Source organism: Heloderma suspectum, chromosome 1 (genome assembly GCF_057233095.1).
Source record: "Heloderma suspectum isolate Gila_16-S chromosome 1, 16-S_ref, whole genome shotgun sequence".
Lineage (NCBI taxonomy): Eukaryota > Metazoa > Chordata > Lepidosauria > Squamata > Helodermatidae > Heloderma > Heloderma suspectum.
Genome location: NC_139458.1, coordinates 138,988,455 through 139,059,878, shown reverse-complemented (window position 1 = coordinate 139,059,878; position 71,424 = coordinate 138,988,455). Strand labels below are relative to the sequence as shown.

The 71,424-nt window shown below is 46.1% G+C and overlaps 5 protein-coding genes across 5 annotated transcripts; 1 reads left to right on the top strand and 4 right to left on the bottom strand.

Annotated features, from left to right (window-relative positions):
* Positions 1-21,475: 21,475 nt before the first annotated feature.
* LOC146358073 (olfactory receptor 9I1-like) lies at positions 21,476-22,426 on the bottom strand. The gene has a single exon (XM_084855073.1). It carries the CDS (start codon positions 22,424-22,426, stop codon positions 21,476-21,478), a length of 951 nt encoding a protein of 316 aa, XP_084711199.1.
* A 10,828-nt stretch (positions 22,427-33,254) lies between these two features.
* On the bottom strand, positions 33,255-34,205 carry LOC146358072 (olfactory receptor 9I1-like). The gene has a single exon (XM_084855057.1). The coding sequence runs from the start codon at positions 34,203-34,205 to the stop codon at positions 33,255-33,257; it is 951 nt and encodes a 316-aa protein (XP_084711183.1).
* Positions 34,206-41,370: 7,165 nt separating this feature from the next.
* Positions 41,371-42,171, bottom strand: LOC146358071 (olfactory receptor 5AP2-like). Its single transcript, XM_084855043.1, has one exon. The coding sequence runs from the start codon at positions 42,169-42,171 to the stop codon at positions 41,371-41,373; it is 801 nt and encodes a 266-aa protein (XP_084711169.1).
* Positions 42,172-48,269: 6,098 nt separating this feature from the next.
* Positions 48,270-49,220, bottom strand: LOC146358070 (olfactory receptor 9I1-like). Its single transcript, XM_084855034.1, has one exon. The coding sequence runs from the start codon at positions 49,218-49,220 to the stop codon at positions 48,270-48,272; it is 951 nt and encodes a 316-aa protein (XP_084711160.1).
* A 19,113-nt stretch (positions 49,221-68,333) lies between these two features.
* Positions 68,334-69,287, top strand: LOC146358069 (olfactory receptor 5AR1-like). Its single transcript, XM_084828994.1, has one exon. The coding sequence runs from the start codon at positions 68,349-68,351 to the stop codon at positions 69,285-69,287; it is 939 nt and encodes a 312-aa protein (XP_084685120.1). The 5' UTR covers positions 68,334-68,348.
* Positions 69,288-71,424: the final 2,137 nt, after the last annotated feature.

The window sequence follows — 71,424 nt, the reverse complement described above, 5'->3', positions numbered from 1 at the left end:
TTGTCCAATGCCACCATCTCACTGATGTAGTTGGTGATCTGGTCGGGTGCTGGAAACCTCCATCTGGTGGACCCATACTTCCCACACCCCATGTCCTCCAGGGTGGCCTGCCTAAGCCTCTTGGGGTGAGAGATGGAGAGCTTGCAGGAGTTCCTACCAGCCTTCTGCTTGCCCATGCTGCCGGCCTGCTAGGACATTGGGGCCTCTTCCCCAAGCAAGACCGATTGGTGCTGCTTCCTTAAGTGCAGGAGCAGGCTGCTGGTGCTGTAGTGCCCTGGATGTTTCCCCCTGCTCAGAGATGCCTTGCAGTGTCTTATTTTGACACACAGTGGAGTATTATTGGAATAAGAAGTTAATTCATATAAATAGTATGCATGCAGTGCTTTTTGGACGTATTGGTCATATTGCGTTGGAGGAACACCATACAAGCACACACACACACAGGGACACAGACACACAAGAGCAAAAGAAAAGCAGAACTGCCTAAGCAAATAAAGTTTTTTTTAAAGAAATATATTGTTTTATATTTAATTTTCATTTAGGGAAGGCAGGTAAAGTTCAAGAAATACAGGAGGGCAGTGGAGGCGATAACATAAGAGCCAAGAGCAAGCAAACAAGAAAACTCTTCTTTAATTTTTGTTTTCGGAGGAACAAGACAGAAAAGAAACAGAAAGATCACTTCAGAATGTAGGCTGCTCTAATATGCCTTTATTTAAGAATTTAGGAAGCAAGAAAAACTAAATGGTTGAGATTTTTAAAAAGCTAGAAAAACACAGAGTTAAAAGATGAAAAGGACACAGAATGAAATGGGACCAGAAGCAGTGAGGGTCTAATTAACAGGAAACTTTGCGGAGTCCCCAGGCGACCACCTCGTGCAATGATGGAAAGGGGGGGAGTGAAGAAAAGCTATGTTTCTATGAAAAAATATTGAAAAGAGAGATGAATGCACACAACAAAACAGTCGGACGATGAAAGAAATAGGACAAGGCAGCTACAATGGGTCCCCAGGCAGAACACAAATGCTCCCAAAGGGGCAACTCATGCACAGAGTGAAGGACCAATCTCACGACAAATGTAGCTGTTTTGCTTTTAGAAATCTAGGAAGGCCTGGCTGATAGCAAGTGAGAATGAAGGAATAGAAGGGGAGGAACTACAAGGACTACACCCCCCATCAGCTAACCATATGCCAGCCCTCTCCCAAAGACACAGCTCACGAGATAAACAAATGCTGCCATTCGCCAAATTATATATACCCCTCCCTCCTCCACCATTTTCTCTGACTGGAGACTGCTGGTGTAGGTTCCACCCAAGAGTTCCCATTTGCCAAAGCACACTCCTTTCTCCTCCTCCTCCGCTCACCTTTCCTCCCGCCTCCCCCCGCCTCCTGCATCTGTTGGCCTTCCCCCTCCCTCCTCCTCCTCCTCCTCCTCCTCCCTGTCCTGCCCCTCAACATGAGCATTCAGAAGTTGATACATTTTGGAGACAGCCTGTATGGACTGCTCAGGCATTCCGAAGAGCTCCAAATATATGAAGCAGAGGAGGTGCTTCGTTGGGGGAGGCACCTTGCTTCGTGGAACCTCAGTTCTGCTCTGATCTGCTTTGTATCACGAGGAGGGTCCTCTGAATCAGTCTGCCTTGACTCGTTATTTCAGCTTCGTAACGAGGTGGTGCACAGCCTTAGCAAAGAGTGTCTTCATGCAGCATGTAGTTGTAATAAGTATGAGATGGCTGATGGAATTATATGTGAAAGGGGATATACGGTGTGCCTAGTAGAGCAGTGTTGTTTTCTAAACAATCCTGTAGGTCATGGGTGTTGAACTTCTTTTACCCAGAGGGCCAAATTCCACTTTCGAAAAGCTCTGGAGGGCTGCATTCCAGTGGTGGGCAGACCAAAGGCAAAAATGATGGGACCCAAAATACACACACACACACACACACATATACTGGCATATTTTAGCTTAGCTTAAAGCTTGCACTGCCAGGAACTGAGCCTCAGGAGAGGCATTTCGACCTTTTAGAATGGGGAAAAAACTGTGCAAAAGCCAGGAAAGTACCAGATGATCAGTGGTCAGGGGAAGAGGGCAAGGCTGGGGGAAGGGGGCTTGGCCATCTGGGGTAGCCTGGAGGGCCATAACTGGCCCCTGGGCCTGAGGTTCTACACCCTTGCTGTAGATCTATGAACTTGCTGTAGATCTATGCATGGAATAAGTCTATTTAAACTCTAATGAAGGAGGAAATGTGTTAGGTACGATGTGAGGCTGGATAATAAAGAACTGTCAGAATGTGTTTCAATGTGAGAGAGCGCAAGTTCACATTAAAATGAGTAGATGGGTGTATCAACAGCTACTGGCCATATTGTAGCAGCCATATCGGGGGTCAGACTAAGTAGCCTCATGCAGTCTCATGCTTCATTTTCTTGCTGAGCTCTTTCTCCCTTGAATATATTGTTGTAAGCTGACGAGACACAGGAATTCCTTATCCTGTCAAAGGTCATACAATTGTATATCTTGTTCTCTGCTGTTCTCTTCTGTTCTCTCCTTATCATGGCTACCTTATAACCCAGTTCTTGTATTATAAACAATGGTGCTAGGAGAAGAAATGTTGAGGACTGCAACCCCACACGGGAGGGGGAGGAGGAGCCGTTTCATATGTGTCACAATGTCTATAAAAACAATGTGCTGATGTATTTCGGGGCTTCTGGCTCTTTAGAAATGATTCCAGCCTTAAGCCCGCACGTTAAAGAATCTCTTTTTCCTTCACTCCGTGGTCTCTCTGAGTTCTGCAACAATATTAGTTAAAGGGAGTGTCCAGGTGCACACATGCAGAATAGCACTAAATGGCAACTGCTGGGGACAAGCAGCACCAGAGGCTGTTGCCTTCATGCCCCACTTGTGAGTTCCCCAGAGACATCCAGCTGGCCACTTTGGGATACAGGATCCTGGGCAGGAGGGGCCCCAGGTCTAATCCAGCAGGACAATCTACATGTTTTTACATTTTACAATATATCTAACATTTCTCCTGCAATATGTTTTCTTTATCAGGAAATGGATACATTTTTTTTTTAATGTTAATGATAAGACTTTCATAGCTACATTTCCTCCAATTTTTGGAAATATCATAAGACTTTCTGCTTCAGGGTGAAATCTATGCACACTTCCCTGGGATGATCACCTGTTAAATTAACCAAAAGTGTACTGAAGAAAACTTACTGTAATTTCAATGCACAGGGCCAGCAGCCCTACCATTAGGCAGAGTAAAGCATCCGCCACAGGCAGCAGTTGTTGAAGGGTGGGGACTGGCAGCGAGGTGCTAGAAGAAAGAGCTGTGCATACTATTCAGCATGTTCTGTGTCTCCTCAACTCAAATGATATCTGATGTTGGTTCATGGCATTCATTTTTTCTGGATCCCCTCCAATCCTATATACGAATAGTGAATCCATTCTCCAAGTGCTGATCCTTCTGTAGCTAAAAAAAGTACCATCAATGCCCGAGAGGGAGATATCAGCCCGCTTGGGGGAACCCTAAGGTTTGCATAAGTACAAAACACTTTAGGGGAAAAAAACCTAATGGGGTGGAGGTGGTAACAATACAAACATAGATGGTGAGCCTGAGAGGCTCAAAGGGGACATTGTGAAAGTAGGCCTGACTAGGCCTTGCAAATTACAATTACCTTCTCATGGTCAGACACACACACCCTCTCTCAATCCCATCAGGCACCTCGCCTGAACCAAACTACTTACAAGGCCTAGTCCGGCCTACTTTCACAATTCCCCCTTTGAGCCTCTCAGGCTCACCATCTATGCTTGTATTGTTATCAGTTGCTCAATCTCCTTACCTCTCTCTTTCTGGTCTTTTCACATTCCTCTTTGCATTCTACTGACCATCTGGTGCAGTTCAGCTTTATGTATAGTTTTTGTAAGGAATTTGATACAACATTTAATCAAAGCAATGATCACATGGAACAAAACAATACAAACAACAATTATACTTATTACATTGCACATCTTGCTAGGTGGCTGTTTCTGGTAGATCTAGGTAATAGGGTTTAATCATTTTAGTCTGATTTAGTGGGATTTGGATCATTGGTGTGCCTTTATGGGCATGGGCTGGCACGGCTGCAGATCTAGCGGCTGGATACATTCAAGTCTACTTGAATCTGGTTCACTACTTTCAGGAACGTGTTCTTTGCTTTCATGCAACAAAAGGTGTCACACAGAGCAGGATGCAGGTGGGCCACATCATGAGAATGTGCCTCTCTGGTGGATGCTGAGACAACTCTTTCTTCACTAACAGGAGCTGGCTCACTGCTAGGCTTATGCTCACCTCACCAGCAAGTGCTCAGCTCGCACTACTGGTCCTTTAGAGGTGGCCATTTTGTAATCCAGAGGAGGCCAAAGTGCCAAAAGTTTAAGAAGATCTCACACAATAGCAGGAAAAAGGGCAACAAGCCAGTACCACAATGGCAACCAGAGATGTTCTTGTCTTTCTGGGTCCAAAATGACTCTGGTTCTGGGGCACATCGTCTCCAGGTGGCAACACTTTCTTGCAGTGGGATGCGGGGATCCAGGTAGGCTGTCTTTGCAGCTTCCGGCAGCGTGGGTGGTCAACAGCACCTGATGGAGTCTTTTCCAGTGAGGCACAAGGGAAGATTTCTTCTGATGGACTTTAATGTAGACTCAATCTCTAGGCTACAGGTTGTGACACTGTGTCGTAGGAACGACTGGAAGCACTTTTTAACCTATGAATGGAAAGCCTTCACACACTTAATTAATGCTTGGGAATAGTTCAACACAGTCTCATCACTTAAGTGCAAGTTAGTAAGATGTTCTGTAATAGGTGCTGAAGATGGGAGTCTCATGAGCTTCTTTATAAGGATCTCATGGGCACTGAGCACAGTTTGTTGGTATGAAGTGGCACGTATGTTTATCAGGGCCAAAGGTAGAGCATCTGGCCCTTTAAGTCCAGGTTTAGCACAGATTTTGGCTAATTTGTTCTTTAAGACTCCATTCCTTTTTTTCTACTAGCCCTTCTCACTGGGGATGGTAGGAACACTGGAAATGCTGTTGAATTTGCTGAGCTTTGTACACATGACTACTAATACATATTTCAAAGAACAACATTTCTTCATCTGAATGAAACCTATTTGTATGTTAAAAGAAAGCTTACACGTCTCTTAACTCTCCGTCCAGTCACTCTGGTTTCCAGGGGAGTGACGGGGCACATACTTCGGAGCTGGTTATCCGAGCAGGAGGTGCACCTTCTTTCTCTCAGACGAGAACAGATAACAGGCTAATTCACTCAGGATTTCATAGAGCAAGTCTCACTAAGTTAGAGAACTGTCAGAAAGTACACACACTGCTGGCCCCCCTTCACCAAGGCCTTTCTCTTTGGGCAGCAAAATAAGTTTTCTCACAGTACACAAAGAAGCATTCCTCATCAGTTAGAAGGTTCACAGTGTGAGGAGTGAGTGTGGTGCGTTGTTTTAGCTTTGGTTGGTAGGAAAAAACGTAGCTTTCACTCTGTGAATGCTCAGCATCTGTTGTGAGACGGGTGGGTTGGGTTGGGGGTGGGAACAAAAAATAGGAGGGGTGGAAATAGACATATAATGGACACATTCTCCTCAAGCAATTTTCCAAATATAATGCAATTTTAATGCTGTTTTCACTAGTATACATTTTTGTATACATTTTTAGTATACATTTTTCACTAGTATGCATTTTTGTATGCGTTTTTATTGGAGAGAAATGCACTTGGAGAAATGCAGATTTCAAATATGGGTCACGTATTTGTTCAAAGGTGTGGAATTAGTTAAGTTCACCTTGAAAAGGCAACTGAGCTAATTTCTCCCCCATCCCTCATCATAAACCCTCCAAGTGGAAAATTACAGCCATCATTCTCAACTCAATCAGCCCCTCAGCCCAGAGGAGCACTCTTGAAGCTGAGCTTCTCAGGACGCATTAGCAGGACACAGAGCTATACAGAGACAGTTTAGCCGGACTCAGAGAAAGTTAAACTGAATACCTGTGAGGAGGTCAAAGGGAATGCCCTATGACTGAAAGTTCGTAGAAGGAGTCTTTTCATTTAATGTGCGACATGTAAGATCCAAGCCATTGAATGCATGAGGTGAATTAGAATACATTGTATAACTTAATATTGTTATGTGTTTGGGGCCAGTCTATGTTGCCTCCAGAGGTCCCTCACCATTCAGTGCTGCAGAGTACAAAGAGACTGAGGAGTTCCCGAATGCTGTCTTTGGGGCAAGTCATCCAAAGGTTAGCTTGAATTGGTAGCCTTTGTTCTTCAAGGCCGGAGGGGGTAGGGGGAAATGGATCTGGGGGAAGGGTGAATCTAAGACGAAAGGGGAGTAGCTCTTGTCTTGCAGAAGAGATCCCTGGGCAGTGGAGAGGAAGCAGGGATGGCCTGGAGTTGTAATGCTGTAGGCCTTCATCCTGAGCATGGTAGAAATAAACCTCCATCAAAGGAACACCACAAGTCTCCAGTGCCCTCCTTCCAGGGAACTGAGTTCTGCGTGAGCACTGAAGCCCCTGCAAGTTCTCCCCTCGAGGACCGGGGTGCAGGAGTGTGGTGCTATATTGTCTATAGTCCTGTCATCTCCAGTGAAATCTTATGGTGAAATGCAAGCTGTCTGAGAGTTTGGAGAAGATCCTCTGTCTTCTCCACAACTCTAGGAACTCAGGAAGCTGCCTTATATTGGGTCAGGCCATAGGTCCATCTAGCTCAGCACTGCTTACTCCAGGGGTAGGCAACGTGTCACCTGTGGGCACCAGTGCACCCTCGGACCCGAAGCACACAGCACACAGCCAAGTAAGCCCCCTTCAGTACCCAACCTGCTTATATGCCAAGGGCCTGTCTTTGCCTGCTTGTGGAAGGCAAGAGAGAGTGGGCCAACACAGCTCCCTCGGTGGGGAGTTCCAGAGCCTGGGAACAGTTGCTGAGCAGGCCCTCTCTCACATCCCCACCAAGCGTGCCTCGGATGGAGGCGGTATCGAGGGAAGGGCCTCCCCCGAAGCTCCTGAAACCTGTGCAGGCTCCTATGGAAGAATGCGGACTTTCGGGGACTTTCGGACTTTTTTTGGTCCCAGGCTGTATAGGGCTTTGTAGCACACAACCAGCACCCTGTCAAGGGCTCCTTGGAGGCCTCTCTCAGTCTAATCCAGTAGCCAAGTCCAGACACAGACAAAGGGATTCCTTTCAAAGCTTTATTCTTCTTTTACAACTTAACAACTCTACCATTTGCAACTAGATCTGAGCAGCAGAGTTGTTGTTGTTGTTGTTGTTCAGTCGTTCAGTCGTGTCCGACTCTTCGTGACCCCATGGACCATAGCACGCCAGGCCTTCCTGTCCTGCGCTCTCTCCCGGAGCGTGCTCAAGTTCATATTCATTGCATCCGTGATGCTATCTAGCCATCTCATCCTCTGCCGTCCCCTTCTCCTTTTGCCTTCAGTCTTTCCCAGCATCAGGGTCTTTTCCAGGGAGTTTTCTCTTCGCATTAGGTGGCCAAAATATTGGAGCTTCAGCTTCATTATCTGTCCTTCCAATGAGCACTCAGGGTTGATTTCCTTTAGGATGGACTGATTTGACCTCCTTGCAGTCCAGGGGACTCGTAAGAGTCTTCTCCAGCACCACAGTTCGAAAGCATCAATTCTTCGGCGCTCAGCCTTCCTTATAGTCCAGCTCTCACAGCCATACATTACTACTGGGAAAACCATAGCTTTGATTAGACGGACCTTTGTCGGCAAGGTGATGTCTCTGCTTCTGACTATGCTGTCTAGGTTTGCCATAGCTTTCCTCCCCAGGAGCAAGCGTCTTTTAATTTCAGGGCTACAGTCACCATCTGCGGTGATCTTGGAGCCCAAGAAAGTAAAATCTGTCACTGCTTCCATTTCTTCCCCTTCTATATGCCAGGAAGTCATGGGGCCAGATGCCATGATCTTAGTTTTTTTAATGTTGAGTTTCAAACCAGCTTTTGCACTCTCCTCTTTCACCCTCAACAAGAGGCTCTTGAGATCCTCTTCGCTTTCTGCCATTAGGGTGGTATCGTCTGCATATCGGAGGTTGTTGATAATTCTCCCAGCAATCTTAATTCCGACCTCTGATTCATCCAACCCGGCATTTCTCATGATGTACTCTGCATATAAGTTAAATAAGCAGGGTGACAATATGCAGCCTTGTCGTACTCCTTTCCCAATTTTGAACCACTCGGTTGTTCCATGTGTGGTTCTTACTGTTGCTTCTTGACCCTCGTACAGGTTTCTCAGGAGACAGGTAAGGTGGTCTGGTACTCCCATCACTTTAAGAATTTGCCACAGTTTGTTGTGATCCACACAATCAAAGGCTTTAGCGTAGTCAATGAAGCAGAAATAGACGTTTTTCTGGAATTCTCTTGCTTTCTCCATGATGCAGCGAATGTTGGCGATTTGATCTCTAGTTCCTCTGCCTCTTCGAAACCCAGCTTGTACTTCTGGTAGTTCTCGGTTAGCATACTGCTGAAGCCTAGCTTGTAGGATTTTGAGCATCACCTTGCTGGCATGTGAAATGAGCGCAATGGTGCGGTAGTTTGAACACTCTTTGGCATTGCCCTTCTTTGGAATTGGAATGTAAACTGACCTTTTCCAATCTTGTGGCCACTGTTGAGTGTTCCAGATTTGTTGGCATATTGAATGCAGCACTTTAACAGCATCATCTTTTAGGATTTTAAATAGCTCGGCTGGAATACTGTCATCTCCGCTAGCTTTGTTGTTACTAATGCTTCCTAAGGCCCACTTGACTTCACTCTCTAGGATGTCCGGCTGAAGTTCAGTGACCGCACTATCATGGCTATCAGGGACATTCAGATCTTTCCTGTATAGTTCTTCTGTGTATTCTTGCCACCTCTTCTTAATCTCATCTGCTTCTGTTAGGTCCCTGCCTTCTTTGTCCTTTATCATGCCCGTCTTTGCACAAAACGTTCCCTTGAGATCTCCAATTTTCTTGAAGAGATCTCTAGTCTTTCCCATTCTGTTGTTTTCCTCCATTTCTTTGCATTGTTCATTTAAGAAGGCCTTCTTGTCTCTCCTTGCTATTCTCTGGAACTCTGCATTCAGTTGGATATATCTTCCCCTTTCTCCCTTGCTTTTCGCTTCCCTTCTTTCGTGAGCTACTTGTAAAGCCTCATCAGACAGCCACTTTGCTTTCTTGCATTTCTTTTTCTTTGGGATGGATTTCGTTGCTGCCTCCTGAACAATGTTACGGACCTCCGTCCATAGTTCCTCAGGCACTCTGTCTATCAGGTCTAATCCCTGAAATCTATTCCTCACCTCCACTGTATATTCATCAGGGATATGATTTAGGTCATACCTGAACGGTTTAGTGGTTTTCCCAATGTTCTTCAATTTAAGCCGAAATTTTGCAAGAAGCAGCTCATGATCTGAGCCACAGTCAGCTCCAGGTCTTGTTTTGACTGACTGTATGGAGCTTCTCCATCTTTGGCTGCAAAGGACATAATCAATCTGATTTCGATATTGACCATCTGGTGACATCCATGTGTAGAGTCGCCTCTTGTGCTGTTGGAAAAGAGTGTTTGCTATTATCAGCATGTTCTCTTGGCAAAACTCTATTAGCTTTTGTCCTGCTTCATTTTGTACACTAAGGCCATGTCTGCCTGTTATCCCGGTGATTTCTTGACTTCCTACTTTAGCATTCCAATCCCCTATGATGAAGAGGACATCTTTTTTGTGTGTTAGTTCTAGAAGGTGTTGTAGGTCTTCATAGAACCGATCAACCTCAGCTTCTTCGGCCTCAGTGGTTGGGGCATAGACTTGAATTACTGTGATGTTGAATGGTTTGCCTTGGATTCGTACTGAGATCATTCTATCATTTTTAAGATTGTACCCCAGTACTGCTTTTCCCACCCTTTTGTTGACTATGAGTGCTACTCCATTTCTTCTAAGGGATTCTTGCCCACAATAGTAGATATGATGGTCACCTGAATTAAATTTGCCCATGCCTGTCCATTTTAGTTCGCTGATTCCCAAGATGTCGATGTGCAATCTTGCCATCTCATGTTTGACCACCTCCAGCTTACCTTGATTCATTGATCTGACATTGCAGGTTCCTAAACAATATTGTTCTTTACAGCATCGGATTTTCTTTTCACCACCAGACACATCCACAGCTGAGTGTCCTTTCGGCTTTGGCCCAGCCGCTTCACTCTTTCTGGCGCTACTTGGAAATACCCTCTGCTCTTCCCCAGTAGCATATTGGACACCTTCCGACCTGAGGGGCTCATCTTCCGGCGTCATATCTTTTAGCCTTGTGATACGTTCCATGGGGTTTTCTTGGCAAGAATACTGGAGTGGGTTGCCATTTCCTTCTCCAGTGGACCACATTTTGTCAGAACTCTCTGCCATGACCTGTCCGTCTTGGGTGGCCCTGCACGGCATAGCTTATGGCTTCACTGAGTTACGCAAGCCCCTTCGCCACAACAAGGCAGTGATCCATGAAGGGGGAGCAGCAGAGTACCTATGCCCTAAGTTGGAACAGTTGGTCTCCGTTTGAAAGGGAATTACTGGCAGACCCCTGAACTTAAGGACTAGGGAGAGTCCCTCCCCTTTTCCCTTGGATCCTCTGGGCGCAGCCGTTGTTTGCGCGCCAACTGGGCACTGCGCCTCCTTTCTGCACCCTTCATTTGGTGCCGCTCTCTGCGTCGGCGTCGTACGTCCATCAAGTCTGCTTCCCGCGCTCTGTCACTCCCTGGACTGCTATCTAAACTAGGAATGCTGGTGGAAGGAATCTCCGTCAGCTGTTGGCCCTGGGAAAGAGGAGTGCGCTCCTCTCCCAGGAGCGACTGCTCTTCCTCAGAATCAGAACTACTCTGGGATTCTATGGGCTCAGTGTCCACCCTGACACACACTGAGTTGAGCCTGGAAACAGACCCATAGCCGGTGTCACTGTTGTAACAAGGGAGTCATCTGCTCCCTGTCACCAGCCCTCCCTGTCACCAGCCCTGTACAGTCACAGCATTCTGGACCAGCCAGACTTTATGAATAGCTTTCGTAGGCAGCTCCACAAAGAGCATGTGACAGTAGTCCATATGGGATGGTCATGGAACTAGGGCACCTGTGCCTACAAGCAGATCAGACATCTCTAGGAATGGGCACAGTTGATGCATTAGTCTCAGCTGTACAAATGCACTCCTGGCCACTGCCAAGATCTGAACATCAAGGTTAAGGGCCGAGTTGAGAAGTACACCCAAACTGTGTGCCTGAGTCTGCAGGGGGTTGAAACCCCATTCAGCACAGGTTGAGATCCTATTTCCTGATCTGCCTTTCAACCCACCAGGAGCACCTCGGGATTGTCTGGATTAAGCTTCAATTGGTTCACCTTCATCCAGTCCATTACTGACATCAGACTCTGATTTAGAACTAGAACAGCTTCCTTGGATCGAGATTGAAAGGAGAGGTAGAGTTGGGTGTCATCGGCGCACTGGTGGCAACATACCCCCAAACTCTGGGAAACCTCTCCCAGTACTTTCATGTATACAGTATGTGAAATAGCATGGGGGCAAAATGGAACCCTGAGGGAAAACACAGGCCAATCGCCATGGTATTGAACAGGAATCCCCCAGCGCCATCTTCTGAAATCACTCCTCTAAGAGCCCCCGACCCACTCTGGGCTGCTTCGTGCCTCCTCCGCTTCGCCTCAGAAGGGGCCCAAAGTGGCCCAAAGTGGACCACTTCAACTTGGGGTTTGGGCCTCAGGCTGAAGTGGTGCACAGCCCTAGTTTCTAACACTGCAATATTTGAGAAAAATGCAGGGGGGGGAGGGTTAGACATAAACTTTAGTAAAAGCAGACCAAATATTCGCTTATAAGTCCATTTGCAAGTTACGCCTATATACCACTCTTTCACATGTTGCTAGTGTTGTTAAGTCTTCAGTCCATTGCGTTATAGGCGGTGAGCTTTTATCTTTCCAGTATCGTAGTACCAGTCTTTTAGCAACCAAAAGGGCATGAGAAATCCATTTACCCTGACCACACGTTACGTTCCAAGAAGCAGGTAAGTAATTGAAGAGAACATTTACATCAGTAAATATTAAAGCACTTTCCAATACAAAATTTGTCCATACAATAGCTTCCTCCCAAATGGAGGCAGCCATTGGGCATTTCCAAAGCATATGAATAAAAGAAGCATTGACTGCATTACACCTCCAACAATTAGGCGAATTTGACAAGCCTTTACTAGAAAGAAGTTGTGGTGTCCAATAGACCCAAAACAAAAGCTTTTGCTGAATAAGACGTAACTGAAGATCCATTGAAATGTCCAATATAGACGCCAAAACGGTAGTCCATTGATTAAGCAAAATGGGACGTTCCAATTCCCTGTTCCATTCCAGCTGTAAACCACTTGTGTCATATTTATTCACTGATAATAAATGTTTAACATGAATTGTAGGTTGATACATCTGATCAGTTTCAATAAGTATTTCCAATAGCAAAGGAGACTCCGAGGCAGTGAAAGCAGCAGGTCTGATCATCATCATGGCGATCACTCGTGACCGAGTAAAATTGTCTTCCAAAGATAGAGTCTATATAGATAACTCTTTAAAAAGATTAGACAGATTCACAGAAGATAGGTCAATCAACACATTAATCTCTAGCAGTGCGTCTGCAGGTGGCTGTAAAGGCCGATTCTGGATCTACACAGCCTCCCACAGTGAGGACATAGGTTTCCAGGTGGAAGGCGATCACGAGGAGGGTTTGCTTGATGTGCTTCTGTTGAGCTTGTTTCTCCCTTTCTCCCTGTACGCGTGCTTTTTCAAAGTCCATAGCACCTTTAATATAGTCTGACCTCCAGTTGGAACGCTCATGAGTTAGAGCTTCCCAGTTCTCAATCCTTATGTTACATTTTTTTAGATTAACTTTAAGAACATCTTTAAATCTCTTTTGCTGTCCACCAATATTCAATTTTCCATTCATAAGTTGGGAATAGATAACTGCAATAATCAGGCATTCGAACAACATGGCCAATCCAGCAAAGTTCATGTTGGAGAATCATTGTTTCAACACTGGTGGTCTTTGCTTCTTCCAGTACGCTCACATTAGTCCGTCTGTCTTCCCAAGTAATTTGCAGAATTTTTCAGAGGCAGCGTTGATGGAATTTTTTGAGAAGTTGGGAGTGGCGTTTATAGATGGTCCATGTTTCACAGGCGTACAGCAAGGTCAGTAGTACAATGGCTTTGTAAACAAGCATTTTGGTCTCCCTGCGAATGTCCCGATCCTCGAACACACTACGCTTCATTCAGGAGAATGCTACAATTGCAGAGCTCAGGCGATGCTGAATTTCAGCATCGATGTTGGCTTTTGTGGAGAGATGGCTGCCAAGATAAGAAAAGTGATTGACATTTTCCAGCATCACACCGTTAAGCTGGATTGATGGTGCTACAGACCGATTGGTTTGTGCTTGCTGGTAAAGCACTTTGGTTTTTTTGATGTTAAGCGAGAGGCCGAGCTTTTCATATGCTTCTACAAAGATGTTTAGGATAGTTTGGAAACCTCCTCTGAATGTGCGCAGATTACGTTATCATCAGCATATTCAACTTCTATGATAGAGGATGTAATTACCTTACGTTTTGCTTTCAGCCTACTGAGATTAAAAAGTTTTCCATCTGTTCGAAATATGATTTCTACACCAGTGGGAAGTTTCCCTTCAACAAGGTGTAGAATCATAACGATAAAGATAGCGAATAAGGTTGGAGCAATGACGCATCCCTGTTTAACGCCTGATCCCACTTTGAATGGATCACTTTGAGAGCCATTGTTATCCAAGATTGTTGCCGTCATGGAGGAGTTGCAAGATGTTCACAAATTTATTAGGGCTGAATCTAGATACCAACAAATGTTTCAATTGCAAATACTGCCATTTTGAAGGATAACTGAGTTTCAGTTTGTGAATTGGCTCAAATGTCCAAATTTATTTATTTGTTTATTACATTTATTACATTTATATTAGGGGTGGACGAAAGTCCCTTACCTGTCCTCGAAGGTTGTTCGCGGTGGGGGGGAGGCACTTCGCTGCTCCCCCCATGAAGTTCAGGCCGGGGGGGGGGAGGCTTCCCGCCTCGCCCGGCCGAAATTCAGGCTGGGGAGGAGGCTTCCCGCCTCGCCCGGCCGCGAACTCGAAAGTTTAAAAAAAAAAACAACGCCCCCGTGATAGGCTATGTGACGATTAACATAGCCTATCACGGCTAGATCTGCAAAGTCAGCCATGATAGGCTACGTTAATCGTCACGTAGCCTATCATGGGTGATTTAAAAAAAAAAGCGCGTACGGATAATGGCAGCCCCCATAGGGAGCCGCCATTCCCGTTCCTTATTTGGTCGCTGTAGTCTACATAAATCTTTAAATCTCCCTATGGGGGCCGCCATTAGCGTACGCGCTTTTTTTTTTTTCTTTTATTGGAATGGCGGCGGCGGCGGCAGCCGGTCAAAAGACCGGCTGCCGCTCCCGTCCCGCACAAACACCCACCGAACCGCCAGCCGGAACCGCCACCGGGAGGGACATTCGGCGAAGGTAAGTCCCGTCCCGGGGGTGGTGTGGGGTGCGGAGGATTTCTCCCCAAAACTTGTTCGGGGGGCCGAACACGTTGGCGCTTGGCCCCCCGAAGTTTCGGGGAGAAATTCTCCGCCATCCCTAATTTATATCCTGCCTTTTTTCATCCTTAGGGAACCCAAGGCAGAGTACATAATCCTCCTCCTCCCTATTTTATCCTCACAAGAACAACCCTGTGAGGTAGGTTGGGCTATGAGTCTGTGACTGGTCGAAAGTCACCCAGTGGGCTTCCATGGCTGAGTGGGGACTAGAACCTGGACCTCCCGGCTCCCAGTCCAACACTCTCACCACTATCCACTCATTCCCAACTGGAGTTCAGCTATGCACAGTTCCTTGTTAGCTATTTTCCAACAGCATTTCTACCAAAGGGAAGTGTGACTATTGTTCCATGCCCTCCTGCACTATGCTTATTCTTAGAAACTCAAAGCCTGTAACCACACAGCTCAGAAAATACTGATCACTTGTTAAGCTCTCAGAAAAGCTAGGAGGGCTCAACAAAGGCCTGTGAGCAGTGCCTTGCCTTTAGTTACTTGCTAAACCAAGGGATAAACAGCGCAAACACTAGGCCAAAAGCCAAGCATAGACTTCTGGCTTTGGCAGCGATGTCCATGATGTAAAACAATACACAGGTAGATGGCCTCACAATTATTCTTCTCTCGTACCATTCATTCATTCATTCATTCTTTCATTGAATTTATATCCTAATTTTTCTCTTGCAAGGAACTCAAGACAGATTACATTATCCTCCTTCTCTCCATTTTATCCTCACAATAACAACTCTGTGAGGTAGGGGTTTGTTTGTTTTCAATTAATCTTTTATTGTGAATCTTTACAAAACAAAACCAATTGAAAACATTACAAAACCTAGAAAAAGAGAATGAAATAAAAATAACAACAACTCTGTGAGGTAGGTTGGGCTGAGAGTCTGTGACTGGTCCTAAGTCACCCAGTGAGCTTCCATGGCTGACCAGGGACTAGAACCCAAACCTCCCGGCTCCCAGTCCAACACTCTCACCACTACACCACCCTGGCTATTATGCCTTTGTGGGTTGTATTGTCTAAGTTTATTGTCCTAATACTTCACTTTTAGATGCTTGATGCTAAATATAAAAAGGAAATGGGAGTGACATGGGTGTTGTATTGGGCTTTGCAAGTCCTTCGGGACTTCATGACCTTATACATTCTCTCTGGAACTCATTAAAATCTGTCTTGCCATATCTAGAGACATAGAGGACTAGCAACAGAAGGCAATGTTGAGCACAACTTTCTAGCCTCCATCCAAGGGGCCACGGTTAGGCAGAGCAAGTGATTGATTTATAAAATCAGTGAGTGTAAGACAAAGGTTTGGAAAGGCAGAATCAGAAGCTGACTATGGGCTGATCCGTCATTTTCAACAAGAAGGAGTTGGGGAAGGAGTTGAATTTACTTGGGTTGAATTTACTCTGTCAAGGGAACAACACTCTGCAGGTGGGGGTGGGATACCTGTTTTCCACCTGAGCACAATGTGAGTGTCTGAGTGCTTCTGCAGGATTTCAGTACCATTTTCCTGGTCACTCCTAAACTTCAGAAGGTGGATTCATCGGGTCCATGAGAGGAGCTGAGTGTGTATTGTAGCAGTCAGAAGACTGGTTGACCATGGGGATGGCGTGGGGCAAGGGAGACATACCACATCTATTCAACCAAAATTTCACAACAGCAAAGTGGTTATTTTGAATAGGACTTAGAAGGGAGTGTAATGGCAACTCATAGCACCATCAATATCAGTATTTTAATTCATTGCATCAGAATTGGTGTTAACCATGGATGGGGCTGACCACTGTAACTGATGAAATGTAATGTGCAAATCTATACCACAGGTATACCATATTAATTAATAGTAATTTCTTTCCCTAGAGGACCCTGGGAAGTGTTGTTCTATGAGATTCATATAAAAAGTATGCATTTGTTTGTGCCTGTGGTCAGTGCATATGTCAGGGTAAAATGGAAACTCCATTCATTAACAGAATTCTCAGCACCATGATCACCGAGGTACCAGGATACGATACCAAGGGCCAGGATACGGTGGAATAATTGCATTTGCTCACATCTGTCTCTTTATTTTATTTATTTATTACATTTCTATACGGCTGTTAAGGAAATACCCAAGGCAGGTTAGGTTGAACAGTCAGAAATGTATTAAAGCACATCATGGCCATGGGAGAGACAGATGAAACTGTGTCTCTCCCCTCAAAAGAAAACAGGATGCATTTATACAGACTGAAAGTTGGAGAACAAACAAAAAAACACACTACACATGCTCAGAAACCAATTAGTACTCCACACAGCCTTATCAGCACAGCGGCCTTCTTATCTTTAGGGATGAGTTACTTTGGTGGATAGGAATGTCTTTCTTATGAGCAAGTTACAATCACCTTCTCATGGTCACACACACACACACACACACAGAGTCTCATCAGGCACCTCACCTGAACCAAACTACTTACAAGGCCTAGTCAGGCCTACTTCCACACCGCCCAACAGCTCAAGCTCTCTGGCATTTCACAACAATTAAAACCACAAAATACAGAATAAGATACATTATAAAAATTTAAAAGTTTAAAACTACAGTATAAAAGTAAAAACCAAAATAAAACCTAGCAGCAATGCAGAGATTTGAAATACAGTAACAGATTTAAAACAACAGAACAAAGGGGGCAGTCCTATGGCCACAAGGTCTAGAGGGCCATAGAAATTTTCAGTTTCTGAGAACCGAGGTCAGAGCCCTGGCTTCGAGCTCAGTTCACAGAAGCTGTGCTCCTTGCCTGCTCCCCCTTACCCTTGTAGCTGGCACAGTTCTTCCTTGTCTCCATGCTCGAAAACAGCGCTGAGGAGTAGGGATGGCAGAGAATTCCGCCACGTACTCCGGGGGGGTGCATTCTTAGAATCCGCAGCCCCTCTGGAGTCCGTGGTGGAACGGACCACCCCACCCCGCCACCCCGTGAAGTCCGACCCAGCCAGATCCTTCCTGGCACCGCCAGGTCCGGCCGGGTCCATCCATGGCGGTCTTCGGACACAAATGGCATCTGGCGTAGTGGATGCCATTGGCGTCCCTTCCCCTTACCGTGATAGGCTACATAAATCTTTATGTAGCCTATCAAGGTAAGGCAAAGGGACACAAATGGCGTAGCGGATGCCATTTGCGTCCCTGCTCTTTACTGTGATAGGCTATGTAAAGATTTACGTAGCCTATCACGGTAAGGCAAAGGGATGCAAATGGCATCCGCTACGCCATATGCCATTTGTGTCTGAAGACCAGCCATGGCCGGAAGTCCAGCAGCAGCCGGCCCCAGCAGAGCCAGGTAGGTGGGGTTCGTACACCCCTACTGAGGGGGTGAAAAGAAGGTGGTACATATGAGAGGAGACAATCATTCAGGTAATCTGGCCCCAAGCAATTTAGGGTTTTGTACATTAATACCAGCACTTTGAATCTGGCCCGGACATGGACTGGCAGCCAGTGCAGATGGAAATGTACTGGCGTGGCATGATATGATCACGTTGGCCAGTCTAGTTGTTCACTTTGCCTCCCCAGTTCCTACTCTCCCTGTATCTCAGGGAAGGGAATGGTATGTTATGCTTAGTACTGTGCCAAAAATTTCAATTCTTCCATTTTCAGCATTGGGGGGGGGGGATGAAAACTCTGGTGAAAGAGGCTGGGGGTTCTTACTGAATGCCTATTAGAGAGGGTGAGGTCACACAGTTGCCTGAGAGTTCAGACAGAACTGACAGGCTAGAGAAGAGTCCTGGGCTCCTGCAAGTGCAAGGGGTGTTTTTAAAAAAATGGAAAGAAGACCCCCTCAAGAATTGCCTACACTTAAAACAGTATGGACAAACCCTGTCCCCCTCCACAAGGACAAAATTCTCCCCCTCCCTGCAAAAGAAGTAGAGAAAACAATGCCTCTTTTGCAGAGAGAGAAAAAGTTCTGGAAAATAGGGGTCAGGATTCGGCACAGCACTAGTTATTTTTATGCCTATTTTCCTGCTGCCGCTGGAAAGTGCCATGTACATTGATAGCTTTATAGGTACTTAAGTAAAGAATCAAGTATGTCAATAAATGAATGAATGAATGAATGAATGACGACAACACCGACCAGGGCCAACATCAAGGGTAGGCAAGGCTGGGCACCTCCCAAGGGCCACATCACAGCAGGGGCCCACTGAAAAGGGCATCCTGGGGTTGCTTCTCCCCCTTCACCACTGCAGCCTGCTTTTCGCCTGCCTCGCCCTCTGACCCTGACAACGGTGGTGGTGAGAAGGAGCACCAGTAGATGCCATGGCTTCCTTGCGCTCTGCCTGAAAAGCAAGTGCAGCAGGGATGAGAAAGTGAGAGGATGAGGAGCAATAGCAGCTGGTGACACGGGTGGTGAGGAGGGAGACGCACCGAGGGATGGGGCCTCCTGAGGGGTCCTTGCTCAAGGGCCCTCAAAAACCTGCAGCTGGCCCTGACAGCAACAAAATGCTTTGGAGCTAGGTTTTAATTTTTCACCATTTATTTCTAGTGGTGTGTAAGTCACTAAGACGATATTCGCCAGGTTACCTGAGCGCCATGTAACACAGCCAAGAGATTACGCTTCGCAGACATTACCATTTGAGCTGAAATGAAGGGGAGGGGGCAATTCTCACACAATTTCTAACTTAAACCTTCTTTGAAAATATTACAATTCAAAATGTTACAATACAAAATGTTACAGAGAGGGACAGGGGGAGTGCAACCCTGTTAATTCTGCTCGATATCTCATCGGCTTTTGATACCATCAACCGTGGTATCCTCCTGGATTGACTCCGTGGGATGGATATTGGCGGCACTGTGCACAGTGGTTCCAGTCCTACCTACGGGGCCGATTTCAGAAAGTAACATTAGGTGACTATTCCTCTGCCCCCTGGCAATTGAGCTATGGGGTGCCGCAGGGTACCATCTTGTCCCCAATGTTGTTTAACATCTATATGAAGCCACTGGGAGCGGTCATTAGGGGATCTGGAGCTAAATGCCATCAGTATGCTGATGACATGCAGCTCTATCTCTCTGTGACATCTGAATCAGGAGAGGCTGTGCAAGCCCTGAATCAGTGCCTAGACTCAGTAATGGGCTGGATGTGGGCCAATAAACTGAAGCTGAATCCTGGCAAGATGGAAGCCCTGTGGGTGAGTGCTTCCCAGGTCCGGGAGATAGGCTCATTGCCTGTTCTGGATGGGGTTGCACTCCCTCTGAAAGATCAGGTCCATAGTCTGGGGGTATTCCTAGATCCATCTTTGTCACTGGAGGCCCAAGTGGTTGCAGCTGCTCGGAGTGCCTTTTACCAGCTTCGGCTGGTTCGCCAGCTACGGCCTCTCCTGGACAGGGATAGCTTGACCACAGTGGTACAGGCATTAGTAACCTCAAGACTGGATTACTGCAATGTGCTCTATGTGGGGCTGCCCTTAAGGCTGGTCCGGAAGCTGGAGCTAGTGCAGAATGCAGCAGCTTGGCTGTTGTCAGGAGCTGCCCCTTTTCAGTATGTAACTCCTTTGCTGAGGGAACTGCACTGGCTGCCTATTAGCTACTGGGCCAGGTTTCAGGTATTAATACTAGTGTACAAAGCCCTAAACAACTTGGGACCAGGATACCTGAGAGAGCGCTCCCTTCCTTACCAACCTGCCTGGTCATTGAGGTCATCAAGGGCATGTTCCTGGTGGTTCCACATGGACCCATGGCCTGGTTGGAGTCTACCAGGAAAAGAGCCTTCAGTGTGGTAGCCCCCTTTCTTTGGAATTTCCTACCTTTAGAGGTCAGGCAGGCATGAATATTGCGTTCCTTCCGGCGCCTCCTGAAGACGTTGTTCTTTCAAGAGGCCTTCCTTGCATGACCAGCTGTGGTTTGTTATACTCCACTTTGCTGGGGTTTGGCTTTTTAAAAAAAAATGTTTTAACTCTTTTAACCATTGTTTTATTCTTTTATCATGTTGTTCACCGCTCTGAAATCTTCTGATGAGGAGCTGTATATAAATATTGTAAATAAATAAATAAATTCATATATAATTAATCTTTTCCCCAATATTTCCATTCATACAGACTGTTTGTTTGTTTGTTTGTTTATTCATTTCATTTCTATACTGCCCAATAGCCAAAGCTCTCTGGGCGGTTCACAAAAATTAAAACAAAAGAGCACACAATAAAACAATACAAAATATATAAAACATTAAAACCACAGTAAACAATACAACCAGAATAAAACCAGAATAAAACCTAGCAGCAGTGCAGGGATTTAAAATAGAGATTTAAAATAGCAAAGGTAGAAGTCTAAAGAGCTAAAATGCTAAAGTGCCTGGGAAAATAAAAAGGTCTTCACCTGGTGCTGGAAAGAATACAATGTAGGTGCCAACCTCACCAGGGAGCTCATTCCACAGCTGGGGTGCCACAGCAGAAAAAAACCCTCCTCCTAGTAGCCACCCACCTCACTTCCTTTGGCAGGGGCCCACGGAGAAGGGCCTGTGAAGACTATTGAATTTGCAGAGTTTTAAAAGCCATAGAGTTATTTAATCTGGCAAGGTGATGCTTGATGTTAACATTCACATAAAGACTTAAGAAGATTTTCTTTCCAAATCTTCTTAAGCCCTCAAACTCCCTCAAACTCCAAACCGAATAAGCCCTCAAACTCCAAACCGAAAGGCAATGTTTGAAGATACCCACTTTTCAAAAAGGCACATTGAATTCTAAAATGTTGACAATTGTTGAAGTCTGAGATTGTTGTAGTTGGTAAAATATAGGAAATACATTTTTCTTGCTTAGGCTGGGTGAGGCCAAAGGTGCAGCACTTGACAATGTTGTTACAATTGGCACAACCAGGTGAAAACCTCACAACTCTGGTTGCTGACGGAAGACTCTCTTGATTAGTCTTTTCTTCAGGGCTTTTTTCACCTCCTCATTCCTCAGACTATAGATGATGGGGTTTAGCATGGGGATCACAATGGTGTAGAAGACAGATACTATTTTGTCCTGCTCCACTGCCTCCAGGCCTCCAGGTTGCACATACATGAAGGTCAAGGAACCATAGTATAGTACAATGGCAGTCATGTGTGAGGCACAGGTTGAGAAGGTCTTAAGCCTCCCTCTGGTTGAGCGCATCTTCAAGATGGTGGAAATGATATAAGTGTAAGAGACAAGCACAATCACTGCATTCCCTACCACAGCAAAAGTGGAGAGGACAAAGAGTACCACCATGGAAACATAGTTATCTGAGCAGGAGAGACGTAGCAAAGGGGGGATGTCACAGAAAAAGGAGCTGACTTCATTGGAGCCACAGAAAGACAGCCTAAAGGTCCCAATGGTATGGGCAAAGGCAGTCACAAGCCCCAACAAGTAGCATCCAGCCACAAGCTGTAGACAGACCTTTCTGGCCATAGCAACAGGATAAAACAGCGGGTTGCAAATGGCAACAAAACGATCATAAGCCATGGCGGCCAGAAGATAGCACTCTGTTGTGGCATAGAAGGTGAAGAGCCACAGCTGGGTTGCACAGGCGGTGTATGAAATTACCTTCCTGGTGGCAAGCAGGTCACACAGCATCTTGGGGGTGATAATGGAGGAATAGCAGATGTCAATGAAGGACAAGTTGCTGAGGAAAAAATACATTGGAGACTGCAGGAGGGAATCTGTCTGGATCAGCACAATCATACCCAGATTTCCTGTCAGGGTCAGGAGGTAAATCAGTAGGAAGAGGAAAAACAAGGGTATCTCCACTTCAGAATGATCTGAGAAACCTAAGAGAATGAACTCAGACACTTCGGTCCTGTTGGCCTCTGGCATTCTTCCAGTAGAATTAACCTTCAAGTCAGGAACAAGAGCTAAAATGAGGGAATGGGTAAAATCCTTTTCATTTCTATGGTTTCCAGACAGGTATTCTGAAACCATTGTTCATGTTACTTAATTACTTGCATCACTCCAAGGCTGATTTTATGTAGCGTACATTTAGTAAAAACCCACATGCATGGACACATGCATGTTTTTTTAAAAAAATGTTTTAAGGTTAAGGATTTAGATGGAGTGATCAGCCAGACCTGTTCATTGACCAATTGATCATATCGAGCCATTCAATATTCATTAAAATGGATCTTTAAAAAAGAAAATGAAAGCGCTAAATATGGGGGCATCTTTCCAGTAATGGCAGCTACCCTTCGTGCAAGCAGAAGACTCTTCCTTCCTCTAGGAAATGTAGACATAGAATTCAATATATATAGTACCTGCTTGCACAGTCTCAGTCATGCCTGTGATCAAGCAGAGTTTTCCTCATATAGTGCACTGATTCTAAGGCTGCAAGTGTTTGTGTATTTTAAAGACATGGGGGTGGTGCTTATTAGTCCACTGGAAACCTTCCCTTGGTGCACAAACCCAAGAGTCCTTGGGAGAGCCCTTCCTCCACTCCAGGATTTACAATCATCTTCAACATCCATAAACAATTAAGGCTGCAATCCCATTAAACTCCGTGGGCCTTACTGTGACTAGACGTGCATAGGATTGCACTGTTGCCATTCTAGGTCCCCCTACACAGCGTCTGGGGTGCCACAGGATGCTTTGGATCCCCAACTCCAAGGCCAGAGACAGAGTTCTGACCTCAGAAGAGGTCCAATCATGGATCTCCCCCCCACACACACACACAGTCACCTGGAAAGCTTTCCATGGTACCTCCTCACCTGAGGTCGGAGGCTGCCAGAAAAATCCACCCAGCACCTGGCCTCCTCAGAGGTGCTTTTCCTTAGTCATACACTTCCGATATATAGACAAGTTTTGCACTGCGCTCTGCATCACAGCCCACAAATCTGAGCTTTGCCCGCTAGCTCCACACTTCATCCACTCTGGAATCTGCCCCCTGACTCAGAGGACTCTTCCTCAGGCCCTATCCAGGGTTTTTTAAAACATCAAAACTTGATGTTGATGTCATGGGCTGTATGTGTGCAATGTGCTGCACCCACGGGTTCTCTGCCACCCTCTGCTCTTCTTTTTCATTTTGTCTTTCCTTCTTTCTTTCTGTCTAGATCCTTCATTACGTATGTCCCTTTCCCAAGAAGCAGCAATGAGATGTTTTCCATTTCATGCAATGATGCTATTGTAGCTAGGGATGTATGAAAGTCACTTATCTTGCCCGAAATTTGATTCACGGTGGGGGGGAGGCGCTCCGTCCCTCCCCCCGAAATTCTGGCCAGGGGGGAGGCGCCCCGTCCCTTCCGCCATGAATCCTGGCTGGCCGGGAACACAAATGGCAGCGGCCGTAGCCGCCGCCGTTTGCGTCCCTGCAATCAGCCGTGATAGGCTACGTAAATGTTTACGTAGCCTATCACAGCTGAGTAAAAACAAACAAAAAAACAAACATGGGCGCCGCCATTTGCGTTCCTTATTTTGGCACGTCTAGTCTACGTAAACATTTACGTAGACTACGGCGAAAATAAGGGGAACGCAAATAGCGTAGCGTCTACACTATTTGCGTTCCCCTTATTTTCGCCGTAGTCTACGTAAATGTTTACGGAGACTACAGACTAGACGTGCCAAAATAAGGAATGCAAATGGCGGCGCCCATGTGCGCCATTTGCGTACGCGCGGTTTTTTGGGTTTTTTTTAATTCAGCCGTGGTAGGCTACGTAAACATTTACATAGCCTATCACGGTATTTTTTAAAAATCTAGCCGTGATAGGCTACATAAATGTTTACGTAGCCTATCACTTTTTTTTTTTAATTTCAGGTCCTGATATCAAATCCACAGAATTTAATGGGTGTCGGCTTCCATTGCTTTTGGAGGGCATTCCCTGTGACCTCCTTACAAGTATTCAGTTTCTGAGTCTGGCTAAACTGTCTCTGTTTAGCTCTGTGTCCTGATAATGGGTCCTGAGAAACTCAGCTTCAAGAGTGCTCCTCTGGGCTGAGGGGCTGATTGAGTTGGGGGAGGAACCAAGGGAATGACGGCTGTAATTTTCCACTTGGAGGGCTTATGATGAGGGAGGGGGGAGAAATTAACTCAGTTCCCATTTCAATGTGAACTTAATTAATTCCACACTTTTGGACAAATACGCGACCCGTATTTGAAATTCACATTTTTCCAAGTGCATTTCTCTTAAAAAAAAAAAAAGCATACAAAAATGTATATACTAGTGAAAATAACGTTAAAATGCATGATATTAGGAAAATCTGTTGGAAACAATGTGTCCATTATGTGTCTATTGTCCCCTCCTATTTTTTGTTCCCATCCCCACCCATCTTGCAACAGATGCTGAGCAGTATGTGAGCATGGTCATTGGGCTCTTTGGGGGCTTTCTCCCCCCACCCCATTAGGTTTTTTTCCCTAAAGTGTTTTGTACTTCTGCAAACCTTAGGGATCCCCCAAGCGGGCTGATACCTCCCTCTCGGGAATTGATGGTACTGTTTTAGCTACAGAAGGATCAGCACTTGGAGAATGGATTCACTATTCGTATATAGGATTGGAGAATAGGGATCCAGAAAAAATGAAGGCCATGAACCAACATCAGATATCATTTGAGTTGAGGAGGCACAGGACAAGCTGAATAGTATGCACACAGCTCTTTCTTCTAGCACCTCACTGCCAGTCCCCACCCTTCAACAACTGCTGCCTGTGGCGGATGCTTTACTCTGCCTAATGGTAGGGCTGGCTCTGTGCACTGAAATTACAGTATGTTTTCTTCAGTACACTTTTGGTTGATTTAACAGGAGATCATCTGATGACAAAGCAAGAATTTCTCTCCAGGTTCTCATCTTGGTGCTCCATTCTTTTAAAATGCCTTGATCCATTCATTCCCAACTGGAGTTCAGCTATGCACAGTTCCTTGTTAGCTATTTTCCAACACCGTTTCTACCAAAGGGAAGTGTGTCTATTGTTCCATGCCCTCCTGCACTATGCTTATTCTTAGAAACTCAAAGCCTGTAACCACACAGCTCAGAAAATACTGATCACTTGTTAAGCTCTCAGAAAAGCTAGGAGGGCTCAACAAAGGCCTGTGAGCAGTGCCTTGCCTTTAGTTACTTGCTAAGCCAAGGGATAAACAGCGGAAACACTAGGCCAAAAGCCAAGCATAGACTTCTGGCTTTGGCAGCGATGTCCATGATGTAAAACAATACACAGGTAGATGGCCCCACAATTATTCTTCTCTCGTACCATTCATTCATTCATTCATTCTTTCATTGAATTTACATCCTAATTTTCCTCTTGCAAGGAACTCAAGACAGATTACATTATCCTCCTTCTCTCCATTTTATCCTCACAATAACAACTCTTGAGGTAGGGGTTTGTTTGTTTTCAATTAATCTTTTATTGTGAATCTTTACAAAACAAAACCAATTGAAAACATTACAAAACCTAGAAAAAGAGAATGAAATAAAAATAACAACAACTCTGTGAGGTAGGTTGGGCTGAGAGTCTGTGACTGGTCCTAAGTCACCCAGTGAGCTTCCATGGCTGACCAGGGACTAGAACCCAAACCTCCCGGCTCCCAGTCCAACACTCTCACCACTACACCACCCTGGCTATTATGCCTTTGTGGGTTGTATTGTCTAAGTTTATTGTCCTAATACTTCACTTTTAGATGCTTGATGCTAAATATAAAAAGGAAATGGGAGTGACATGGGTGTTGTATTGGGCTTTGCAAGTCCTTCGGGACTTCATGACCTTATACATTCTCTCTGGAACTCATTAAAATCTGTCTTGCCATATCTAGAGACATAGAGGACTAGCAACAGAAGGCAATGTTGAGCACAACTTTCTAGCCTCCATCCAAGGGGCCACGGTTAGGCAGAGCAAGTGATTGATTTATAAAATCAGTGAGTGTAAGACAAAGGTTTGGAAAGGCAGAATCAGAAGCTGACTATGGGCTGATCCGTCATTTGCATCACTGCGTCGTTTTCAGTGACAGAATTCTAGCCGGTGTTTTATAGCTATCTGTTGTAGAGCTGTTCTGATGTTATCACAATCCATATTCAGAATGTGGCACATAAACATTTAAATAAATAAATGAGCAAGGAGAGAGCTATGCTCAAAATAACTGAATAAGTACCATGTCAGGGGAATATTCACAATGGTGGAAGGACTATAAAGATTGGCATATAAAAAGGCATTGAAATATACGTATATATGCACGCTATATGTATATTCCAATCTGTTTCTGATCGTGAATACAACCCCCCCCCCCAAAAAAAAAAGGAGGATTAGTGTTACTCTGCACTAATGGAATTTAGGAGGTTTGGATTTTGTCTGTGCCATGTGACACTGATTCTCCTTGTAGCAGGTCTCTATTAGGAAACAGACATCTCTCATTATCCACCCACACTCACACCTCAACATTACCCAGCTATTTCCTATATGCAATTCATTGTGCTCCTTCCCCAACAAGAAGGAGTTGGGGAAGGAGTTGAATTTACTTGGGTTGAATTTACTCTGTCAAGGGAACAACACTCTGCAGGTGAGGGTGGGATACCTGTTTTCCACCTGAGCACAATGTGAGTGTCTGACTGCTTCTGCTTCAATGCCATTTTCCCAGTCACTACTAAATTTCAGAAGGTGGCTTCATCAGGTCCATGAGAGGAGCTGGGTGTGTATTGCAGCAGTCGCATGACTGGTTGACCATAGGTATAGCGTTGGGCAAGGGAGACATACCACATCCACTTAAGCAAAGTTTCACAACATCAAAGTGGTTATTTTGAATAGGACTTAGAAGGGCGTGTAATGGGAACTCATAGCACCATCAATATCAGTGTTTGGACTCGTTGCATCAGAATTGCTGTTAGCCATGGACGGGGCTGCCCACTATACCTGGTCAAATGTAATGTGCAAATCTCCACCACAGGTATACCATATTAATAGTAATTTGTTTCCCTAGAGGACCCTGGGATGTGTAGGTCTGTGAGACTGGTATAAACAGTATGCATTTGTTTGTGCCTGTGGTAAGTGCTGATTTAAGGGTAAAGTGGAAACTCCACTCACTAACAGAATTCTCAGCACCATCATCAAACCTGCTGAGGGCCAGGATAGGGCAGGATAATTGCATCTGCTCACATTCATCTGTTTATTTTATTTTATGTATTACATTTCTAGACCACCCAATAGCTCAAGCTCTCTGATGATTCGCAACAATTAAAACCACAAAATACAGCATAAGATACATTATAAAAAATTAAAAGTTTAAAACTACAGTACAAAAGTAAAAATAAAAATAAAACCGAGCAGCAATGCAGAGATTTAAAATACGGTGACAGATTTAAAACAACAGAACAAAGGGGGCAATCCTATGGCCACAAGGCACTGTCTAGAGGGCCATAGGATTCTTCAGTTTCTGGGACCCAAGGTGAGAGCCTTGGCGCCAAGCTCAGCTCCAAGAAGCTGTGCCCTTTGCCCCCTCCCCCTTGTAGCTAGCACGGTTCTTCCCCATCTCCATGTTTGGTAACAGAGCACTGAGAGGGTGAAAAGAGGGTTGTCCCAGGGACAGGGAGGGGAGGAGACCACATAAGCCTCTTTACGAGGCTTCCTATGTGCCGCAAAGACCCCCTCTCCCACTCTAAAGTCCCCGGCTCGATGCACAAAATCATGCGTCTAGCCAAAAATGCAGGATGGCCACAGTACAGAGGAGAAGATCGCCCCTGTGCTCCAGCTGCCCTGCATAGGATAGTCGCCTGCCTCTGAGTTCAGAGGCTAACATCTATGTCCATAGCATAATAAAATGGCCTTCCCTGGCACTTGAAAAAGCACTATGTAGGCACCAGGCAAACCTCTCAGGGAAGCTCATTCCACAACTGGGGTGCCACAGCAGAAAAGGCACTGTTCCTGGTAGCCACCTACCTTACTTCCTGTGGCAGGGGCTCCTGGAGATGTGGCGCTGAAGATGATCTTACGGTCTAGGCAAGTTAATATGAGAGGAGACGATCATTCAGGTAACCTGGCCCCAAGCAATTTAGTGTTTTGAATGTTAATACCAGCACTTTGAATCTGGCCCGGACATGGACTGGCAGACAGTGCAGATGGAAAAGTACCGGCATGATATGATCGCATTGACCAGTCTTCTTTTTTCCTTTGCCTCCCCAGTTCCTACTCTCCCTGTCTCTCAGGGAAGGAAACAATATGTTATGGTTAGTACTGTGCTGAAAATTTCAATTCTTCAGTTTTCAGCATTGAAAATTGAAAGAGGTGAAAGAGGCTGGGAGGTGAGAATTTCAGAGAATTTTCCCCTGGGGGAGGAGGACAGGGTTTCCACATACCGTTTTAAGTGTAGACAATTCTTGAGGGGGTCTTCTATTTTTTATTTAAAAAACAAAACACTGCCTGCACTTGCAGGAGCCCAGGACTCTTCTCCAACTGGGGTTCTTACTGAATGCCTATTGGAGAGGGTGAGGTCACATGGTTGCCTGAGAGTTCAGACAGAACTGCCAGGCTGGAGAAGAGTCCTGGGCTCCTGCAAGTGCAGGGGGTGTTTTTTTAAAAAAATAAAAATAAAAATTAGAAAGAAGACCCCTCAAGAATTGCCTACACTTAAAACAGTATGTGGAAACTGTGTCTCACTCTGCAAGGAGAAAATTCTCCCCCTCCCTGCAAAACAAGCAGAGAAAACAATGCTTCTTTTGCAGGGAGAGAAAAAGTTCTGGAAAATAGGGGGCAGGATTCGGCACAGCACTAGTTATTTTTATGCCTATTTTCCTGCTGCCGCTGGAAAGTGCCATGTACATTGATAGCTTTGTAGGTATGACAGTAAATAAACAAGTATGTCAATGAATGAATGAATGACGACGACAAGGACCAGGGCCAGCATCAAGGGTAGGCAAGGCTGGGCACCCCCCAAAGGCCACATCGCAGCAGGGGCCCACTGAAAAGAGCATCCTGGGGTTGCTTCTCCCCCTTCACCACTGCAGCCTGCTTTTCGCCTGCCTCGCCCTCTGACCCAGGCAACGGTGGTGGTGAGCAGGATGTCAAGGGCTCCTTGGAGGCCTCTCTCAGTCTAATCCAGTAGCCAAGTCCAGACACAGACAAAGAGATTCTTTTCAAAGCTTTATTCTTCTTTTACAACTTAATAACTCTACAGGTAGCAACTAGATCTGAGCAGCAGCATCCCTTTGCCCTAAGTTGGAACAGTTGGTCCCTGTTTGAAAGGCAATTACTGGCAGACCCCTGAATATAAGGACTAGGGAGAATCCCTCCCCTTTTCCCTTGGATCCTCTGGGCGCAACCATTCTTTGAGCGTGAACCATTTGGCGCCGCTCTCTGCATCTGCGCCGCGCATCCCCCCCAGTCTGCTATCTGTGCTGAGTCACTCCCTGGACTGCTTTCTAAACTACGAATGTGGGTGGGAGGAATCTCCGTCAGCTGTTGGTCCTGGGAAAAAAGGAGCGTGCTCTTCTCCTGAAGAAGTGACTCTAGGGATGGGGGAGAATTTCTCCCCGAAACTTCGGGGGGCCGAGTGCCAACGTATTCGGCCCCCTGAAGTAGTTTCGGGGAGAAATTCTCCGCCCCTCCACCCACCCCCCCCCCCCCCCGGGATGGGACTTACGTTTCCCGAATGTCGCTCCCGGTGGCGGGTCACAGCAGCTGTTCGGCAGGGCTTCGACAGGGGCAGGGGCGGCAGCCGGTCTTTCGACCGGCTGCCGCCGCCGCCGCCATTCCAAGAAAAGTAAAAAAAAAAAAACACCCCCGTGATATGCTACGTGACGATTAACTATCATGGCTAGATTTGCAAAGTCAGCGGTGATAGGCTACGTAAATCGTCACGTAGCCTATCACAGGGGCGTTTTTTTTTTTTAACTTTTTATTTCGTGGCCGGGCGAGGCGAGGCGCCTCCTCCCCGGCCTGAATTTCGGCCAGGCGAGGCGGGAAGCCTCCCCCCCGGCCTGAATTTCGGCCGGGCGAGGAGGGAAGCCTCCCCCCCAGCCTGAATTTCGGGGGGAGCAGCAAAGCGCCTCCCCCCCACCGCGAAGCAAGCTGCGAGACCAGGTAAGTGACTTTCGTGCACCCCTAGCGACTGCTCTTCCTCAGCATCAGAACTATTCTGGGATTCTATGGGCTCAGTGTCCACCCTGACACAGGAGCACCAGTAGATGCCATGGCTTCCGTGCGCTCTGCCTGGCAAGCAAGTGCAGCACGGATGAGAAAGAGAGAGGATGAGCGCAATAGCAGCTGGTGACACGGGTGGTGAGGAGGGAGACGCACCGAGGGACGGGCCTCCTGAGGGTGCCTTGCTCAAGGCCCTCAAAAACCTGCAGCTGGCCCCGACAGCAACAAGATGCTTTGGAGCTAGGTTTTAATTTTTCACATTTATTTCTAGTGGTGTGTAAGACGGTATTCGCCAGGTTACCTGAGCGCCATGTAACACAGCCAAGAGATTACGCTTCGCAGACATTACCATTTGAGCTGAAATGAAGGGGAGGGGGCAGTTCTCACACAATTTCTAACTTAAACCTTCTTTGAAAATATTACAATTCAAAATGTTACAACACAAAATGTTACAGAGAGGGACAGGGGGAGTGCAACCCTGTTAATTCTGCTCGATATCTCATCGGCTTTTGATACCATCAACCGTGGTATCCTCCTGGATTGACTCCATGGGATGGATATTGGCGGCACTGTGCACAGTGGTTCCAGTCCTACCTACGGGGCCGATTTCAGAAAGTAACATTAGGTGACTATTCCTCTGCCCCCTGGCAATTGAGCTATGGGGTGCCGCAGGGTACCATCTTGTCCCCAGTGTTGTTTAACATCTATATGAAGCCACTGGGAGCGGTCATTAGGGGATCTGGAGCTAAATGCCATCAGTATGCTGATGACATGCAGCTCTATCTCCCTGTGACATCTGAATCAGGAGAGGCTGTGCAAGTCCTGAATCAGTGCCTAGACTCAGTAATGGGCTGGATGTGGGCCAATAAACTGAAGCTGAATCCTGGCAAGATGGAAGCCCTGTGGGTGAGTGCTTCCCAGGTCCGGGTAATAGGCTCATTGCCTGTTCTGGATGGGGTTGCACTCCCTCTGAAAGATCAGGTCCATAGTCTGGGGGTATTCCTAGATCCATCTTTGTCACTGGAGGCCCGAGTGGTTGCGGCTGCTCGGAGTGCCTTTTACCAGCTTCGGCTGGTTTGCCAGCTACGGCCTCTCCTGGACAGGGATAGCTTGACCACGGTGGTACAGGCATTAGTAACCTCAAGACTGGATTACTGCAATGTGCTCTATGTGGGGCTGCCCTTAAGGCTGGTCTGGAAGCTGGAGCTAGTGCAGAATGCAGCAGCTCGGCTGTTGTCGGGAGCTGCCCCTTTTCAGCGTGTAACGCCTTTGCTGAGGGAACTGCACTGGCTGCCTATTAGCTACTGGGCCAGGTTTCAGGTATTAGTACTAGTGTACAAAGCCCTAAACAACTTGGGACCAGGATACCTGAGAGAGCGCTCCCTTCCTTACCAACCTGCCCGGTCATTGAGGTCATCAAGGGCATGTTCCTGGTGGTTCCACATGGACCCATGGCCTGGTTGGAGTCTACCAGGAAAAGAGCCTTCAGTGTGGTAGCCCCCTTTCTTTGGAATTTCCTACCTTTAGAGGTCAGGCAGACACCAATATTGTGTTCCTTCCGGCGCCTCCTGAAGACGTTGTTCTTTCAAGAGGCCTTCCTTGCATGACCAGCTGTGGTTTGTTATACTCCACTTTGCTGGGGTTTGTCTTTTTTTAAAAAAAAATGTTTTAACTCTTTTAACCATTGTTTTATTCTTTTATCATGTTGTTCACCGCTCTGAAATCTTCTGATGAGGAGCTGTATATAAATATTGTAAATAAATAAATAAATAAATAAAGTCATATATAATTAATCTTTTCCCCAATATTTCCATTCATACAGACTGTTTGTTTGTTTGTTTATTCATTTCATTTTTATACTGCCCAATAGCCAAAGCTCTCTGGGCGGTTCACAAAAATTAAAAGAGCACACAATAAAACAATACAAAGTATATAAAACATTAAAACCACAGTAAACAATACAACCAGAATAAAACCAGAATAAAACCTAGCAGCAGTGCATGGATTTAAAATAGAGATTTAAAACAGCAATGGTAGAAGTCTAAAGAGCTAAAATGCTAAAGTGCCTGGGAAAATAAAAAGGTCTTCACCTGGCGCCGGAAAGAATACAATGTAGGTGCCAGGCGAACCTCACCAGGGAGCTCATTCCACAGCCGGGGTGCCACAGCAGAAAAAAAACCCTCCTCCTAGTAGCCACCCACCTCACTTCCTTTGGCAGGGGCCCACGGAGAAGGGCCTGTGAAGACTATTGAATTTGCAGAGTTTTAAAAGCCATAGAGGTATTTAATCTGGCAAGGTGATGCTTGACGTTAACATTCACATAAAGACTTAAGAAGATTTTCTTTTCAAATCTTCTTAAGCCCTCAAACTCCCTCAAACTCCAAACCGAATAAGCCCTCAAACTCCAAACCGAAAAGCAATGTTTGAAGATAACCACTTTTCAAAAGGGCAGATTGAATTCTAAAATGTTGACAATTGTTGAAGTCTGAGAGATTGTTGTAGTTGGTAAAATACAGGAAATACATTTCCCTTGCTTAGGCTGGGTGAGGCCAAAGGTGCAGCACTTGACAATGTTGTTACAATTGGCACAACCAGGTGAAAACCTCACAACTCTGGCTGCTGACGGAAGACTCTCTTGATTAGTCTTTTCTTCAGGGCTTTTTTCACCTCCTCATTCCTCAGACTATAGATGAAGGGGTTCAGCATGGGGATCACAATGGTGTAGAAGACAGATACTATTTTGTCCTGCTCCACTGCCTCCAGGCCTCCAGGTTGCACATACATAAAGGTCAAGGAACCATAGTATAGTACAATGGCAGTCATGTGTGAGGCACAGGTTGAGAAGGTCTTAAGCCTCCCTCTGGTTGAGCGCATCTTCAAGATGGTGGAAATGATATAAGTGTAAGAGACAAGCACAATCACTGCATTCCCTACCACAGCAAAAGTGGAGAGGACAAAGAGTACCACCATGGAAACATAGTTATCTGAGCAGGAGAGACGTAGCAAAGGGGGGATGTCACAGAAAAAGGAGCTGACTTCATTGGAGCCACAGAAAGACAGCCTAAAGGTCCCAATGGTAAGGGCAAAGGCAGTCACAAGCCCCAACAAGTAGCATCCAGCCACAAGCTGTAGACAGACCTTTCTGGCCATAGCAACAGGATAAAACAGCGGGTTGCAAATGGCAACAAAACGATCATAAGCCATGGCGGCCAGAAGATAGCACTCTGTTGTGGCATAGAAGGTGAAGAGCCACAGCTGGGTTGCACAGGCGGTGTATGAAATTACCTTCCTGGTGGCAAGCAGGTCACACAGCATCCTGGGGGTGACAATGGAGGAACAGCAGATGTCAATGAAGGACAAGTTGCTGAGGAAAAAATACATTGGAGACTGCAGGAGGGAATCTGTCTGGATCAGCACAATCATACCCAGATTTCCTGTCAGGGTCAGGAGGTAAATCAGTAGGAAGAGGAAAAACAAGGGTATCTCCACTTCAGAATGATCTGAGAAACCTAAGAGAATGAACTCAGACACTTCGGTCCTGTTGGCCTCTGGCATTCTTCCACTAGGATTAACCTTCAAGTCAGGAACAAGAGCTAAAATGAGGGAATGGGTAAAATCCTTTTCATTTCTATGGTTTCCAGACAGGTATTCTGAAACCATTGTTCATGTTACTTAATTACTTGCATCACTCCAAGGCTGATTTTATGTAGCGTACATTTAGTAAAAACCCACATGCATGGACACATGCATGTTTTTTTTAAAAAAATGTTTTAAGGTTAAGGATTTAGATGGAGTGATCAGCCAGACCTGTTCATTGACCAATTGATCATATAGAGCCATTCAATATTCATTAAAATGGATCTTTAAAAAAGAAAATGAAAGCGCTAAATATGGGGGCATCTTTCCAGTATTAGCAACTACCCTTCGTGCAAGCAGAAGACCCTTCCTCAGTCTAGGAAACGTAGACATAGAATTCAATATATACAGTACCTGCTTGCACAGTCTCAGCCATGCCTGTGATCAAGCAGAATTTTCCTCATATAGTGCACTGATTCTAAGGCTGCAAGTGTTTGTGTGTTTTAAAGACATGGGGGGGGGTGCTTGTTAGTCCACTGGAAACCTTCCCTTGGTGCACAAACCCAAGAGTCCTTGGGAGAGCCCTTCCTCCACTCCAGGATTTACAATCATCTTCAGCATCCATAAACAATTAAGGCTGCAATCCCATTAAACTCCGTGGGCCTTACTGTGACTAGACGTGCATAGGATTACACTGTTGCCATTCTAGGTCCCCCTACACAGCGTCTGGGGTGCCACAGGATGCTTTGGATCCCGAACTCCAAGGCCAGAGACAGAGTTCTGACCTCAGAGGAGGTCCAATCATGGATCTCCCCCCACACACACACACACACAGTCGCCCTGGAAAGCTTTCCATGGGACCTCCTCACCTGAGGTCGGAGGCTGCCAGAAAAAGCCACCCAGCACCTGGCCTCCTCAGCGGTGCTTTTCTTTAGTCATACACTTCCGATGCATAGACAAGTTTTGCACTGCGCTCTGCATCACAGCCCACAAATCTGAGCTTTGCCCACTAGCTCCACACTTCATCCACTCTGGAATCTGCCCCCTGACTCAGAGGACTCTTCCTCAGGCCCTATCCAGGGTTTTTTAAAACATCAAAACTTGACAACCGCAAGTCATAATATCCAGGACTGGGTTAAGTGGACCAGTAGTCTTACTCAGTAAAGCAGAAGCCCCATATATCCTAAACCCTGCTTGGAGGCATTGATGTCATGGGCTGTATGTGTGCAATGTGCTGCATCCATGGGTTCTCTGCCACCCTCTGTTCTTCTTTTTCATTTTGTCTTTCCTTCTTTTTTTCTGTCTAGATCTTTCATTACGTATGTCTCTTTCCCAAGAAGCAGTAATGAGATGTTTTCCATTTCATGCAATGATGCTATTGTAGCTTGCAGTACAGCGGCTGCTTGCAGCACATCTCCTCTCCCATATCGTTATTTATTGCCCAGTAGCGGTCATACAGTCCGGCATTGTTTTCCTCCACTGCCTCACTGGCACCAGAATTGCCCTCCCATGGACGTTTGTTAAAGGATTTCAAGTGTACTTATACATGTCCACTGTATTTTAATCTCTTCCATTCCCTCCCTTGTAGTCAGTGCAGTCACAGAGTCTGGCACTGTTTTCCCCCACCCCCACAATTGCCCTCCCATGGATGTTCCTTGTCACTACCTGCACAGGTCAGGAGTGGGTAGTCCATTAAGCCAGCCACTGTCAGCTTGCACCTGCATCCTCCAGCCTCTGCCAGCCTGTGGCTGCCACCACTGGCCTGCCTCCTCCAGCCTGTGCCTGTCTCAGCCAGCCTGCCTCTGTCAGCCTTGGCCTGCCTCTGCCAGCCTCCATTCACCAGCCTCAGCCTGCCTGCCTCTGTCAGCCTGTGCCTGCCTCCGCCGACCTGCTTCCATCAGCCTCTGCCTGCCTGCCTGCCTCCAGGATCAACCAGGTTGCCCCATGGCCTGGGCCCCATGCCCTGGTGGAATAGCTGGGCTTGGTGGCTTTGATGCCATGGGCCTCTTGCTTATGCGCACCCCGCTGCACTCACGGGTCTGTCTCTCTCCCTGGCAGCCATGTGCCTCAGTCAAGGCAGCTGTCATCACTGGTGTCCAAACATTGTGCCCTCCTGGCATGGCTGGATCTCTTTTCCAGGAAGGTGGATGACACGTCAGAGGTGTCTCGTGTCCTCAGCACGAGGGTGCGGCACAATCTCCAGTGTCAAGGCCCGATGAGTGATGCATTGTTACTCCCTTCCCCCTGTCCCCTGGTCTGTTTGGACTTTTCTTTCTGTATCTGTCTTTCATTTGCTGTTGCGGTTAGCCTCAGGGAGGAAGTCACCCCTCACAGCCATCCCCTAGAAAGGAATATGCCCTCTTGGTGGGCTTGACTCAGTTTGTATCTGCCGTTCTGGCCACAGGCTGCTCTTCCCTAGAGCATATGCCCCGGTGTTGTATGGTTTGCAGCCCCAGGCCGCTCTTCCCTACACAATATGCCCTAGTTAGGGATGGCGGAGAATTCCGCCACGGATTTTAGTGAGGCCAAATGCCAGTGCATTCGGCCCCCTGAAATCCGTGGCGGAACAGCCTCCTGCCCCCCCTCCCCCCACGGAATCCCCCCGGGACGGCACTTACCTGGGGCGGATGCGGCGGCTCCAGCGGCGGCCGTTCCAGCGGCGGTGGCTCCGGCGGCGGTGAAAGCTCCGGCGGTGGCGGCTCTGGCGGCGGCGGTAGTGGTGGCTCTGGCGGCGGCAGCGGCTCTGGCGGCGGCTCCGCCAGCAGCAGCTGGTCTCCTGGCCGGCCGCAGCTGGGCTGCTGCCACCGCCATTGCCATCCTTGCAGCTGTGATAGGCTACATAAGAATTTACGTAGCCTATCACGACTAACCCCCCCCCAAAAAACAAGCGTACACAAATGGCGGCGGCTACAGAGGCCGCCATTTGCGTTCCCTATTTTTCGCCGATTTATCTTACGTAAATATTTACATAAGACAAATCGGCGAAAAATAGGGAACGCAAATGGCAGCCTCTATAGCCGCCATTTGCGTACGCTTGGTTTGGGGGGGGGTTAGCCGTGATAGGCTACGTAAATTCTTACATAGCCTATCACAGCTGCCTGGCTGGACGCAAATGGTGGCTGCTATGGCGGCCACCATTTGCGTCCGCAGCAGCCCGTCTGGGCGGACAGCCCAGAGCCGGCCGTCGAGGATTCCGGGGGGGAGGACCGGATTGCCTCCTCCCCCGTCAAGGATTCCGGGGGGAGGGATGGAGCGCCTCCCCCTCCTCCACGAAAGATTCCACGAAAAGGTAAGTGACTTTTGTACATCCCTAGCCCTAGTGGGCAAGGCATTGCACTTTGGTCCATTCATTCCCCTTTCTTTCTTTCTTTCTTTCTTTCGTTCGTTCGTTCGTTCGTTCTTTTGTAGATCCTGTATTGAGAAAACCAGTGTGTAACTATTCCCAAGGTCCATGGCTGCTCCCCAGGCAGCTCTGCCCTACAGAAACACTCGTTGGCATGTAGTAGCTGTAGAACTACCGCAGGTCCTGCCTGGCAGAGTTGCTGTGTCTCCCTGCCTCTGTCAGAAGACCACTGAGAGCCTGAGGTTATCGGAGATCACCAACTGCATAAACTGGATAATTATGTGCCCTTGCGACACTCCCAGTTCCTTCGGTTCCCTAGAATCAGGTTTTTAATTTAAACCTGTTTGAAATGGGGGGGGGGGTCCTCAAACATTAAAATATAGCATACATACAAAATACTAATTTAGTGTGTGCTAGAAATAAAGAAAAGCAGATTTCTTTAAAAAAAATCTCTTGCATCCTGCCTGCCAGGTAATGTGTGTATTCAGCCAAAGAGAGGCTGAGCTGGTGATTCTTCTGCATAAGGGTTGTTTGGCACTTCAAAGAAACCTGCAGCAGAGATTAGGAACAGTGACCTCCGCTTCAACACACTATCGCTTCTAAGTTTGGTCTGAGTTTCTGTGAATATCAAATTTCACCTGCACCTAATACCAAAGCCACTGGGCCAAACTGACTGAAGTTTGGAGGGTGGGCTGCCCACAAGGGGGGCTGGGAGGGGCCAAGGTTTCATGCATGTCTGTGCACACAGGGAAAAGGTATAACTCTTTGCTTTGAGAATTTTTGTGGGAAACATCCAAATTTAACTCCACTTAGCACAAAAACCACTGTGCCAAACCACCTGAGATTTGGCAGGTGGGCTCCTTTCCAGGGCGGCGGCGAAGTTCCCAAATTTCATGCCTGCATCATAAAAACTGAAAACTTCATGACTGTTGGTGTTTTCCCATGGAAGTCAATGGGAAAACGCCAAAAACAGGTGATTCGGATATCCACATCTCGGATCCTAATCGAAGCAGAGGGGGTCCAAGTCAGTCTGAGGCAGATAGGGATCGCTTCAGAGGATCTGTAGTGGCATCCGAAGTGGAGCGGGGGTCCGTGCACAGCCCTATTAAAAACCCTTTTCTCTTCTGTTAGGATTATAGATAGTCCTTCCCCTCATTTTGCTTGTAGGTAGTTCAGTGTTTGCATTTCTTTTGCTCGTGTGCGTGTGCGCGTGCGCATGTGTGTTTGTGTTGTGGACAAGCAAGCAGTTGTAGTGAAGCACTACACAGTCCACATTTCAAAAAACAGTGGGCAAAGCGCTACGCCACACATATTATTTAAGTTTTCTTCTACACTGTGTGGCAAAGCAAGCCCAATATGAGCCATCTTTGGGGCCTTGGCAGGGGCAGAGGTGGGCGAGGTGCTGGTGGGACCAGCAGCACTGGTAGCCAAGCTGGGACGCCCCCAGTCTGGATAGTCCGTCCTTGTGTAGGGCAGCGGAGTGAGGAGGCCAGTCGCAGTGCCCAAAGGTCACTGTTTGAGGAGGCTGGTGTAGGCAGCAACAGCAGCACTCTTGCCAAAGGAGCAGCATCTCCTTCTGTAGCGCAAGATGGCAGTCCATTGATGGACGTTATGTCCAGGTAATGTGTATTCCCAGGTAATGTGTATGCCATTCAGCCAAAGAGAGCCTGAAGTCATCCACTGTGAAGCCGAGTAGCAAAGTAGGACTAGGGGAGAGGGGTTTGCACTTCAAAGAAACCTCATGCAGAGATTAGGGATAATGACCTCCTCCTAATTGCTGCTTAAACACCTGACTTCTCTGATTATCCCTTCATGCCTTTGGGTTGAGTTTCTGAGAACAGCACATTGTATCTGTGCCTAGTGCAAAAATTACTGGGCCAAACTGTCTGATGTTTGGCAGGTTCCGTCACTTCCATGGAGGCTGCCACGTGCCCAGATTTCATGCACTTCTGTGGAAACAGTGAAAAGTTATAGCTCTTTGCTTTGAGAGTTTTTGTTGGGGAAAAAATCATATTTTAACTCCACCTAGCACAGAAACTACTGGGCCAAACTGTCTGCAATTTGACAGGTGGCATCCCCTCCAAGGGGCCTGATAGATCCCCCATATTTCATGTCTTTATCATGAAAACTGAAAAAGATATAGCCATTTCTATTTTCCAATGCAAGTCAATGGGAAAAAGTCAAATCCAAATGATTCAGATATCTGAAACTCGCTTCGGATCGGAATCCGAAGCGAAGCAGGTGGGGTCCAAATCAGTCTGAAGCAAAGCAGGGCTGCTTCAGAAGCTCCAAAGTGGCCTCCAAAGTGAAGCAGAGGGTCCGTGGACAATCTTAAAAATTACCTAGCTGGCTGCATGACTGCTTATCAGCAGAGTTGACACCCATGTGCTGGAAATTTGTGAAAACCAACCCTGCACTTAAGGGCAGACTTTATATTTTTATTAATTGAATGAAGCCAAGGGGGAAAACATCTACCTTTATCTGGGAGAATAAAAGGACATGACTGAGTATGAAGGTTTACAACAACAACAACTGATTTGTTATTTAACCAAAGGTTATTACAGAATTAATAAAATGGAACCAGTAATTAAGAATGACAGTGGATAATGTCCAAAGTTTTTAGATGTCCTATGCTGGACTTACTGAGACTCAGAGCCTCTGCAGGGGTGGGCGGGCGATCATAATGCTCCGCCAGAGGAGACTGCTGGGTCCGGATGGTTTTCTAACAGGTCTTGGGGATTTTCCTATTATTTTGGCAGGCAATTCTGTCAAAGGTCTGGTTGATCTCTGGAATGGGGCAATGGACCAGGTGGTTGACACAATCACTCCTGAGCATTCTGTCTTGCTGAGTGGAGCCAATGACCTCCCTGGTCTTTCCAGAGAGCTGGGGTGATGAAACGAATGGAACTGTGACTATAATGCTGTTGTTGGAAAACTTTGACAGAATCTGACCAAACCTGGCATAGGGCTCATTTGAAAGCCTACTTCAGGGCAGTGAGAAGGGCAAAGAAATTATACTTTGCTGCTACCACTGCATCTGCACAGAGTCATCCAATGCAGCTTTTTAAGTGGTCAAAGGCCTATTACACTCTGGGCCATGAGATGAAAATGTGGACGGCTTGATAGCCCATTATGACTAATTTGTGTGACACCTTGCAGACAAAATTGCTTATTTCTGTGCCAACTTGGATAGCCTAGTTGATACAGGTCTGGTGGACGCAACTTTGTCCCCTGCTTGTCCAGCTATAGTGGATACTTTTCAGTTTGTACAGCCCAAGGGCATGGACAGGATCCGGGGGGGGGGGGGCTACCACTTGTGTGCTGGACCTTTGCCCTTCCTGGCTCATAGACGTGGCTGTGGGCAGGGAGACTGGCCAAGAGGGTGAGGGCAGTGGCAAACACCTGTTCATGGCAAGGTGTGATTCTATTTTGCCTGAAAGAACCCGTGGTAAGAACTCCGTTGGTAAAAGCCCTCCCTGAACCCTACTGTAATGGATAGTTTTTTACCATCCCCAATATTCGGTTCTAGGGCAAGATGCTACAGCATGTGGTGGCTTCTCAGCTGCAAGGGGTTTCTAGATGAGGTGGATTATTTAGATTCCTTTCAATCTGGCCTCAGGCCTGGATTTGGCTTTGGTCAGGGCTGCTTTGGTCACCTTGGTGGGCATTCTACTACACCAGGAAATGGACAGGGGGAGTGTGTCCCTGTTGGTTCCACTGGATCTCTCAGCAACTTTCAATATCATAGGCCATGGTATCCGTCTGAGGCATCTGTCTGAAATGCTACTGATAGCTACTGTTCTACACAGATTGGCTGGAGCTGGGACTCAAATACATGAACAGGATAGCTGCAAAGAATATTGTGACTCCCAATAAGTGGGATGCACAGGTAGAGAAGGTCCTGCGCCTCCCCTCAGGAGAGCGGATATGTAAGATGGCGGAGAAAGTATGAACGCAGGAGGTGAGGATTGTAATGAGACAGCTTAATTCAATGAAAATGGGAAAAATAGAAATGATGATCAGGTTGATGTGTACGTCGGAGCAAGAGAGTGCTAGGAGAGGGGGAGTGTCACAGAAGAAATGGTTGATGACGTTGGAGTCACAGAACTGTAGGTGGAATGTGAAATAGGTGTGTATAGTTGCATTTATGAACCCAGCTAGGAATGAGGCAATTACCAAGGAGGTACAGACCTTCCAAGACATCATAACCCAGTAGAGGAGTGGGTTACAGATGGCGTTGTATCTGTCATAGGCCATCACTGCCAAAAGGAATCCCTCAATGCCCGCAAATGAACCAAAGAAGTAGAATTGCGTGGCACATCCATGGAATGAGATGCTGTTAGTGCCAGCGACAAAGTTCACCAGCATCTTAGGCGTGATGACAGTGGAGTAGCAGAAGTCAACAAAGGACAAAGGACAAAGGAAAAAGTACATGGGGGTGTGAAGCTGAGAGCTGGTTCCAATTAACACAATCATCCCCAGTTTTCCCACCAAGCTGACAGCGTAGATCCCTAGGAAGATCACAAAGAGGGGAATCTGCAGCTCTGGCAGATCCATCAGTCCACGCAGAATGAACTCGGTCATTGTGGTGTAATTCTCCATGCCCCTTTCCTCACCGTGTGCATTTTTCTCCTCCTGAAATATCAGGAAAATATTGCAGTACATGAACTTGTTTAGGTGAACAGCAAAGAGATGTTCAAGTCCTCCCCTTCCTTAATTTCAGGTCCTGATATCAAATCCACAGAATTTAATGGGTGTCGGCTTCCATTGCTTTTGGAGGGCATTCCCTGTGACCTCCTTGCAAGTATTCAGTTTCTGAGTCTGGCTAAACTGTCTCTGTTTAGCTCTGTGTCCTGATAATGGGTCCTGAGAAACTCAGCTTCAAGAGTGCTCCTCTGGGCTGAGGGGCTGATTGAGTTGGGGGAGGAACCAAGGGAATGACGGCTGTAATTTTCCACTTGGAGGGCTTATGATGAGGGAGGGGGGAGAAATTAACTCAGTTCCCATTTCAATGTGAACTTAATTAATTCCACACTTTTGGACAAATACGCGACCCGTATTTGAAATTCACATTTTTCCAAGTGCATTTCTCTTTAAAAAAAAAAAAGCATACAAAAATGTGTATACTAGTGAAAATAACGTTAAAATGCATGATATTAGGAAAATCTGTTGGAAACAATGTGTCCATTATGTGTCTATTGTCCCCTCCTATTTTTTGTTCCCATCCCCACCCATCTTGCAACAGATGCTGAGCAGTATGTGAGCATGGTCATTGGGCTCTTTGGGGGCTTTCTCCCCCCACCCCATTAGGTTTTTTTCCCTAAAGTGTTTTGTACTTCTGCAAACCTTAGGGATCCCCCAAGCGGGCTGATACCTCCCTCTCGGGAATTGATGGTACTGTTTTAGCTACAGAAGGATCAGCACTTGGAGAATGGATTCACTATTCGTATATAGGATTGGAGAATAGGGATCCAGAAAAAATGAAGGCCATGAACCAACATCAGATATCATTTGAGTTGAGGAGACACAGGACAAGCTGAATAGTATGCACACAGCTCTTTCTTCTAGCACCTCGCTGCCAGTCCCCACCCTTCAACAACTGCTGCCTGTGGCGGATGCTTTACTCTGCCTAATGGTAGGGCTGGCTCTGTGCACTGAAATTACAGTATGTTTTCTTCAGTACACTTTTGGTTGATTTAACAGGAGATCATCTGATGACAAAGCAAGAATTTCTCTCCAGGTTCTCATCTTGGTGCTCCATTCTTTTAAAATGCCTTGATCCACTCATTCCCAACTGGAGTTCAGCTATGCACAGTTCCTTGTTAGCTATTTTCCAACAGCATTTCTACCAAAGGGAAGTGTGACTATTGTTCCATGCCCTCCTGCACTATGCTTATTCTTAGAAACTCAAAGCCTGTAACCACACAGCTCAGAAAATACTGATCACTTGTTAAGCTCTCAGAAAAGCTAGGAGGGCTCAACAAAGGCCTGTGAGCAGTGCCTTGCCTTTAGTTACTTGCTAAACCAAGGGATAAACAGCGCAAACACTAGGCCAAAAGCCAAGCATAGACTTCTGGCTTTGGCAGCGATGTCCATGATGTAAAACAATACACAGGTAGATGGCCTCACAATTATTCTTCTCTCGTACCATTCATTCATTCATTCATTCATTCTTTCATTGAATTTATATCCTAATTTTCCTCTTGCAAGGAACTCAAGACAGATTACATTATCCTCCTTCTCTCCATTTTATCCTCACAATAACAACTCTTGAGGTAGGGGTTTGTTTGTTTTCAATTAATCTTTTATTGTGAATCTTTACAAAACAAAACCAATTGAAAACATTACAAAACCTAGAAAAAGAGAATGAAATAAAAATAACAACAACTCTGTGAGGTAGGTTGGGCTGAGAGTCTGTGACTGGTCCTAAGTCACCCAGTGAGCTTCCATGGCTGACCAGGGACTAGAACCCAAACCTCCCGGCTCCCAGTCCAACACTCTCACCACTACACCACCCTGGCTATTATGCCTTTGTGGGTTGTATTGTCTAAGTTTATTGTCCTAATATTTCACTTTTAGATGCTTGATGCTAAATATAAAAAGGAAATGGGAGTGACATGGGTGTTGTATTGGGCTTTGCAAGTCCTTCGGGACTTCATGACCTTATACATTCTCTCTGGAACTCATTAAAATCTGTCTTGCCATATCTAGAGACATAGAGGACTAGCAACAGAAGGCAATGTTGAGCACAACTTTCTAGCCTCCATCCAAGGGGCCACGGTTAGGCAGAGCAAGTGATTGATTTATAAAATCAGTGAGTGTAAGACAAAGGTTTGGAAAGGCAGAATCAGAAGCTGACTATGGGCTGATCCGTCATTTGCATCACTGCGTCGTTTTCAGTGACAGAATTCTAGCCGGTGTTTTATAGCTATCTGTTGTAGAGCTGTTCTGATGTTATCACAATCCATATTCAGAATGTGGCACATAAACATTTAAATAAATAAATGAGCAAGGAGAGAGCTATGCTCAAAATAACTGAATAAGTACCATGTCAGGGGAATATTCACAATGGTGGAAGGACTATAAAGATTGGCATATAAAAAGGCATTGAAATATACGTATATATGCACGCTATATGTATATTCCAATCTGTTTCTGATCGTGAATACAACCCCCCCCCCCAAAAAAGGAGGATTAGTGTTACTCTGCACTAATGGAATTTAGGAGGTTTGGATTTTGTCTGTGCCATGTGACACTGATTCTCCTTGTAGCAGGTCTCTATTAGGAAACAGACATCTCTCATTATCCACCCACACTCACACCTCAACATTACCCAGCTATTTCCTATATGCAATTCATTGTGCTCCTTCCCCAACAAGAAGGAGTTGGGGAAGGAGTTGAATTTACTTGGGTTGAATTTACTCTGTCAAGGGAACAACACTCTGCAGGTGAGGGTGGGATACCTGTTTTCCACCTGAGCACAATGTGAGTGTCTGACTGCTTCTGCTTCAATGCCATTTTCCCAGTCACTACTAAATTTCAGAAGGTGGCTTCATCAGGTCCATGAGAGGAGCTGGGTGTGTATTGCAGCAGTCGCATGACTGGTTGACCATAGGTATAGCGTTGGGCAAGGGAGACATACCACATCCACTTAAGCAAAGTTTCACAACATCAAAGTGGTTATTTTGAATAGGACTTAGAAGGGCGTGTAATGGGAACTCATAGCACCATCAATATCAGTGTTTGGACTCGTTGCATCAGAATTGCTGTTAGCCATGGACGGGGCTGCCCACTATACCTGGTCAAATGTAATGTGCAAATCTCCACCACAGGTATACCATATTAATAGTAATTTGTTTCCCTAGAGGACCCTGGGATGTGTAGGTCTGTGAGACTGGTATAAACAGTATGCATTTGTTTGTGCCTGTGGTAAGTGCTGATTTAAGGGTAAAGTGGAAACTCCACTCACTAACAGAATTCTCAGCACCATCATCAAACCTGCTGAGGGCCAGGATAGGGCAGGATAATTGCATCTGCTCACATTCATCTGTTTATTTTATTTTATGTATTACATTTCTAGACCACCCAATAGCTCAAGCTCTCTGATGATTCGCAACAATTAAAACCACAAAATACAGCATAAGATACATTATAAAAAATTAAAAGTTTAAAACTACAGTACAAAAGTAAAAATAAAAATAAAACCGAGCAGCAATGCAGAGATTTAAAATACGGTGACAGATTTAAAACAACAGAACAAAGGGGGCAATCCTATGGCCACAAGGCACTGTCTAGAGGGCCATAGGATTCTTCAGTTTCTGGGACCCAAGGTGAGAGCCTTGGCGCCAAGCTCAGCTCCAAGAAGCTGTGCCCTTTGCCCCCTCCCCCTTGTAGCTAGCACGGTTCTTCCCCATCTCCATGTTTGGTAACAGAGCACTGAGAGGGTGAAAAGAGGGTTGTCCCAGGGACAGGGAGGGGAGGAGACCACATAAGCCTCTTTACGAGGCTTCCTATGTGCCGCAAAGACCCCCTCTCCCACTCTAAAGTCCCCGGCTCGATGCACAAAATCATGCGTCTAGCCAAAAATGCAGGATGGCCACAGTACAGAGGAGAAGATCGCCCCTGTGCTCCAGCTGCCCTGCATAGGATAGTCGCCTGCCTCTGAGTTCAGAGGCTAACATCTATGTCCATAGCATTGCACCCTAATGCATTGGGTAATAAAATGGTCTTCCCTGGCACTTGAAAAAGCACTATGTAGGCACCAGGCAAACCTCTCAGGGAAGCTCATTCCACAACTGGGGTGCCACAGCAGAAAAGGCACTGTTCCTGGTAGCCACCCACCTTACTTCCTGTGGCAGGGGCTCCTGGAGATGTGGCGCTGAAGATGATCTTACGGTCTAGGCAAGTTAATATGAGAGGAGACGATCATTCAGGTAACCTGGCCCCAAGCAATTTAGTGTTTTGAATGTTAATACCAGCACTTTGAATCTGGCCCGGACATGGACTGGCAGACAGTGCAGATGGAAAAGTACTGGCATGATATGATCGCATTGACCAGTCTTCTTTTTTCCTTTGCCTCCCCAGTTCCTACTCTCCCTGTCTCTCAGGGAAGGAAACAATATGTTATGGTTAGTACTGTGCTGAAAATTTCAATTCTTCAGTTTTCAGCATTGAAAATTGAAAGAGGTGAAAGAGGCTGGGAGGTGAGAATTTCAGAGAATTTTCCCCTGGGGGAGGAGGACAGGGTTTCCACATACCGTTTTAAGTGTAGACAATTCTTGAGGGGGTCTTCTATTTTTTATTTAAAAAACAAAACACTGCCTGCACTTGCAGGAGCCCAGGACTCTTCTCCAACTGGGGTTCTTACTGAATGCCTATTGGAGAGGGTGAGGTCACATGGTTGCCTGAGAGTTCAGACAGAACTGCCAGGCTGGAGAAGAGTCCTGGGCTCCTGCAAGTGCAGGGGGTGTTTTTTAAAAAAAATAAAAATAAAAATAAAAATTAGAAAGAAGACCCCTCAAGAATTGCCTACACTTAAAACAGTATGTGGAAACTGTGCCTCACTCCGCAGCAGAGAAAACAATGCTTCTTTTGCAGGGAGAGAAAAAGTTCTGGAAAATAGGGGGCAGGATTTGGCACAGCACTAGTTATTTTTATGCCTATTTTCCTGCTGCCGCTGGAAAGTGCCATGTACATTGATAGCTTTGTAGGTACGTAAGTAAATAAACAAGTATGTCAATGAATGAATGAATGAATGAATGACGACGACAAGGACCAGGGCCAGCTCAAGGGTAGGCAAGGCTGGGCACCTCCCAAGGGCCACATCGCAGCAGGGGCCCACTGAAAAGGGCATCCTGGGGTTGCTTCTCCCCCTTCACCACTGCAGCCTGCTTTTCGTCTGCCTCGCCCTCTGACCCAGGCAACGGTGGTGGTGAGCAGGAGCACCAGTAGATGCCATGGCTTCCGTGCGCTCTGCCTGGCAAGCAAGTGCAGCAGGGATGAGAAAGAGAGAGGATGAGCGCAATAGCAGCTGGTGACACGGGTGGTGAGGAGGGAGACGCACCGAGGGACGGGCCTCCTGAGGGGTCCTTGCTCAAGGCCCTCAAAAACCTGCAGCTGGCCCCGACAGCAACAAGATGCTTTGGAGCTAGGTTTTAATTTTTCACATTTATTTCTAGTGGTGTGTAAGACAGTATTCGCCAGGTTACCTGAGCACCATGTAACACAGCCAAGAGATTACGCTTCGCAGACATTACCATTTGAGCTGAAATGAAGGGAGGAGGCAGTTCTCACACAATTTCTAACTTAAAGCTTGTTTGAAAATGTTACAATTCATAAATAATTCATCTTTTGCCCAATAGTTCCATTTATACAGACTGTTGAATTTGCAGAGTTTTAAAAGACATAAAGGTATTCAATCTGGCAAGTTGATGCCTGACATTATTGACTTACCAATCACATAAAGACTTAACATTTTTTTCCAAAGAAGCCCTCAAACTCCAAACTGAAAAGCAATGCTTGAAGATATTCAGTTTTCAAAAAGGCAGATATGAATTCTAAAATTTTGACAATTGTTGAAGTCTGAGATTGTTGTAGAGTTGGTAAAATACAGGAAATACATTGTCTTTGCTTAGGCTGTGTGAGGCCAAAGGTGCAGCACTCGACAATATTGTTACAATTGGCACCACCAGGTGAAAACCTCACAACTCTGGCTGCTGAAGAAAGACTTTCTTGCTTAGTCTTTTCTTCAGGGCTTTTTTCACCTCCTCATTCCTCAGACTATAGATGACAGGGTTCAGCATGGGGATCACAATGGTGTAGAAGACAGATACTATTTTGTCCTGCTCCGCTAACTCAAGGCCTCCAGGTTGCACATACATGAAAGACAAAGTCCCATAGTACAGTACAATGGCAGTCAGGTGAGAGGCACAGGTTGAGAAGGTCTTAAGCCTCCCACTGGATGAGCGCATCTTCAAAATGGTGGAAATGATATAAATGTAGGAGACAATCACAATTACTGCATTCCCTACCACAACAAAAGTGGAGAAGGAAAAGAGTACCACCATGGAAACATAGTTATCTGCGCAGGAGAGCCGTAGCATAGGGGGAATGTCACAGAAAAAGGAGCTGACTTCATTGGAGCCACAGAAAGACAGCCTAAAGGTCCCAATGGTATGGACAAAGGCAGTCACAAGCCCCACCAAGTAGCATCCAGCCACAAGCTGTAGACAGACCTTTCTGGCCATAGCAACAGGATAAAACAGCGGGTTGCAAATGGCAACAAAACGATCATAAGCCATGGCGGCCAAAAGATAGCACTCTGTTGTGGCATAGAAGGTGAAGAGCCACAGCTGGGTTGCACAGGCGGTGTATGAAATTACCTTCCTGGTGGCAAGCAGGTCGTACAGCATCCTGGGCACGATGGAGGAGGAATAACAGATGTCAACAAAGGACAAGTTGCTGAGGAAAAAATACATTGGAGACTGCAGGAGGGAATCTGTCTGGATCAGCACAATCATACCCAGATTTCCTGCCAGGGTCAGGAGGTAAAACAGTAGAAAAAGGAAAAACAAGGGTATCTCCACTTCAGAATGATCTGAGAATCCTAAGAGAATGAACTCAGACACTTCGGTCCTGTTCGCCTCTGGCATTCTTCCAGTAGGATTAAGCTTCAATCAGGAACAAGAGCTAAAATAAGGGAATGGGTAAAATCCTTTCCGTCTGTGTTTCGCAGATTTTTAGACACCTTAAGTTCCATCGTCCACTCATTGACAGAATCTGATAATTTTTGACTTTCCAAATTTGCACAAATGTGCAGTTGCAGAAATTTGTGCTTGCGAGAATGAGCAAATCCCCCCTAATGCGCATTGTCACACTTTAGCCCATGGGAAAATGCATATTTTCAGCCAGATTTTTTTGCTTTTGCTTTTTTTTTAATTACGAAATTCGCACAAAATTCCAGAGAGTTAGAAAAACAGTCCCAAGTCCATGGAATCACCCAATTGGGGAAAAGCTGGTCTGCTGAGGAATCAACAGGTCAGATTCATTAAAATCCTAACTCATTTGATTCCATTGCAGATTTCTCCAACATCCCTAGGCATGGGTCTGTCAATAAAGCAATAGTTCCAAAATCACAGTGAAAGACCAAGGTCGCTCACAACTGCATTGGGAACAGATTTTTTTTGTAAACACTTAACTAATTTTATTTCATTTCTATGGTTTGGAAACAGACATTTTAGAACCATTTTTCATGTTGCTTAATTACTTGCATCACTCTAAGCCTGATTTTATGAAGCATATATTTTGTAAAAACACACATGCATGCACAACTTTTTAAAAGGTTTTTAAAAAATGTTTTCAGGTCAAAGATTTAGATGGAGTGATCACCCATACCTGTTCATTAACAAATTGATCATATCAAGCCATTCAATATTCATTAAAATGGATCTTTTAAAAAGAAAAAGAAAGCACTAAATATGGGGGCATCTTTCCAGTAATAGCACCAACCACACTTCTTACAAGCAGAAGACTCTTCCTTCCTCTAGGAAACTTAGACATAGAATTCAATATATATAGTACCTGCTTGCACAGTCTCAGCCATGCCTGTGATCAAGCAGAGTTTTCCTCATATAGTGCACACACTGATTCTAAAGGCTGCAAGTGTTTGTGTGTTTTAAAGACATGGGGGTGGTGCTTATTAGTCCACTGGAAACCTTCCCTTGGCGCATAAGCCCAAGAGTCCTTGGGAGAGCTCTTCCTCCACTCCAGACTTTACAATCGTCTTCAGCATCCATAAACAATTAAGGCTGCAATCCTATTAAACTCTGTGGGTCTTACTGTGACTACACATGCATAGAATTGCACTGTTAGGACCCTATGCCCCCCTACACAATGTCTGGGGTGCCACAGGATGCTTTGGATCCCCAACTCCAAGGCCAGAGACAGAGTTCCGATCTCAGAGGAGGTCCGATCATGGATCTCCACACACACACAGACAGCCACCATGGAAAGCTTTCCCTGGCAGCTCCTCACCTCAGGTTGGAGGCTGCCAAAAATGCAAGAGCCAGGGTTCAGCCACCCAGCATCTGGCTTCCTCAGAGATGTTTTTCCTTAGTCATATGCTTTTGGTGCATAGGCAGCTTTTGCACTGAGCTCTGCATAACAGTGGAGAAATGAAACTGACAACTGGAGAACTGAAGCTACTCCTCTCAGGGTTACCTCCTCCCAACAGAGAACTCAAGGCCTCTCCGCCTGACCTTATTTCCCCTTGGCTCTGTAGGCCTCAAACCTTCACAACATCACAAAGGGTGGGTGGAGGGATGAAGAAGAACCCGTCACATCCCCATCACTGGCTTCATTACCTTCATTAAAGGAAGGTAAACTTCTGCAGTGGAGAGGTTTTTCTACTTGTTGGGGCTCCCCAAGTGAATTAGAGCCCTGGAGGATCAGGGTTCTAAATCACACTGTGGCACTGTACAGTATCTGTTGAAACTTATGGTCCTCTATAGTCTGTGCTAATAGGGAAGATGGGATTCCTTGGCCTCTTTGCTATGTATGCCACACTCAAAAATAGCTTGATGGTTCATGAGAAAGCAAATGCGTAATAGTTCCTAGGGATGGTATTGGTGTAGGGATCGAGTCTGAGGATTATACTGGCCTGCAATATGAGCTTTGATCAGCCTAGTATTTGCTTGCTTTGTAACAGAGTGCACTCATGTAACTCACAGTATTCTGGCAACATATAAAACACAGAGGATGATTTAAGTTAGGACAGATGTTGCATCAGAAAACCAAGGACAAGGCCCCAGCCCTCAGCTGATAGGATCCAATCACCATATGTTAGCTAAAGACAGACAGTCACTTAGTCATGGGTTAGCCAGAGAAGGACACCTGCCCTTGGGCAAGGGCAACCTCACCCCTGAACACCTGTCACCCTTGGGAAAGAGTAATATCGCTTGACTACCACTCCCCAGCAAAGGCCCAATCACAGGATCCTAATGCAGTGGCTTGTTCTAGCCCAGTGTGGTATCCTGAATATGATGCAACATTACATGGCTCACCTCAATTACCATGGTGGAAATCTATTGGTCATCTTGGGAACTAAAGTATATAAACCCTTTCTTTAGCCATAAGGGTCTAGAAGAAGACTGAGCTAGAGCGGAACTGAGACTCTGTCCTTGCCAGACTATCTTCCTCCTATGGAGACTGGATAACTCTTAAGTTATGACTGGAAATACCCCACCTATTTATTTAGTACCAGATAAGGAATTTAGCTAGGAATATTGTAGATTTTGTGGTCTGTTTGCTGTGTGATCAAATAAAGCTTTGGGCCTTGCATTCTGAGTCTATGTTCCTTTGAGTCAACCTGATCTATCCATATCCTTGGCCTAGTATAAAGGTGTTGCAAGGGAAAAGCTTTCCTGGAGTAACACACTACCTGTGAGGAACAGGTGTCTGTTCAAGGTAGGGACGGAGGAGAAATGGAGCTGGTTTCATTTTAACACGAACTTACCTAATTTTGTAAGAGAGCCAGTGTGGTGTAGTGATTAGAGTGTGGGACTGGGAGTCGGGAGATCTGGGTTCTAGTCGCCACTCAGACATGGAAGCTCACTAGGTGACGTGGCGGAACGGCCTGCCACCCCCCCCCCCGCAGATCCCCCCCGGGACGAGACTTACCTGGGGTGGATCTTCCGGGTGGCAGTGACTGCCGCCGCCGCCGCCATTTGCAGTCTTGTCTTGTAAAAAAAAAAAAATGACATGATAGGCTACGTAAAGATTTACGTAGCCTATCATGGCTGGGTTTAAAAAAAAAAACCGCGTACGCAAATGGCGGCGGCTACGGCCATCGCCATTTGCGTTCCTTATTTTTGGCTGTCTTAGTCTACGTAAATATTTACGTAGATTAAGATGGCCAAAAATAAGGAACACAAATGGCGGCAGCCGTAGCCGCCGCCATTTGCATACAGGTTTTTGTTTTTGTTTTTTCCCAGAGCCCTCTGTGGCTGGAAATCCAGCTGCGGACGGCTCTGGCCTGGGCTGGGCCTGGCCGGCTGCTCCACAGAGCTGCCGCGGAGCACAGCCAGCCGTGGAGGATTCCGGGGGGGAGGAATGGATTGCCTCCCCCCCCCGTCGAGGATTCCGGGGGGAGGGATGGAACGCCTCCCCCCCCACCATCAACATAATCCGCAGAAAGGTAAGTGACTTTTGTACATCCCTAGGTGACTTTGGGCCTGTCACAGACTCTCAGCCAGAACTACCTCACAGGGTGGTTGTTGTGAGGATAAAATGGAGAGAAGGAGGATTATGTACATCGCCTTGAGTTCCTTAAGGATGCAAAAGGCAGGATATAAATGTAATAAATAAATAATTTTGCACATTTGAACCAATGCACAAACTGAAACTCAGTTATCCTTCAAAATGTGCACTTCTCCAAATTTTACAATGAAGTTCTCCAATCAAAAGGTGGGCACAAAAATGTGTTTATTAGGAGAAAGTGCACACATTTCACTTATATGCAGAGTACATCATGAGAAACGCCGGGTTGGATGAATCACAGGTCGGAATTAAGATTGCCAGGAGAATTATCAACAACCTCCGATATGCAGATGATACCACCCTAATGGCAGACAGCAAAGAGGATCTAAAGAGCCTCTGGTTGAGGGTGAAAGAGGAGAGTGCAAAAGCTGGTTTGAAACTCAACATTAAAAAAACGAAGATCATGGCATCTGGCCCCATCACTTCCTGGCATATAGAAGGGGAAGAAATGGAAGCAGTGACAGATTTTATTTTCTTGGGCTCCAAGATCTCCGCAGACGGTGACTGTAGCCATGAAATTAAAAGACGCTTGCTCCTTGGGAGGAAAGCTATGGCAAACCTAGACAGCATAGTAAGAAGCAGAGACATCAGCTTGCCGACAAAGGTCCGTCTAATCAAAGCTATGGTTTTCCCAGTAGTAACGTATGGCTGTGAGAGCTGGACTATAAGGAAGGCTGAGCGCCGAAGAATGGATGCTTTCGAACTGTGGTGCTGGAGAAGACTCTTACGAGTCCCCTGGACTGCAAGGAGGTCAAATCAGTCCATCCTAAAGGAAATCAACCCTGAGTGCTCATTGGAAGGACAGATACTGAAGCTGAAGCTCAAATATTTTGTCCACCGAATGCGAAGAGAAAACTCCCTGGAAAAGACCCTGATGCTGGGAAAGACTGAAGGCAAAAGGAGAAGGGGACGGCAGAGGATGAGATGGCTAGATAGCATCACGGATGCAATGAATATGAACTTGAGCACGCTCCGGGAGAGAGCGCAGGACAGGAAGGCCTGGCGTGCTATGGTCCATGGGGTCACGAAGAGTCGGACACGACTGAACGACTGAACAACAAGCACACATAGTGTATTACATTAGGAAAATTGCTTGCAAGAAATGTGTATATTCCACAAATGCATTTTTGGGAGAAATACACATAAAAATACAAATTTCATGCAAACCTTTAAAAAAACAGACAAACTTTAAAAAAAAAAAACTTGTCAAATTTTGGGATGAACCAAACTCAAGATTGCAACGTTTGGGATGGAAAACTTTAGACTGGAAAAAGGAGAAACAGAAATGGTCAGATTCGTCCACGCCTAGCTGAAGGTGAGAGCACAGGGAGCCCCCACAAGCAGAGAAGACTCCCCACTGCAGAAGCTATTCTTATTCATTTGATGTGTACCCTGTCTTTCTGCCAAAAATGGCACTCAAGGAGGTCAAAAGATGACACTCAAGTTCATCTTCCTGACAAGTGGGGGCAGAGGGCATGGGGCAGGGGCGGGGCAGGAGGGCAGAGTGCGCACACTCATCTGCATCCCCCCCATCATCATGTAGGGCCATGATGCTGGAAGAAGGCAGCAGTGGCAAAGTAGCACAGCACTTCGTAATGAGCAGCATGACACTACGAATTATAAACCACTGGTGCGGTACTGAAACTGTATGCTTGCGTGTACAAGCCATGCCTGAAGGTCCCAGAGATTTGAGAGTACGGCCAGTGGCACGCCGGCAAGAACACTGACAATATTCGGGGTACTGAGGCTGATAAATATAGCAAACACGCTGGCTACGGAGTTGGCCTTAAGCTGCGAGCCAGAAGGGAAGGCGTGGTGTTCCTAGTTCTAATTAGCCATTTCTTCCATGGCTTGTGGCCAGCCCAGTGAGGCTTTATTAAAAGAAGAAGCTGACTGCATTTCAACATGTGCTGTACTCCAGAGAAAACAAGCAACTGAATAAATAATTGTGTACAGAGGACATTATTAGTGGGAAATAAAAACTACATTCTTTGTTTATTCAGTCCTATTATTTTTAATTGCAACATACAGAACACTTTATAATTATTCCCTGTGCAGTTTGTTTTTGCCCCATAAAAAAATAGCCTTTAAAGTGTGCGGAACGATATGATGTAAGATACAACTCAGGAGTGAAATGGGCCGTTCAGATGCATGCCAAAGATTGACTCCACTCTCAGCTAAATGCAAAGAAAGGCACGTGGGCAAACGTACCTAAAGCAGTTCTTGGCATCGACATGTATGACCATCCCACAGCCAATCCCAGGCATGGCTGTAGTGCTTCTGTTGCTAACCCCTGCCTGATTCATTTTGCTCTTTTAACACACGCTCAGGACACTGCATCATGGAACCAGAAGATGACCTGAGTCAACGTGTTTGCCACACTGAGATAGGAACTAGATGTTACAGCAGATGCTGTTCTCCCTCCCTTCCCCATAGCATAGCATCTAATGCAGTGGTGGGCAACTTGTGGTAACCTGTGGCAACTGTCAGCTCTAGCCAGCATATGGGGAGGGATCACAGGGGTTGGAGACCAAAGCATCTGGAGGGCCACAAGTTGGCCACCCCTGATCTAATGGAACTACAAAGGGTGTCTTCATGCAGCATGTTTTCCTGTCTCCGCCAGCACTACCTAATGGTGCAGAGTGGAGGCAGAGAAACTTGCAGAGAGATAAATCATTTAATGAGCTTCCGCCGTGCATTAAAAACGTGGTTGTTCAGGCAGGCATTTGGGGTGGGTTAGGGTATTTTAGAAAATGTTTTTATTGTAGAATTTTATTGTTTTAAACTGTTTTATTATATGCTTGTACATAGCCCAGAGTGGCTGGGTGACCAGCCAGATGGGCGATTAATGAATTAAATAAATAAATAAATAAATAACACCACTTGCAGAAGGAAGCTAGTTGAAGGGAACTTTGCTACCACCTCCCCTTCCCCCCCAGCCCCTGAAAACCCTCTTTTTTCCTGAGCATACATCCGTTGAAAAGTTTTTCAACCATTTTGAATACTTGTCATCTGTCACCAGCACTGCAGACTAGTTGTCCACTTTTCTGTTCCAGGTTACACACATCTCTGGAATTTGCAGTGCCACCTTCATCTCATTTATGACCTATTTTTCAGTTTGTTTGAATGGGAAAAGTTCTGTATTTTGAGAAAATTCCAGATTTTGAGAAAGTTGTGCATTTGGAGAAAGTTTTTTGTGTGACCATTACTTGCAGTTACAACAAACAAAACTAAACAAATGATGGGGCGGGGAGAATATAAGAAAACAAAAATAAAAGCATATCCAATCACAACTGACTGTTCACAATGACGTTGATTAAAAAAACTAAACACAAACAACAAACAAAATGTTTTGACACTTCTGTTTCAAATATACATTTTAACATAATAATAATAATAATTATTATTATTATTATTATTATTTATACCCCACCTTTTCCCCAGTACTGGGACACAAGGTGGCTTACAAACATAAAACATATACAATTAAAACATATGAAAATATGCAAAAGTTAAAATATAATTAAACAACAATACAATTAAAATTATATTAAAATATTAAAACAGCATTTTAAAACAGCATTTTAGCCGCTTACCCCCAGGTTCCAACTATGTCCCAAAGGCCTGCTGAAACAAGAATGTTTTAGCCTGCCTCTGGAAACACATCAAGGAGGGAGCCATCCCAGCCTCCCTGGGAAGAGCATTCTACAACCGTGAGGCAGCCACTGAGAAGGCCCTCTCCCGAGTTCCCACCAAACGTGCCTGTGACAGTGGTGGGACTGAGAGAAGGGCCTTCCCAGAAGATCTCAGGACATGGGCAGGTTCATAAGGGAGGATACGGTCTTTCAGATAACCTGGACCAGAGCCATATAGGGCTTTATAGGTCATAGCCAGCACTTTGAATTGTGCCCGATGCCCCGGAAACAGACTGGAAGCCAGTGAAGCTGTTTTAACAAGGGAGTTGTACGCTCCCTGTAGCTAGCCCCAGACAAAAGTCTGGCAGCAGCTCTTTGGACCAACTGCAGTTTCCAAACACTCTTCATAGGCAGCCCCATGTACTGTGCGTTGCAGTAATCCAAATGGGATGTAACTAAGGCATGTGTCACTGTGGCCAGATCAGACATCTCCAGGAACGGGCACAGCTGGCGCACTAGTTTTAACTGTGCAAAACCAGTCCTGGCCACTGCTGAAACCTGAGCATCTAGGCTTAGGGCTGAATCCAGGAGCACCCCCAAACTGAGAACCTGAGTCTTCAGGAGGAGTGCAACCCCATCCAAGTCAGGCTGAATCCCTATTCCCTGATCTGCCTTTTGAGTTTTGACTGACCAGGAGCACCTCTGTCTCATCTGGATTAAGTTTCAATTTGTTCTCCCTCATCCAGTCCATTACTGATGCCAAACACTGGTTAAGGACAGAAACAGCTTCCTTGGAATCTGGTGGAAAGGAGTAGTAGAGCTGGGCGTCATCAGCATATTGGTGGCACCGAACTCCAAAGCTCCGGACAACCTCTCCCGGCGGTTTCATGTAGATATTAAATAGCATGGGGGACAGAACAGAACCCTCAGGGACCCTGCAAGCTAACGGCCATGGAGTCGAACAGGCATCCCCCAATAGCATTACCTTGTTCTGACGTATTTCTCAGTGAAACTCTCCTTCTCGTCCTCCTCTTCTTCTGCTGTGGATTAAATGAGTTCAGCGCCATCCCCATCATCCTTATCTCTGACCTCTTCATCTTTCCTGCCATTTTGAAGATCCATGCTCTGGAGAGCAGGCTCAAAGCCTTCTCTGCCTGTGCTTCCTGTCTCACTGGGTCTTTTATAGGAAAGTTATGCTTATGCACTAGAGGGCACCACCAAGCTACTCTAAGATCAGGACAAATGGGCCTCTGTGTTCCACACGCTAGTAAACCCCACCTTGATTCCCCTAATGAAGAGCTTGAGGAACAAGGATGTGAAGGAGGCAATTTAGAGACTTCATCCCCAGTAACACCCCCTCTCAGTTATGAGACGTGCTCATAATTATGACATCTGCTCCAGTTGTAATAACTATGAGATGGCTGGTGAAATTAGATTTGAAAAGGGATACATGCCTACTAGATCAGTATTGGGCACCTGGGGGATCCTGGAGGGCCAGATTTATTTTAAAACACATGCTTGCACATACTGAGAACGTTCCTGCTGCTCCAGAGCCTTCCCCTGGACTGGAAAGGCATTGCAGTCTGCCTGGTGCCCTGCACCAGGCAGTGCTAGCCCCCCTAATTAAGAGGGAAAGTGCCACAGAAATTAGGGTCAGTGCAGGCTGTTAGCCCAAGCTGGCCAAAAATGACCCCTTTCCTCTGCAAGGGAGGGGTAGGTTTGGACAGGGTGTGTGTGTCGCACAATGGAAGGAGGCTGGCTGATTGACTGGCCAGTAAATGGAGTAGGTGGCTGGCTGGCCAGTCAGTGGCCAATCTGAGCCACTTGTGGGTTTGTTGGGCGGTCGAAGCTCAGTTGAATGGAGTGGGTGGAGTGAGTGAGGCACAGTATCTGCGTTATTTCCACTCTACCTTTCTTCATGTGTAGAAAGTGAAGGGGTGAGGGGTGGGGGGGAGAGAGAGAGAGGAGACCAGATCATTGCTGTTTATTTTTTCATATTTATACCGGTATGTTCTTTGTTTCAAAATCTTTCCAGGCTCTGTTTTGGGAGTCTGGAGAAAATAATAGGTGGTGCTGGGTTGTAAAACGCAACAAAAATCTTTGCTCCCTTATTTTTTACATCATCTCCCCTCACTTCCCATGATTGGAAAAAAATCTTTATGTGGCCTCTGCTAGAAATTGCTTTCTCTGTGTTGCTATTCTGGATAAATTAAGGTGGGGTGGGGTGGTCTGAACTGGTTTTAAATTGGGGCCTTTTTTGGCTTCCATTATACTTGCTTTAAGTAATTAATTGGCTTCCATTTTGTGGTGCTATACATTGCTTCTCAGTCTGTCTTTACTCTTTCCCTTCTTTTGGTGGTGCACAGTAATGCCCTAGAACATATATTTCTGACTAAATTCCTCCCGTTTTGTATTTGCTGTTTTCAAAAAATCACTATTTTAAACCCTGAGATTATATAACTGAAACTCAGCATTTACTTCAGTTGCCTGCTGCCTCGGTTTTCCTGTGTGTGAAATGGGTTCCCCCTCTCCTCCCCTGCTTCTAATCATTGATAAGTGGCCTCTGCCAGAAATTGCGTTCTCCATGCTGCTATCTTGGATGAACTGGGATGAGAGATGGGTGGTGGTGGTCTGAACTGCTTTAAACTGGGGATGTTTTAGTCCTCCCTTATGCTTGCTTTAAGCAATGAATTGAGGTCCATGCCTGGCCTCCATTTTGTGGTGCTATACAATACTTCTTGGTCTGCTTCGTTTTTTTACCCTTTCCTTTCGTTTAGCGGTGGAAAGTAACACCTTAGAACACAGCATTCCAGCTAAATTCCTCCTGTTTTCTATTTGCTGGTCAAAATTATTGTTTTAAACCCTGTGATTATGTAACCGATACTCAGCATTGACTTCAATTGCCTGCTGTCTCAGTTTTCCTGTGTGTGAAATTGCTCCCACCCAGTTTCTTCCAATCATTGATAAGTTGCCTTAGAACACGTATTCCTGGCTAAATTCCTCCTTTTTCTGCTCCTGGGCCACACTTTAAAAAAGCCTGTGATTCTATACCAAATATTCAAAGGCAATTTTTCAATCATTTCCTCCTATGAAGGTCACCCATTACAACAGAACGTCTGGTCATAATCCTTACTCCACATTGGCTGGTTTTTTGGTGTACCTCATAGGCCTTCTTTCAATCGTATGCATTTTCACTCTGAAATCTAGGGATGGCGGAGAATTCCGCCACGGACTTCAGTGAGTCTGGATTCTTTAGAATCCGGCCCCACGGAGTCCGTGGCGGAACGGACTGCTCCCCCCTGCTACCCTGCGAAATCCCCATGGAGCAGATCCTACCTGCCTCCAGCGGGTCTGGATCCAACCGCTGCGGCCTGCTGCTCCGCTGTGTGGCTGCGAATGGCATCCATAGGCTAAGTAAGAGGGGACGCAAATGGCGTAGCCAATCATGGCTAAAGCAGCGACACAAGTGGCATCCCCTACGCAGGATGCCATTTGGATCAGCCCAGACTTGCTGAGGAGCAGAGCTGGCCAGGCAGGATTCCGGGGGGGGAGGAACGGATCGCCTCCCCCCCCCGTAGAGGATTCCGGGGGGGGAGGAACGGATCGCCTCCCCCCCCGTAGAGGATTCCGGGAGGGAGGAACGGATCGCCTCCCCCCCGTAGAGGATTCCGGGGGGGAGGAACGGATCGCCTCCCCCCCCGTAGAGGATTCCAGGGGGGAGGAACGGATCGCCTCCCCCCCCGTAGAGGATTCCGGGGGGGAGGAACGGATCGCCTCCCCCCCCCGTAGAGGATTCCGGGGGGGAGGAACGGATCGCCTCTCCCCCCGGTGAACCCCTGGAGAAAGGAAGGTAAGGGGGATTCATACATCCCTACTGAAATCATAGTTACTGCAGTGGTTCTTGCACTCTTGACTTGCATAGCATTACAGTGGTATAGGGCATAGTATTTTATTTCTTGTTTTAAACAGAACTATCAGCTCATATTGTTTTGCATTAATACTGTATTCTGTTCCAGGCTTCTGACAAAAACAAGTTGAGGAAGCAGCTCAGAACTTGGTTCTGGAATACTTCCTGGGCAGTGGTTACTGCGTCTCTGAAAGCTCTATGTGCACAGTTCTTCTAGGAGTAGTGAGTGGAGGATAGGGGTGGCTGTAAGGGGAGGAGATGGCCACACACCTTTCCTCCCAGCAATTTTAATTAAATGAAAAATAGTACATTTTAAACAATTTTTTCACCAACATTTCCTTTAAAAAAATGACAGTTTGTAAGAGATAAACATAGATTTATACATGAAAATACTCAGCCTAGTAAACAGAGGGGATGCTGCTCTCCAGCCCCACTTTAACATTAGGTCTGAAACATTTTTAACTACCTATTGAAGAAAGATTATATGTACTAATAATTAGTTATTAGGTACAAATATTTTGATATTTACTTTTTAATTATGTAGGTATTTATATGTATGCTACAGTTGTTTGAGAAGCTGGGACTTTTTAATGGGATTTATTGTCTTTCATATATATATATATATATATATATTCAAAATGATCGCAATTTTTGTGCGTGACAGCCCCTTCCCCTTCCACTGTCCCGGTTCCCCTGTCTCCTCAAAGTTTTAGGAACTGGGTTTTGGGGAACTATATCTGACCGACTCCCAGAACTACATTTGACTCAAAATAAGAGCACTTTTAATAAAACCCTAATTTGGCTTTTACAGAAAATGTGGGCAAACAAGGGGCCAATCTAAACAGAAATGCTTCGTGAAGCAATTTGGGCAAAATCTGCATTTTCACAGAGTCGAATTAGCTATTTCCATGGTACACACGGTGCTGTATTCCTCCACTTTTGCATTGTGTACAGGAACTGAAGCCACACTATTTGGGGTGGGGCGGGCGAGTCCCGCCGCAAGTAGAAATGAACGTCAGCAATTGCGTAGGTGTGGGGCAGCCAGTGAGCGGAGGCTTGCTCCCCCTCCCTCGCGTGTGCAATAAGGTGCAATGGAGGACTTGCTTGTGAGTGGGCGTTCATGACAAACCTCACATACCCACACACATTTATGAGGCGGGCGGGCAGCTACCGCTGCCCGGAGACTGAGCAGAACGAGCAGGAGTGCAAGAGGCGCTGAAAGCAGAGAGCGCGGAGCCAGCGAGGGGGGAGAGTGACTAGCACATTGTCCTTGCTGCATATTAACTGCCCAATCAACAGGCTCCCCCCCCCCAACAAACACGGGCTCAATGAAGTGCTTCTGAGTACACGTTCATGAAAATCATCGACCCTGGCATCCCCCCTTAGCTATGCAGCTTCAAATCAACAGGCATCCACTGTTTCTCAGCTGTGCTCCTGCATAGCTGCACAACAGCAGGGCAGGGCTGGCTCCCCCGCCCCCACTCCCAAGCTCGACTATCTAAAGTGAGAGGCAGAAACGTGGAACTGAAGGCAATGAGTTATTTCTGTGTACACATGTTTACCCCTCTGCTCTCCCCCTGCCCTTGCCCCACATTACTTTCCCTTCCACCAATCAGCACCATTTCCACCATCCTGCTCTGAAGCCAGCTGAGGTCACACAGACTCCCGAACAGCACTGAAGCTGCTGTGACAGGAAAATCCAACACAAAATTAGTTTGAAAAAAACTCGGATTTAGGGCAAGAAACGCCGGGCTAGCTATGGAGAGCAGTGTGCATCATCTGACACTATCAATTTAGGGGTGGAGTAGAACCAGAGTAAAAGCCCCGTGTAGATGGGACCCTGATCTGTTAATAGGTTTTCTATTCTAGAGCATAAGAACAGCCATGCTGAATCAGGCCAAAGTCCTATCTAGTCCAGGATTCTGTTCACACAGTGACCAACCAGCTTGCCTGTGGGAAGCCCACAAGCAGGACATGTGTGCAGCAGCACCCTCCTGCCCATGTTCCCCAGCAGCTGGTATTCAGCAGCATACTGCGTCCAATATTGGAGGTAGTATATCCATAGGCATCATGACTAGGAGTCATCGATAGCTTTCTCCACCATGAATTTGTCCAACCCCCTTTTAAAGCCATCCAAATTGGTGGCCTTCATTACATCTTGAGGTAACAAATCCATAGTTTAACTATGTGCTCCGTGAAGAAGTACTTCTTTTTGTCTGTCCTGAATCTTCCACCATACATTTTCATGGGATTACCCTGGGTTCTAGTATGAGGGAGAAAGAAAAATGTCTCCCTAGCCACTTCCTCCACTCCACACATTATTTTGTACAACTTTATCATGTCTCCCCTTACTCACCTTTTTTCTAAGCTAAACAGCCCCAGATGTTGTAACCTTTCCTGATAGGTGTGTTGCTCCAGCCCATTGATCATTTTGGTTGCCTTTTCTGCACCTTTTCCAACTCTACAATATCCTTTTTTTTATATAGCTGCGGTGACCAAAACTGTACACAGTATTCCAAATCTGGTTGTACCATATATTTGTATAAGTGTGATATTGACAGTTTTATTTTCAATTCTACTTATTGTGTTCTTATTATGTATCTACTTACTATGTAATAAGATTTTTTATTCTACTTATTATGTACAGAGCTTTATGTTTGATATAAATATGAAACATATGAAACTTAGACATTATGTATGTGGCAACTGTAGTAGAAATTGTTAGAAAGATGAAACATTTTCCTTGCCTTGGTTTCTCTCTCACTACTACACATTCCTAGGTTACTAGGTAAGCATGGAGATTCACATCATCTTTGCAATGCGGAGAGTGTAACATGACAGTCTATTCTTTCTGACAAAAAGTAGATCTATATCACTTTAGGCCTTCACAGCAAAATGACCTCATCAAAACACTGAGGGATATGTGTGAGCTATTTTATACAGTTTCAGCAATGGCCCCGCTGATGGGGCCTATTTGATCCTTGCTCTAGTGGCTATGGTAGAAAGCACCTATAATGGCACTGCATTTGCCACAGAGTACAGATTTTGACCCAAGATGCCAGCAGCATCAGAAATTGGAAGAAGACTAAAAGAAAAAGAAACTGAGAACAGCTCCCAAAGAAGTGTTGTCCCTGTTTAGCCTAGAATGCTGACTGTGACAATTCGGGGGACTTTGTCCATTTTGCAAATGACTTTCTGTTTACCAAAGTTTGTTTTAGCGGGAAAAGTTTCAAGAGAAAGAGAAACTACTGTGAACATTGTTAATTATCTCTGAAAGGATGGAAGGCCAAGAGTGAGGAGGTGGAGACCCTTTGGGAAATATGTGTTTTAATGGCTTCCTGCAAGCAATGCAATCCTTGCGTCAAGTCAACTGGGGCTCTGAGGTGAATAAATAAATACCACCCCTCTGACTTGCCAAGCTGACAATATTCAAGAGAAGAGTGAGAGAACACAGAAGAATGGGCTGTGCATGTGCATCGTGAGCAGGAACTGAAGATTCCTGCCACAACTTTCAGGTGGGAAACAGGTTTCAAGCTAGTGAAAAGCGAGTGAGGTCAGGGACTGTGAAGCCAGAGTTCATGGGATCCCAGCTCTGACGGAATTTGGGACATCTAAGGATTTGAGATTTTTCCTTAATGAAAATCAAGCTAGGGAAAAAAAGTCCATGCTAGAGCTTTTGGCCCCAAATACCAAGCAGGCATGTCCTGAATGATGGATGTTGCTAAGAGAAGCGGGCAGCAGACAGGCAAAGCCATTTCTAACAAGCCATAGTGCTGTGGTCTTTCAAGGGTAGTCTGATTGAAAAGACTGAGTGGTATGCTCAAAACCAGGAACTAGCAGGTCACTGCCTCGGTGCCTCCTTTTTAGCTGGCAGAGCTCATAACCCAAGGGATCTTCACAGAGCTAATAACTCAGAGGATGTTTCAGCAGAAGAGCTAAAATATAAAGTGGACTCTGGAAGAAGCGGGGTAAACAGAGTGCTATGGAGACCATGAGCATAATCTGGAGAATCAGAAGCGCAATGGAAGAGTTCTTGCTCTGGGCTGCTCTTGTGGTTCTCACAAGGATGATTGGGGTGGATGACTAGAAGGTTCTCACAACCTCACTCTGCTCTCAAGAGGAAGCGGCGGCAACAGGAGGGGAGTGCCGTTTGGACAATATAGAAGCTCCTTCCCCCTTCCCCCAACATTTGGGTGGAACTCCTCCCAACACCAGATTCCTTCTGGAACCTGAGAGGAGAGGTGGGGAAGCAAGTGTCATGTAGAAGCCATTCACCTCAAAAGAGGTTTTATATCTCATCCCATCTGCTTTGCAGGGGAAGAGTTGCCAAGGCTGCCTGTTCTCTGGCAACTGTGCCCGGTGCATAAATAGGCTCCTGGATGCGTCTCCCATCCTGTCACACAGAAGTCTCTATGTCTGCACAACTGCAGTTTCAGATGCAGAAGCCTGTGTGTGCACTTCAGTCTGTTACTGAGGCCAAGCTTGATGTTAGGTGGGAGATCTACAACTAGGTCTCCTTGACATCATTTTCTTGACTTAACAACAACAACAGGACATGCAACAACAGGGCATGCAAGCACCTCTCACTGCCGCAGCCCTGAGAGGGGGTGTTTACCTACTCCCTCCATAGCAGGTTTTAACCCCCCCCCCCCAGATGTATCTTCTATATCATATCTAGTTTGGCCTTGAGTCAGACATATTCTCAAATAAAGAGAAAGAGGACGATTTAGTCAACGGCTGATGATTAATGCATTGGGTGCCAGAAACCAAATGATATTCAGAGCTGCCTCCCCACACCCTCTGCTAGTAAAGGGAGCACGATTAGGGCCTGTTCACAGAACCAAATTGTGATCTAACCATGAAGACCGATTGAATGGAGACAGGCCGAGCTCAGCATAGGGTGACATGTGTGTGTGACTGCTTCATCTCATGCCCACTTTCCACCACAACCTACATTTCCTCTGTCACCACAAAGAAGCTGAAAGTGGATGGAGCAGCAGCGGCTTGGTAAAGGAGTTGGACTGTGAGTTGCAGATGTGGTGTAGCGATCTCACCATTATCACCACTCTTCCCATTTGGTCAGGTGCTTTAGCATTTCCTAACAACTCATGTAGTATTTACAACTCGTTTACTATTCAAGGTGTACGTTAAGCAGTATGGATTATTTCCTGAAAAGCCTCTGGCCCTGATCCAGCTACAGTTACTCATAAATGAGTCCCATTGAAACCAACAAAACAAGCTGGTCCTTGTGGCTCTAACTAACTCCAATAGTTGCTTTCAATAGGACTTTGTTACGATGACTAAATGTAGCTGGATTGGGGGGCAACTCTGTGGTCCACTTCACATATTTCTCACAATCATTTTTGTAAAATTAAGAGGCTAAGGGGGGAAAGGACTGGCCCCACCACTGAGCCACAATGAGCCATGTGGGTCAGGCACTGGATCAGGACAGCAGATCCCTGCCCATCCACTTCCTACAGGGCTGCCCGTTGCTCTTGTCACCACCACTTCTGTTTCCCGAAGCTAATGCTGCTGCCCACCAGCCAGCTATGGGGTCCCACCACCACAGCTTTTACTGCTGCAGCAAATATGGTTTAATTTTAATTTTAAACAGTATTGGCTGCTGTTGGGAAGTGGCCAGTGGCAGTCCTGAGGAAGGACCCTTTGCATTGTCTGATGAATAATGAGGGCTAATTTGAAAGACTGGGCTGAAATAACACTAACCTAGCTCAGTAAGGGAACTCCAGTTGTCTTCAGTAAATCAAGTGACTGTAATCTAGGGGTGGACGAAAGTCACTTACCTGTCCTCGAAGGACGTTCACGGTGGGGGGGAGGTGCTTCGCTGGTCCCCCCGCAAAGTTCCGGCCGGGGGGGGAGGCTTCCCGCCTCGGCCCGGCCGAAATTCAGGCCGGGGGGGAGGCTTCCCGCCTCGCCCCGGCCGAAATTCAGGCCGGGGAGGAGGCTTCCCGCCTCGCCCGGCCGCGAACGCGAAAGTTTTAAAAAAAAAAAAAACGCCCCCTGATAGGCTACGTGACGATTCACGTAGCCTATCACGGCTAGATCTGCAAAGTCAGCCGTGATAGGCTACGTCAATCGTCACATAGCCTATCACGGGTGACTTTAAAAAAAAAAAAAAAACGCGTTCGCGTTCCTTATTTAGTCGCTGTAGTCTACGTAAATCTTTACGTAGACTACAGCGACCAAATAAGGAACGGGAATGGCGGCTCCCTATGGGGGCCGCCATTATCCGTACACACTTTTTTTTTTTTTTTTAAAGTCACCCGTGATAGGCTACGTGACGATTGACGTAGCCTATCACGGCTGACTTTGCAAATCTAGCCGTGATAGGCTACGTGAATCGTCACGTAGCCTGTCAGGGGGCGTTTTTTTTTTTTTCTTTCATTGCAATGGCGGTGGCGGCAGCCGGTCGAAAGACCGGCTGCCGCTCCCGCCCCGCTCGAACACCCGCCAAACCGCCGGCCGGACCCGCCGCCGGGAGGGACATTCGGCGAAGGTAAGTCCCGTCCCAGGGGGGGTGTGGGGGGCGGGGGGGGCGGAGGATTTCTCCCCGAAACTTGTTCGGGGGGCCGAACATGTTGGCGCTTGGCCCCCTGAAGTTTCGGGGAGAAATTCTCCGCCAACCCTACTGTAATCTGGATCAATCTGTGCAGTGTCTCAAAAGGGTTCGCCTACAGAAACCTGTCCACGGGGCTCCAAAAGGACAGTATTCTCTGTTTTTTTTTTCCTTGCCTGCATATCTAGTTATTTCCCAAGCACAATGACAGTAACTTCATGAAAAGTATACAGAAGAAGGATTATTTAGGGTGCAATCCTATGTATGTTTAGAGAGAAAAAGCCCTACTTTTTAGCTGGCTGGGGAATGCTGAGAATTGTAGGATTTTTTCTAAGAAAATAAGAAGGACCATGCTGGATCAGACCAAGGGTCCATCTAGTCCAGCATTCTGTTCACACACTGGCCAACCAGCTTTCGACAGGGGACCCACAAGCAGGACACACGTGCAACGGCACCCTCCCGCCCATGTTCCCCAGCAACTGGTGTACATAGGCATAGTGCCTCTGATCTTGGATGTAGCATATAGCCAGCAGGACTAGTAGCCATTGATAGCCTTCTCCTCCAGGAATTTATCTAATCCCATTTTAAAGCTGGCCAAATTGGTGGCCATCACTGCATCTTGTGGTAGTGAATTCCATAGTTTGACTCTGCGCTGTGTGAAAAAGTACTTCCGTTTGTCCTGAATGTTCCACTAATCACCTTCATGGGATGACCCTGGATTCTAGCATTATGAGAGAGGGTGAAAATGTCTCCCTAATTTTGTAGACCTCTATCATGTCTTCCCTTCTCACCTTTTTTCCAAGCTAAAAAATCCCAGCTGTTGTGACCTTCCCTCATAGGGGAGTTGCTCCAGCCCCTTGATCATTCTAGTCGACCTTTGCTATCTAAACACAAATAGGATGGCACCTTTACCATCTTAGGACTTGGTAAAAATGGAACAGAGTGAAGATTTGCCTCTAGTATAAAACAGCAGCATACTCTACATGGCATTATTGGGGGAATGCTTCACTTCCATCTTATTCCAAAAGTCGTGAATAAGAACTTGTAATTCTTTTAACATTTTTCATTTTATATAGTGCTGTTACATTTAATGCAAAAACTGCTTCTTTTTCTTTAGGAAGAAGCACAGCATGTGATAGTTTATGCTCCCTTCTGATCATATTAACGGAAGGAAGGGACTTGAGATGGCCACCCTCACCTGATGAGTTCTCCTCCCAGTAGTGCATCCCGACTGCCTCTCCCCCCATTTTTACTTTCTCTGCTGCAGAGCATTGTTTTCCCGAGTGGAGTTTTCTGTTTCTCCTCCAAACATCAATCCCGTCACCTCCTACTTTCCTCCAGCCAAGAGATGGTTGAGGACAACCATACTCAGGTGACAGAGTTCATTTTCTTGGGCTTCACAGGTAACCCTCACCTAGAAATCGCCCTCTTCGTGGTGTTCTTCTTCATCTACCTGGCCAATGTGGTGGGAAATGTGGGCATGATCCTCCTGATCATCATTGACGAACAGCTCCACACACCCATGTACGTTTTCCTTTGCCACCTCTCCATAGTTGACCTGGGCTACTCGACGACCATTGCCCCACGCATGCTGGCTGACTTCCTACGCCAGCACAAGGTCATCTCCTTCTCCAGCTGTGCCACACAGTTTGCATTTTTCGTGGGCTTCGTGGATGCTGAATGCTATGTCCTGGCAGCCATGGCATACGACCGCTACGTGGCCATCTGCCGTCCTCTCCATTATACCACTGTCATGTCAAAACAAGTCTGTCTGGTATTGGTGATTGGTTCCTACATCGCAGGTCTTATAAGCTTGGTATCCCATACCACCCTGACTTTTAGCTTAGATTTCTGCGCCTCCAACATCATCAATCATTTCTTCTGTGAGATCCCTCCACTCCTAGCATTGTCTTGTTCTGACACCTATGTGAGCGAGATCCTCCTCTTCAGCCTGTGTGGATTCATTGAATTCAGCACCATCCTCATCATTCTTATTTCCTACCTCTTCATATTTGCTGCCATTTTGAGGATCCGTTCTGCAGAGGGCAGACATAAAGCCTTCTCCACCTGTGCTTCCCATCTCACTGGCGTCACACTCTTTTATGGGACAGTTATGTTTATGTACTTGAGGCCAACATCAAGCTACTCCTTAGATCAGGACAAATGGGCCTCTGTGTTCTACACAGTTGTAATCCCTATGCTGAACCCCCTAATCTACAGCCTGAGGAACAAGGATGTGAAGGAAGCTTTCAGAAGAGTCACCAGTAAGCAAGTTTTATCCCATTAACAGTGTCTCTCTCAACTATGGCCCTATCTACACAGGAATTTACTCCAGTTCTACTGTGCCTCACAGGCGTTCTTGGCACATGACGTTACCTCCACTGTGCATCAACCATGGTTTTTCTTGCTGTAAAAACTGCATTTTTGCAAAGTCCTTTTGTGATGGATTTTCTGCTTACTGCAACTTGCCTGCATTTTGGGACTTAGTATGCCGTAAGCTTGCGGTGTTACTCTGGGGGGAGTAGGAGTGGCTTCAACGCTGTGAGGACGTCAGCTAAGGGTGGACCTGACAGAAATGGAAGGAGTTAACCCTTCCTCTCAGCTTCACTCTCTGCTGACCATGGGGTTGGGGGGGTGTTAATGCATACCTCCGCATGATCGCCCCTTCAAATAAGCGTAATGAATGAGACACGGACTCTCCTTTGTCTTTTTTCTTTATCTCAAAGAACAACTAGCTGGCATGGATAACTGCTCAGAAGCAAATCACTTCCTCTTCAATGAGGCTTTACTCCTGAGAAAGTCAGCACGTTGCTGTTGGGATGCCTTCAACAAAAAAAAATCTCCACACACATCACATATGATAATCTGCGAATGTTTAATGAATATCAAAAAGAAAGGGGGACGTCCCCAGATGGAGAGAAGTTATTCCTGCAGTGCTGGTTCTCCTCCTCCCTCCATAAGGAAAAACTAGCTGAAAACACACCTACGAACAGCACAGCTTTCTGCACTGATCTTGGCTATTTTGCGATTGGTGGGGCGGCGGTTGAAGAGCGGGGAGAGAGAAGATCTCTTTGCCTTTTCCTGCAGTCTCCTAATCCTCTCTCTCTCCCTCACGCACACACACACTCACACACGGGAGTTTTGGCTGGAAGTCGCTGGGGCTGGCGGCCACTTCCCGGTGCGGGGCTGATCTCTCGGTGAGGGCTAGGCTGTGCGCTGGAAGTCAGTAGCGGCAATGATTTTTTTTAACTCTCCCCATTGGTTGGGATGACATGTTTTTAAAAATCTCTACTCATTCGCTGCTTTTCACTTCTGGTGCGATGAATAACACACATACACATCTCAGCAGAATGAACTGAAAACACCAGGTAAGATTGTCTACTTGGAAGTAAATCACATTGACTTCAATTGCTCTTACTCAGCATGGGAGGGGACAGGTGTGGGGAATTGGAGATTGCTTTGCCTTTTGTTTTCTATCCCCACTTACCTGCTGCAGCAGACCTGTGCTTAAGTTTAATGACTTTAAAGAAGGATGCTTGGCGATTCCTTTTGTTTTCAATCTCCAGTGGGCCTGCACTTAAGATTAATGACTTGTTGATGCCGCAGGAATCCACCCACTTATGCCTGAACTAATGCAATTTCTGCAGTCTGCCACCGTGCATGCAAATGCTGTTCTTTTGTGTGTGTGTGTGTGTGTGTGTGTGTGTGTATGTATACGCCGCTTTAATTGGCTGCATGTGCCACTGAAGGAGCAAATCTGATTTGCTGAAAATGCGGTTTTAAACCGAATCGCGTTAGGAAGCGTCTCCGTGTAGATGGGGCCTATGAGATGCTACATTCAAACGGTTGTGGAAAGGAATAAACTCTACGCCTTATATTGTGATACGATATTGTGCAGAAAACTACTGATTTCTGTTAAGTTTAAATCTGTATACAGTTTAATTTGTTAAAGAAAGGATGATAGGAGTTGTTCCATGATAATAAAGAAAGAGAGGGCAGAAGACTCAATTTCATGAAAAACTCTGATATATGTATCAATGTGTGAAGATCTGTGAATGTCATACAAGTTTTAGAAAAATTAAAATATTACCCGTTATTTTCTTTCTAAACACACAGGTACATATTCTAGTCCAGACAAGAGTTGATGATAACATTTGATCACCAAATGTTTTTATTTTTGAACATTCACAATTTTCTGAATCCAAACAATTGGATCCAGAAAAAGTTAGCCACATTTTGGTCCCACTAAAATAATTGGGTTAGATCCAGAGTTTTATTCAGCTGGCAGGAGCATCCCCAAGCAGACCTCTGCTCGTAATGCTCCCACTGGTGGAAGGAGGGGGGTACACTGATTTTTGCTCATTTCCCTCTCCCTCTGCAGCCCACAGCACGATTTCCCCCACTATTTCAGAAGGTTCCCCAAC

What these genes read in the sequence shown, in the direction of transcription:
- LOC146358071 (XM_084855043.1), bottom strand. Translation starts at nt 42,171, where the DNA reads ATGGAGAATTACACCACAATGACCGAGTTCATTCTGCGTGGACTGATG.
- LOC146358070 (XM_084855034.1), bottom strand. Translation starts at nt 49,220, where the DNA reads ATGCCAGAGGCGAACAGGACCGAAGTGTCTGAGTTCATTCTCTTAGGA.
- LOC146358073 (XM_084855073.1), bottom strand. Translation starts at nt 22,426, where the DNA reads ATGCCAGAGGCCAACAGGACCGAAGTGTCTGAGTTCATTCTCTTAGGT.
- LOC146358069 (XM_084828994.1), top strand. Translation starts at nt 68,349, where the DNA reads ATGGTTGAGGACAACCATACTCAGGTGACAGAGTTCATTTTCTTGGGC.
- LOC146358072 (XM_084855057.1), bottom strand. Translation starts at nt 34,205, where the DNA reads ATGCCAGAGGCCAACAGGACCGAAGTGTCTGAGTTCATTCTCTTAGGT.